The sequence below is a fragment of the Nomascus leucogenys genome, chromosome 5 (genome assembly GCF_006542625.1).
Source record: "Nomascus leucogenys isolate Asia chromosome 5, Asia_NLE_v1, whole genome shotgun sequence".
In the NCBI taxonomy this organism is placed as follows: Eukaryota; Metazoa; Chordata; class Mammalia; order Primates; family Hylobatidae; genus Nomascus; species Nomascus leucogenys.
The window spans coordinates 53,767,266-53,837,865 of NC_044385.1; the positions used below are offsets into that span (position 1 = coordinate 53,767,266).

At 46.8% G+C, this 70,600-nt stretch overlaps 3 protein-coding genes and 1 pseudogene across 6 annotated transcripts; 2 read left to right on the forward strand and 2 right to left on the reverse strand.

Moving 5' to 3' along the window:
• The first annotated feature begins 363 nt into the window (after positions 1-363).
• Positions 364-18,308, forward strand: PIGR (polymeric immunoglobulin receptor). Of its 2 annotated transcripts, XM_003272975.3 has the most exons (12): positions 453-488; positions 3,849-4,016; positions 6,222-6,317; positions 7,350-7,694; positions 9,076-9,732; positions 11,010-11,342; positions 12,080-12,406; positions 13,663-13,843; positions 14,252-14,373; positions 15,029-15,160; positions 15,275-15,333; positions 16,416-18,308. In XM_003272975.3, exons 3-12 carry the CDS (start codon positions 6,275-6,277, stop codon positions 16,509-16,511), a joined length of 2,295 nt encoding a protein of 764 aa, XP_003273023.1. In that variant the 5' UTR covers positions 453-488; positions 3,849-4,016; positions 6,222-6,274; the 3' UTR covers positions 16,512-18,308. The 2 variants fall into 2 exon arrangements, with proteins under 2 accessions (XP_003273022.1, XP_003273023.1); XM_003272974.3 differs by lacking the exon at positions 3,849-4,016 and having other exon boundaries at positions 364-488.
• A 7,665-nt stretch (positions 18,309-25,973) lies between these two features.
• FCMR (Fc fragment of IgM receptor) lies at positions 25,974-45,149 on the forward strand. 3 transcript variants are annotated; one of them, XM_003272968.4, is made up of 8 exons: positions 25,974-26,154; positions 34,359-34,691; positions 35,408-35,521; positions 36,498-36,720; positions 38,121-38,251; positions 38,592-38,735; positions 38,939-38,997; positions 43,297-44,059. In XM_003272968.4, the coding sequence occupies exons 1-8, from the start codon at positions 26,118-26,120 to the stop codon at positions 43,423-43,425; spliced, it is 1,170 nt and encodes a 389-aa protein (XP_003273016.2). In that variant the 5' UTR covers positions 25,974-26,117; the 3' UTR covers positions 43,426-44,059. The 3 variants fall into 3 exon arrangements, with proteins under 3 accessions (XP_003273016.2, XP_003273018.2, XP_003273017.2); XM_003272970.4 differs by lacking the exon at positions 34,359-34,691 and having other exon boundaries at positions 43,297-45,149; XM_003272969.4 differs by lacking the exon at positions 38,121-38,251 and having other exon boundaries at positions 26,031-26,154; positions 43,297-45,149.
• LOC100583200 lies at positions 40,204-40,841 on the reverse strand (annotated as a pseudogene).
• A 260-nt stretch (positions 45,150-45,409) lies between the features above and the next one.
• IL24 (interleukin 24) lies at positions 45,410-50,035 on the reverse strand. Its single transcript, XM_030812448.1, has 5 exons — positions 49,974-50,035; positions 48,352-48,547; positions 46,780-46,938; positions 46,387-46,461; positions 45,410-45,493 (listed from the first exon to the last, which is right to left on the reverse strand). The coding sequence occupies exons 1-5, from the start codon at positions 50,033-50,035 to the stop codon at positions 45,410-45,412; spliced, it is 576 nt and encodes a 191-aa protein (XP_030668308.1).
• Between the last annotated feature and the right edge of the window lie 20,565 nt (positions 50,036-70,600).

The following is a 70,600-nucleotide window of genomic DNA, read 5'->3' on the forward strand; positions in this document are numbered from 1 at the left end:
TCGGGCCAGGTATTTTAGAGCTAATATCTGGCTATATCTTCTACCTGTAGATTTGGTATTACCATCCCTCTTTTCCAGATGAAAAGAAATAGGAAGGTGACTCGCCAAAGGTCTTGCAGCTAGAAAGTGACAGAACAGCAGCTTCACACTTGACATTCCGTCCTCATCCTGAAGCTGCAATGATGGAGGATTCCCAACTAACAGAGTCTCCCCAAGGTCAAAGGAAACCAAATGGAGCCAGCCAGGAAGGCCAAAATGAAAGGAAAGCAAGGGATCTGTAAGAGTCACGTGACCCTGGCTGGCCCCGGTGCCTGTGGGAGAGTGGCCCTTTAAGAGCCCAGGTGTGGGTCAAACACTGAGCAGAGTTTCAGTTTTGGCAGCAGTGTCCAGTGCCCTGCCAGTAGCTCCTAGAGAGGCAGGGGTTACCAACTGGCCAGCAGTCTGTGTCCCTGAACTCAGATCAACGGGAGAGAAGGAAGTGATTAAAAGTAAGTGTTACTGCTCCGGGATCCCCAGACGGGATGCTATCTGGAAAGGGCTCAGGACGATGGCTCAGGTAACCCCCTCCATTCCCAACTCCTAGTCTCCTAGATAGTGGGGTGGGAAGAGCAAAGAGGCAGACTGTGTGACTGTGTGTGGTTGGGGAGTAAGCGTGCATATCCCAGTGGGACGAGTAGGGACGCACGTGTGTGGAAGCCCCCCATCCTTTTCTGACAAATATCAGCAGGTGGGAAGGGACCTCTGTGGTCAGCATATGTAGTTCTACTCTTTCAGCTTGGTCTGTGCCTGGATTTCCTAACTCCTCACAGTTGATTAACTGTGTGGCCTTAGGCAAGCCACCTAACCTCTCTGATCCTCTGTTTCTTAATCTGTAAAACAAAGATAGAAATACCTATCATTCAGGGTCAGTGTGGATTCAAATGAGAAAATATAGGTGAAATAGCTTTGTAACCTCTAGAATGAAATAGGAATTGTTTCATATTTTTCAGTTTAGTTTAATTAATCAAGGATTTATTGAACACCAGACAGACCTGGAATTAGACAATGCGCATAAAGTATGGCACCTAGCAAGTCCTCTTCCAGTCTTTGAGGTTTCCCACTTGTGGCTTTCTGGCAAAGGCAGTTCAGCTCCTTTTTCTGGGCTTCCAAGAACCTCTGAAATCCTTTCCAATTCCACCTCGCTTTGCTCTAGCAGATTCCTGCCACGGGAGACATAAGTGTGTGTCATCGCATCATCCTGCCCTTCCTAGAGGTAGAAAAAATGAGGTCCTCACGGGATCACTGAGTGAGGTGGAGCTGAGCCCCACAGGCAGCATGCTCAATTCCTGCGGCTCCTCCTGGCTCTGCAGCCAGCAGATCTCAGACATGGGCTTCCCCTCCCTTTGCCCACCCTGACAGCAGCCCAAGCCAGCAGTGGGACTGTCCGGCACAAGGGCAGCAGCTGGTCAAGCTCCGTCCCGGACCCCCAGTTCCCTTTGTGCAATTGCCACGGTGCCTGGGGCCATTGGAGCTGCTCCTATTTTGTGCCATCACTTTCCCCCTTCACTAGGAGAATTATAGATCCTTTAACATCTGGAGAGGAGATGCCAATTTCAGGGGTTTAGGTAGAAGGCAGCTGTCTGATGCCTGGACATAGGTCTTCTCAGAGCCAGATCTGGAATTCTCTCTCCATCCTTCTCCCGCCTCTGGATGTGCTAATGTAGCAGAAAGAACGCTGAGCCAGGAGTCAGGAAAGCAACTCTCTTTGCCTATCTCCTAGAGCCTCTAGACCTCTGTGGCTTTAGGTGATAAAAAATGGGGTCACACAGGCTTCCATTTAGTAAACCCACTTGCCCTGGGCTTTCACAGCTTCATCTCATTCTCCCCTGATACCAACGAGGAGGTAGGCAGTGTTGGTTTTGTGATGCCATTCCCTAGTTGAGGAAATCAAGACGCCATGAGTCTATGTGACTGGTGTAAAGTCACCAGCAAGTTTGAACGATGAGGTTTTGGTACAGCCATTTTGATATGGTCATGAGGACATTTTGATGTCACCTAAAAAGCAAACTATCCAACTTAAAAAAAAAATACCTATGCATTGTGCTCAGCAGAGACCTTCATCTACATCTTGCCCTCTCTCTGGAGGGGCTGGGGCTGGAGTCCCAATGTCACTGGCATCGACACAGTATGGTGGAGTGGAAAGAGGCTTTGGCGTCAACATGCCTGGTTATGCACATGGTTATGTAACATATCCTACACATGGTAGGTGCTAAATAAATAGCAGCTAATATTTTCCAGGAAGAAATTTCTCTGTTGGCACCTACCCCTGGGTCCAGATGTCTCTTCATTTTTTAATTTTTTATTTTTTTGAGATGGAATCTTGCTCTGTCGCCCAGGCTGGAATGCAGTGGTGTGATCTCGGCTTACTGCAACCTCCACCTGCCAGGTTCAAGCAATTCTCCTGCCTCAGTCTCCTGAGTAGCCGGGACTACAAACCAGTGCCACCACACCCAGCTAATTTTTGCACTTTTAGGAGAGACGGGGTTTTATCATGTTGGCCAGGCTGGTCTTGAACTCCTGACCTTATGATCCGCCCACCTCAGCCTCTCAAAGTGCTGGGATTACAGGCATGAGCCACCACGCCTGGTCCCAGGTGTCTCTTTATAAGAACTGCCTTTTCCATGAAAGGCAGAGAGGAAAGAACTGAACAAATTCTCAGTTCGCTAAGGTGGAATATCCTGCTTCTTCCTCTCTCCACTGCTTCCTCTCAACAGGAAGACCCTCTGAGGTAGAGCAGAGTGGCTAAGGGCCTATGCTCTTGATCTAGAATCCCATCTAAGTCACTTACCAACTGTGCAACCTTGGGCAAATGTCTCACCTCTCTGTGCCTCAATTATCTCACTCATGAAATGGGGTTGCCCATTTTGTCCTATCTCCTAGGGTGGCTGTAAAAATGAAACACATTAACACATGTAAAGCACCTGGAAAGGACTCAGTGTACGTTCTTCTAGCCTAGCCCATAGTGCTTGTCTCCTCTCTTATCCACATGAGTCCAACCTAAGTAGCTCACTCTCTATCTTCATAGGATGCCCAGCGAGCAGACTTCTATTCTCATACCAAGTCCAGGGGACATTTCTTCCTCTGAAAAAGAGGGAAAACTGAGATTAGATGGACAAAGGTTTGGACTCCACACCATGAGAGACGAAGTGCAGTCACTTTAACTGAATAGGAGCTAGTTAAATATATTTTATAAAAAGAAAAACTATTCTTCAGCACAGCTTACACTCCTGCCCCAATCCACAATTCTGGGGACATATGTTCACATATATTGGGATACTAACTCAGTAAACTGAAAGTGATCTAGCACATCCTAGCCTCAGCAGTGAAAAAACAACTGCTAGTTTAAGGACCAGAAAACGTGCCCTCATGCATGATATAATATCACACATATAAAACCCAATAAAGCAGGTCCCTCTGCTCATTTAAAGAGTGATAATGGGGTAGTGACCTCAAATTCAGATTCTGCTGTGGGTCTTGGGGTCAAGAATCCCTGTAACCCTTAGATTTCTGACCTGTGTCATGAGGATAACAACATCAGCCTCTTGGGTTTTTGTGCTGATGGATGAAGTCATAGAAGAAAAGAACCTAGCAAAGCATTTGGCACATAGCAGGTGCCCAACATTATGTTCTTTTTATTCCTTAAGCAAATCCTTTAAATCCAGCCCCAGCCACCCTGGGGGTGGGGGGTCTCCCTGAGATTTGAATCCCCAGGTTTGGAAGAAAGTCTCTGGTTTTGAGAGGAAGGGGTCTCTAATGATTCTGAAAGCTCGGGGTCCTTTCAACTGCTACTAGAGAAATTGTGCTTCAAGTTTTAGCTTTGGGCAAAGAAGAGCTCCTGTTCCTGAGAGTGGGGGTATCCTCTCCTGCCAGTCATCCCATCTAGGACTGGACTGTGTGCATCCTGTCAATGTTGCCATCTGCCTGACCTGCCTGTGCATGCCTGATGCTCTCATCCCTGGCTTGAGACCATGCAGAGGGTAATGGGTGCACACATATGTCCCCTCTCTACACGAACATGCACAGCCGCCCAAACATGTCTCAAAATGAGAAGTCTGGGACAGAGGGCAGGGTCTTCACCCTGGAGAAGCTGGCATCCGACTCTCTGCAACCCAGGCCAAGTCCTGAGGAGGGCTGCATTCCCCCAGCTCAGCTTGTGGGAAGACCACTCCTGTCTCACACAAATATTACCCAGCTTGCTTATCTAGAAGTGAGGACAGGAACAAGAAGCAAGGACAGCTGCTGCTGGTGTGGGTTCTTCAAAGCAGGCAGCATTTTGTCCTCCCACCTGTGACTGCACCCACCCTGTGCCAGCACAAGTAGCAAATGGTAGATCTCTCAGGACTTTGCAGCCAGCCCATCCCAACTATTCCTGAGACTTCCTGGCCTCCTGAAAGCGGCTCCCACCTGGGAGCATCTCCCATGACAGCTTGCAGTGCCCACGCAGGTGATGACATCCCAGCTAGCATCCCCTGATTGCTTCCATGTTGGAGCTGACTGGTATTTGGCCAAGGCCCCACTCCAGGGATTAATCATTGACCTGGTAAGAAAGGTCTGGGGCAATTAACCGGACTCAAGAGAGCCTCAACGTTGCCATCGGACACCCATATTTGTTCCCACTCCCTCCCCTTACTCTTCCAAAGAACTGCAGAAACAAAATACCTTTATATTCACAAGGAAATAAAAGGTTCCTTGCTGGGAAATTCCCCTGCAACAAAGAAATAACCAAGATAAACAACTCTATTGCCTTTGGCTCAAGCTGGTGAAGGGAGTCTGGGAGTAGGAGCAGGGGCCAGGGTGGTGAGGGAGGTCTGGGAGATAACGCCCAGCTTCCTCCTGCTTACAGCGTCCTTATCTTTATGGGCACTCATTACTGCCCAAACTTATGATCATTTAACACTCTCTTTGTCAAGACAACTCCAGAGTTTAAAGTCTGTCAAAGTCTGGGAAAGTAGAGACTTCTCTCTCCTCCTCTAGGCTGTAGTTGGGGTCTTGATGACAGCTGCTGTCAGGCAGGCCCCTGGTACCCTCAGCTCTCCTCAGCCCTGGGCTGTGTCCATGGTGGTGACAAAGTCCACACAGCCTGCTCCATCTGAGTGGTCTGATCTTCAATTCTTCATCTTTGTCTGCCAGGCCTTACCAGGCAGGATTACAAATACCCTAACACCTAAGTTTTTAACCCCAATTCCATAACCAAGTTGATGGGAAAACGTAAGCCTATCATTCAGTATCTTAAGATCTCAATGTTTTATCCATAAAATGGTTGTGATTATACCTGTCTGTCTTATTTCAAGGGAACATATAAAGCTCAAATGAAATAATGTAAATGATAGTGCTTTCATAAGCAACAGGGTCTCTACAAATAACACAAATAAGCATAAGGTAAAAGCATGCTCTTGTATTTGGGGTGCAATACAGTAGCAGAGAGGTTAAGCACATGGAATTTGCAATCAGACAAAGGTGGGCCCAAATCTTCCCCGACCCCCATTCTGTGTACCCCCACACACTTAACCCCGTGTGCCCTTGAGGAAAGTACTTAACCTTGAAGCCTTCATTTCCTCCCATGTGAATGTGGATAAGAACACTAAAGTTACAGGGCTGATATCAAGTCTATATGAGATAATACACATAAATTATTCAACACAGTGCCTGAGACACAATAAGGGAGCAATCAATGGGGTTAGGACCATCATCATTACATTTACAGCCTTAATAATCATGACACCTCCTCTGTGGGTCTCTGTTTCCTCATCTGAACACACCGTGAAATATGTCAGCCCACTTCACCTCCCAGGAATGTAGGGAGGGCAGCTGAAACAGAAAGATGGGGCCACATATTGGTAGGAACCAGTCACCCAGCAAGCCGTTCCTGAGATCTTACGGTGTGTCTGGGACTGTGTCTCATGGGCAGGGAAACAGAACAAATGACACAATATCTCTATCCCAAAGGAGCTTGCAGCTGAGTTGAGAAGACAAAAGCTACTTATAGCTATTAAGGAAATATAAGTGTTGAAGGATGATAAGACTTTGAGTTGTTATGGAAAAGGTGAAGGCACTGATTCATTCAACAGGATTTATGTCAGTTGCTGGAGATACAAAGCCAAACAGATGTCGCAGAAACTCAAAGTTCAACTAGTCTTGGAAGACAAGGGGCGCTTCACCTCCTTGTGATTATTGTTTTTCAGCATTGCACACGAGAAGTCGGCCTGAGTGGTGCGGCGCTCAGGACCCACCAGCAATGCTGCTCTTCGTGCTCACCTGCCTGCTGGCGGTCTTCCCAGGTGTGTCTGCCAGGTCCCAACTCCCCAAGCTCTACCCCTTCAGCCTGCCCGACTCCAGGGTTCACCTCCCTGGGGACACTAAAATCAGACTCACCCCCAGGGATGTCCCTCTCAAAGTTGGCACTCCCTTGAGGAAGAGTCATACAGAGAAGATGCTGAAAGGCCATGTCTGTGAGCACTGGAAATCAGGGACAGGAATGGCGCCTCCTAATCTCAAGGCCAGGGGTCTGTGAAAGATCTTCTTTGAGAATAACAAAGACCTTAACTTCAACCAAGCATCTCTATGACCCGCTGTGAAATCTGAGGGAAATTACTTATCCTTCCTGGCTCTCAATATTTTTATCTGGGAAAAAAAAAAAAAAAAAGAAAAGAAAATAATCTACAAAGTGTTTTTAGAAATATAAGGAAATAACACATGGCAAGTGCAAACATATAACACCTTACGAAAGTGGTGTTATTGTTTGAAAAAACATGGGATGGCTGGATGCTGGCTCACAGTTGTGATGCCAGCACTTTGGGAGGCCGAGGCGGGTGGATTGCTTGAGGTCAGTAGTTCGAGACCAGCCTGGCCAACATGGAGAAACCTTGTCTCCACTAAATAGAAACCAAAATTAGCCAGCATGCGCCTGTAGTCTCAGCTACTTGGGAGGCTGAGGCATGAGAATCGCTTGAACCTGGGAAGCGGAGGTTACAGTGAGCCGAGATTGTGCCACTGCACACCAGCTTGGGCGACAGAGACAGACTTTGTCTCAAAACAATAAAAATATATAAAATAAAAAACAAGGGTTATCATAAATTTGTCATTCCCTTGTCCTTGAAATGGTTATCACTAATGAATTACAATTCGAATTTAATCATGATTAAAACAGTCACTTTATTTAATCTCAGCAATTTTCCAGCTGTGATATATGATAAATTATCAACAGAGGGCCTACGTGTCAGGTAGAAAACCACATCTCCTCATAGAGGATTATCTGGAACAGGCTTTACCTCCCAAGGGCCTCAGAAAGCCTCTCTCTTCTGTACCCACAGCCATCTCCACGAAGAGTCCCATATTTGGTCCCGAGGAGGTGAACAGTGTGGAAGGTAACTCAGTGTCCATCACGTGCTATTACCCACCCTCCTCTGTCAACCGGCACACCCGGAAGTACTGGTGCCGGCGGGGAGCCAGCGGCCGCTGTGTAACCCTCATCTCCTCGGAGGGCTACGTCTCCAACAACTATGCAGGCAGGGCTAACCTCACCAACTTCCCGGAGAACGGCACATTTGTGGTGAACATTGCCCAGCTGAGCCGGGATGACTCTGGGCTCTACAAGTGTGGCCTGGGCATCAATAGCCGAGGCCTGTCCTTTGACGTCAGCCTGGAGGTCAGCCAGGGTAAGGATCCAGGCTCCTTGGGCTTCTGGGGGGAAGTTAGAGGGAATTCTCTAAGATGCATGGAGGGCTAGGGGAGGAACTTCCTGACGAGGATGCGTAGCCGGGTTGGGGGTCAGAAGGCTCCCCTCTCCCCAGCAAAGACTTCTTAGAACAGGAGAAGGAGACAGATAGGGCCCACTTGAGGTGATGAGTGAACCCTTCTAGGACTTGGTGGCCTATAACATTTTAGGCTTTCTGGAGACCCCAGCTTAGAAGGGTATCAGGAGGACAAGTTTTCTCGTGTTTGCTACAGGTAGAAAGGGAAATCTGACATCAGGCTAAGGAGATAGAAAAGTTAGGGAGAGATTTACAGGGATCCTTAAATTCCTATCATTAATGCACTTTTCCATCAAGGTTTGGGCTGCCAAAAGGCTTCTTGTAAAATGCGTATTTTTTTTTTTTAACCCGGGAACCCTTAGTCTTTCGGTATTATCAGGATAAATTAGATTATTCGTTCTTGACCAAAGACCAAGATCCTGAAAGGATGGGTTGCTAACAAGCCTATTCTAGTTGGAGAAAGAGAAAAAAAGAAAAGCTCTTTCTGACAAGGGTTTAACAATGAGGCTATTTTAGATAGTCAAGGGCAACTCAAAAGAAAGGTCTTATGGAGGAACGAAATTCAGGGGGACTCCCAAAGACATGTTTTGCTCCTTTGGAATATGCATACTATTGTCTGTGGACTAAATGAGGAGGTCATTCAGGTGGGGATCGAGATTCAAAACCACAGAATCTTTAGAGGTGAAGAGGGCTTAGAGTTCACCCTAACCGGACACTTAGAAGAACATGCCAATGATGGGTATGCAGCCTCTGATTAAGCACTTTAGCAGAAACTCACTGCTCCACGAGACAGCCCATTTCACATTTAGACTGTTGTAATTTTTAGAAACTTCTATTGTATGCATTGAAATCCATCACCCTGCATTTACATTCATTCTGTTCAGTTCAGCACACATTAATTTGGCCACCTACTACCCAGAGGCATTGTGCTTGTCACAGCAGAGGGGTCAAACATGAGAAAAACATGTTCCTGCCTTCAAGGAACTTCCAGCCCATGGAGAACATAATTAACCATACACCAGATTAGATGTAATAAGTGATGCAGATGTATCAAGAAAGCACAGGGCAGGGAGAGATTAGTGTCAGCTTGGGAAAGTTTTCATGGAGGAGACAGCTGTCAAGCTGGGCCTTGGAAGATATATTCTGACAGTGTTCCTCTGGGAAGGAGGGCATTCCAGATTATAAGTCCACCCCCACCTTAACTAGGAATAGCAAATAGTCCTATGTTGCAAGAAAGTAGAATCACAACTTGCCCGCCCCCTACCTTGCACCCCTCATCCTGCAGGTCCTGGGCTCCTAAATGACACTAAAGTCTACACAGTGGACCTGGGCAGAACGGTGACCATCAACTGCCCTTTCAAGACTGAGAATGCTCCAAAGAGGAAGTCCTTGTACAAGCAGATAGGCCTGTCCCCTGTGCTGGTCATCGACTCCAGCGGTTATGTGAATCCCAGCTATAGGGGAAGAATACGCCTTGATATTCAGGGTACTGGCCAGTTAATGTTCAGCGTTGTCATCAACCGACTCAGGCTCAGCGATGCTGGGCAGTATTTCTGCCAGGCTGGGGATGATTCCAATAGTAATAAGAAGAATGCTGACCTCCAAGTGCTAAAGCCCGAGCCCGAGCTGGTTTATGAAGACCTGAGGGGCTCAGTGACCTTCCACTGTGCACTGGGCCTTGAGGTGGCAAACGTGGCCAAATTTCTGTGCCGAGAGAGCAGTGGGGAAAACTGTGACGTGGTCGTCAACACCCTGGGGAAGAGGGCCCCAGCCTTTGAGGGCAGGATCCTGCTCAACCCCCAGGACAAGGATGGCTCATTCAGTGTGGTGATCACGGGCCTGAGGAAGGAGGATGCAGGGCGCTACCTGTGTGGAGCCCACTCAGATGGTCAGCTGCAGGAAGGCTCGCCCATCCAGGCCTGGCAACTCTTCGTCAATGAGGGTAAGACCCTAGAGAGGGAGAGGGAGTAGGTGGGGCAGTCTCTCAGGTGAGAGCCAAGCTCAGCTCCCTCTGAGTGTATTCATCAATAGTCATCAATCAGCCAACAGCATGCACTCAATGACCAGCCCCGAACTGGAGGCTGTGTGGGCTGCTGCACAGGACAGCGAGAAAAAGCAGCCTCTGCCTGGTGGCAGCTCCTAATTACTCTTCTGTTATCAAAGTCCTTTTGATAGCTGTCCCTGCTTAACAAGCAAGAGGTGAGTAAAGCTCTTGATTGAGGCAGGACTTATAGACTGTGTTTCAGGGCTGTGGCAGGCTCTGCAGGGGCCCTCTGTCCCCTCCCCTGGCCCCTGAACAAGATGGGTGCCTCATCCCTCACATTCAGATGGAAAAAGGATTGGCTTATCTTGGTCTCAATGAGTTCCCAGGAGTGCCCCAGCGTCTAAATGTTTCACTGTCACATTTCGTAGGGTTATTTGTGAATTTCAGCACCATCTGGCCCACTCAGCCCTACTCCAGTGAGCCATCAGCATGGTGAAAGAATTAAATCCCAGCTCTGTCTCACCCCAGAGCACCCTGCATAGAGTTGCCCTCATGAGAAGCAGCAAACCAGTACTTGCAGTTCCAAGTATCTGTGCTTGTGACTTTTTTTTTAAAGGGGCTTATATTCCCTGCATGCCATGTCCATATCCAGCTCTGGGTCTTCACCAGGACCCCCTGCATCTTTGGTCACCTGGTTCTCTCTGGACCTCGGTTTTAGCTGCCTGGAGAATGGCTATCATCTTTGAGATGCCCCTTGGGGCCCCAACAATTAAGCTCACCTTTGCTACATACTTTATATTTTACATCATACCATCCTAAATATATTTTCTTGATTTGGGCATAATCCATTGGGCCACTTTTGTGGAATACACTTGTTAGTGTACTAAATAGACAAAAACTTATACAGAGGGAGACTTTGTAAGAAGCCAAAGAAGAAGAGCTGATATTCTCTCCTTCAACTCCTTCCATTCTCTGCTCAGAATAAGATGGGGGAAAAGAACAACATGTCCAGGCTGATGGGGAGACTCCATGCCCTCAGAGTCTGGCCCTGGTGGCTCCAGCTGCAGGCTCTGTGACATTAGGAAAGTTCCTTTTCATTTTCTGAGGAGGGTAAGGTGATGCATGTAAACTTCACTCCCCATCCTGGCTGAGACCCTGGGAAGAGGGCTTCTCAGGCCACACAAGGCTCTTCCTGCGTGGCCATCCTCCCATCCCATCTCTGTCTGTGCTTCCAGAGTCCACGATTCCCCGCAGCCCCACTGTGGTGAAGGGGGTGGCAGGAGGCTCTGTGTCCGTGCTCTGCCCCTACAACCCTAAGGAGAGCAAAAGCATCAAGTACTGGTGTCTCTGGGAAGGGGCCCAGAATGGCCGCTGCCCCCTGCTGGTGGAGAGCCAGGGGCGGGTTCAGGAGCAGTATGAGGGCCGCCTCTCCCTGCTGGAGGAGCCAGGCAACGGCACCTTCACTGTCATCCTCAACCAGCTCACCAGCCAGGACGCCGGCTTCTACTGGTGTCTGACCAACGGCGATACTCGCTGGAGGACCACCGTGGAGATCAAGATTATCGAAGGTAAGAGTTGAACAGGGAGGGAGAAAGCTCTAAGACCTCTCCAGCCAGCAGCAGCATCCCCAACCACTCTTCCTCCTTTTGCACCTGCCTCCACCCTGATGGGCCAGACCTCAGGAGAGAGCCCACCTATCCAGAGGTCACATTTTCAGGCCTGTAACACGCACCCTACACTCTGAATTACCATACATGGTACCTCCTACTACCAAGAACATGGGCTTCTTTTGCAGTGTGCAGGCATCAGCTGAAGTCAAGGATTGCAGATACCTCTTTGTATTGAGTCTAGAAGAGAAGGAACAGTCAGGAAAGCAAACTGAAGTCCATGTGCGAAGATCTATGGTCTATGGTAGACTCTGGATTGATCATGGTGCTCATCAATAATAATTATTACCTAGGCACACAATTACATTTCTTATGTAGTCAAAATAACATACTTATTTCTAATGCTATCCAAAGAGGAAATGTAGACTGAGCATGGTGGTGCATGCCTGTAATCCCAGCACCTTGGGAGGCCAAGACAGGAAGATCGCTTGAGCCCAGGAGATGGAAGCTGCAGTGAGCTATGATCACACCACTACCCTCCAGCCTGGGTGACAGAGAGAGACTCTGTCTCAAAAACAAAAACAAAAGTATATATATATATATATGACATGTGGACAAAGTTCCCACCAGAGTCACTTCCCTGCAGCATCTCCAAGTACCAACCTCTGTGTTTATTTCTACCTCCCTCCCTCCTCCAGGAGAACCAAACCTCAAGGTACCAGGGAATGTCACGGCTGTGCTGGGAGAGACTCTCAAGGTCTCCTGCCACTTCCCGTGCAAATTCTCCTCGTACGAGAAATACTGGTGCAAGTGGAATAACACGGGCTGCCAGGCCCTGCCCAGCCAAGACGAAGGCCCCAGCGAGGCCTTCGTGAACTGTGACGAGAACAGCCGGCTTGTCTCCCTGACCTTGAACCCGGTGACCAGGGCTGACGAGGGCTGGTACTGGTGTGGAGTGAAGCAGGGCCACTTCTATGGAGAGACTGCAGCCGTCTATGTGGCAGTTGAAGAGAGCAAGGCAGCAGGTGAGTCTCCAAGGACAGGGTCTGCACCCCTCAGACCCAGAGGCAAGACTTCCTGAAGGCCCCTGCCTAAGAGCTTCTCAATCAGTGCTGGCCCCTACGTTTGGCTGTAAGAGGCTGAAAGTGGAGGGTGGGAAGGGAGGAGACTTTTAGGTCCTATATAGCCTCATTGAGCCCTTCAAAAGGGACATCTCGAATAAACATACCAACTAAGTAAAAATAGTGGGTTTGCTATTTAACCTCGGCATTAAGACAACTCCCAGCTGAAGGTGGTGGCTCACACCTCTAATCCCAGCACTTTGGGAGGCCAAGGTAGGCAGATCACTTGAGGCCAGGAGTTCAACACCAGCCTGGCCGACATGGAGAAAACTCATCTCTACTAAAAATACAAAAATTAGCTGGGCATGGTGGTGTAATCCCAGCTATTTGGGTGGCTGAGGCATGAGAATTGCTTGAACCCAAGATGCGGGGGTTGCAGTGAACCGAGATCGTGCCACCGCACTCTAGCCTAGGCAACAGAGCTAGATTCCATTTCAAAAAAAAAAAAAAAAATACAAGTCCCATAGTTGCCACTTCAACCCAGATTGAAGTCTCTTCTCTATCTGGAAATATTCTTCTCTGTATAGAAGAATAATATGCATACATCACTGTCATATGCAATATGTTCATCCCCCTTCCCCCTGCCAAAGCTTGCCCTCAAAAGAGGGCCAGATACCTTCATTTACAAGGTCTGGTCAAGAAAATTAGGAAACATCTACTAAATCTGCATTTCAAGTCCTCTTTTAAAATTTCACATGAAATGTTTTAGCCCTAATAAGGGTATTTTGTAGTCCCTCAAGAAATCCTATTGTGTCTGGACCCTGCTGGTGGGACTCACTGAGGGGCCCATTGCCAGGCTACCTCCAGGGGGCAGCACTATCATACCCAGCTGGGCAGTCAGGAAGCCCGGGTCAGCGTCTCAGAGCCTTGAAAATCTCCCGGGCATAAGTGATGGGTCAGCCTTTATGCACAGCTGATCTATGGCATGAAGCCTTGAAGGTCCCCACCATACTTTTGGTAGTAATGGGGCAGAGATCATCTGTGACAGCTGAAGAAGGCCATCACGGCTGTTTCTAATGTCATCCTGGGTCCTACCCCAACAGTCTTGAGATTGAACGCTGACCCTGTGATTCCTCATGAAGTCTCCCCAGACTCCTTCAGCTCGAGGAGTAAGATCATAGAGAAAAACCACAACCCAGGCCCACTCTTCCCTGCTGCAGGCTCCCACGATGTCAGCCTAGCGAAGGCAGACACTGCTCCTGATGAGAAGGTGCTAGACTCTGGTGCCCGGGAGATTGAGAACAAAGCCATTCAGGATCCCAGGCTTTTTGCAGAGGAAAAGGCCGTGGCAGATACAGGAGATCAAGCTGGTGGGAGCAGAGCATCTGTGGATTCCGGCAGGTGAGGAAGGATTCAAGGCTCACCACTCGGAGAACACCCCAGAGCCGAGCACCTGAGGCTGAGCCACCAGGTCCAAGGAGGAAAGCCTGTCTGTCTCTTAAGCACTGGGGCAGCCCTTACTACCTCTACTTATACTTGGGAGGGTCCCGTGGTACCCTCTGCCCTTCTCCCATGGCTGGGGAGGTGTTTACAATTCAGTTCAATCTTCCAGGCCTGGGATGCAACAAGGCCCAGTGCGTGCCTTTGCCAGTCTGGGAAGGCTTCTTAGAAGAACAGAGCTAGAGAGCTGCATCAGCAGGATGGGGTGGATCAACCTGGGAGGAAAAAGGACCAACCCAACCTTGCCAGCACAACCTCGGGCCCCCAGATCTCCCTTCCAGGGATGAACTAACTTAAGCCTTCTTCCAGCTCTGAGGAACAAGGTGGGAGCTCCAGAGTGCTGGTCTCCACCCTGGTGCCCCTGGGCCTGGTGCTGGCACTGGGAGCCGTGGCTGTGGGGGTGGCCAGAGCCCGGCACAGGAAGAACGTCGGTGAGTCCCTGGGATACTCCCTGCCTCCCACCTCCAACCCGAGCCCTCAGTCCTGAATCATCCACCCCTAGAGGAAGCTGCTGTGTCTTCTTTTTCATGGGCTGAAACAAAGAATCCCGAGAAAGCAGGATGGGGAAAGATAAACCCACACATACTCGAAACTGAAATTCAGAGCTGCTGTCCAAATACTAACTCTGAAAAATCATCTCCAGTTACCCAGGATCTAGGTTCAGAGGCAGGGCTGCCAGGAAGAGGAGACTGAGTTTCAGGAGACCCTGGGCTTGGACTAATTGGATAACTAATGAGCCGTGTGACATTGGGCCATCCTTATGCCATGCTTCAGTTTCCTCAAGGCTCAAGTCAAGGATGATAAACACGACCTCACGGGGCTGATGTGAGGACGAAAGGAGATGCTGTGCATTGAAAGGTCCCAGAGTGACAAACAAAGATCAGGGATTATCAAGTCCTGATTACCCAGGAAAAGGGACTGGGGAGGAGACTCGGATCATTTCCATCTCCCCGGGTCATAGTCAGAGGTGCACCACCTCAGCTGTCCTGCAGGGCTACAGTGGATCTGCCCAGAGAGAAGCAGCCCAGCCTGGCCTTCTAGGTCCCAGCCCCTGTCCCTACACCAACTCCTCTTCCTCCTGGACAGACCGAGTTTCAATCAGAAGCTACAGGACAGACATTAGCATGTCGGACTTCGAGAACTCCAGGGAATTTGGAGCCAATGACAACATGGGAGCCTCTTCGATCACTCAGGAAACATCCCTCGGAGGAAAAGATGGTATGACCCTCACTCAAGGGAATGCTCAGCCCCTGGGGAGAGTAAGAATTGGTCCCACATCTGGGTTGGGAAAAGGAGGCTAGTAGGGCTAACCTACCCTCTTTCTTCACACAGAGTTTGTTGCCACCACTGAGAGCACCACGGAGACCAAAGAACCCAAGAAGGCAAAAAGGGTGAGGAGGAAGAAGGAAGCCCCACTATGTGACAAGGAAATGCAGCATGAGGGGCTGCAGTTAGACTTCAGGAAGAACTACCTCAACATGGGGGCCGATCCCAGAATAGGGAGGATGGTATAAACAGTCCTCAGGAGTCCTCAGGAATTTTTGAGGAAGAACTGTATCTTACTGGTTGTGGGACACTGATGTGGATAAGGCCCAGGAAGGAGGTGAGCTATATGATTAGGCTGTAAAACTGCAGGAGAGAGGCAAGCTGGGAGATGAGGAAAGCAGGTACATAAAAGATGGGAAGCTACAATGCCAAATGCTGGTGATTAAATGGATGCTCTTCCTGGGTTGGGGGACCCAAGGACCTCAGGCCACCCATCCTCCCTTGAGGGTTTGCTCAGGACCAGCTTTTTGCCTGGGCCTAGGAGACATTTGCTTGCGGTGGGCAGTTTGAGGCTAGAAGCCCCTGCTCGCTTCTCTTGAAGCCCCACCAGAGGCAACTCCTGCCTTTGGGTGCCATATACCATCCCCTCAATCTTCCCTAGGACTCAGGGGACCCAGAAAAATAACACCTCGTGCCTTTAATCCCAAGGGGATAGTTTTTGTTGTTGTTGTTGTTTTTATCATATCTACTTTTTCTTGAAACATCTCTGGCATTTAGCAAAGTTAGAACGAGTTATTCCTGGAGACCGCCTTCCGCTTTAACTTTGTGGTGCCAAAAAGCTACCTCTCTGGGCTGGTAGAGAAAGAAAAACATACACCACCGTGGTTGACCCCAGCCTAGGCCACCTTGCCCGTGGACTGCGTGGGCAGCTTCTGGGGACACGCCCGGGCAACAGAGGCGGTTCCACTCCATGTGTCGGAAGGAGGTAGTGAGACAGAAGGAGATATTTTTAGAGGCTGCAACTTTCCATTTCTCAAAATGCATCCTTCTTGGTGAGCATGGGGGCTGGGATGAGAACAGTGGGCCTCACAGGCCTGTGTTGCTTGGACCAAGATCATGGATTCAGGACATTTAGCACCTCCCCTCCCCCGACTCCACCCACTGAGCCAGTGCCCCCAACACTGACGCCTCTCCTCTTGCCCCTTAGTCATCCAAGGAGGAAGCCGAGATGGCCTACAAAGACTTCCTGCTCCAGTCCAGCACCGTGGCTGCCGAGGCCCAGGACAGCCCCCAGGAAGCCTAGACGGTGTCGCCGCCTGCTCCCTGTACCCATGACAATCACCTTCAGAATCATGTCGATCCTGGGGCCCTCAGCTCCTGGGGACCCCACTCCCTACTCTAACACCTGCCTAGGTTTTTCCTACTGTCCTCAGAGGTGTGCTGGTCCCCTCCCCAGTGACATCGAAGCCTGGCCTAATTGCTCCTATTGGGGATGAGGGTGGCGTGAGGAGGTCCCACTTGCAACTTCTTTCTGTTGAGAGAACCTCAGGTACAGAGAATAATAGAGGTCTTCATGGGTCCCCTGAAGGAAGAGGGACCAGGGTGGGAGAGCTGATTGCAGAAAGGAGAGACGTATAGTGCCCCTCTGCACCCTTATCATGGAATGTCAACAGAATTTTTCCCTCCACTCCTTCCCTCCCTCCCGTCCTTCCTCTCTTCTTCTTTCCTTCCATCAAAAGATGTATTTGAATACATACTAGAATTCAGGTGCTCTGCTAGATGCTGTGACAGGTATGCTACCAACACTGCTCACAGCCTTTCTGAGGACACCAGTGAAAGAAGCCACAGCTCCTCTTGGAGTATTTCTACTCACTGAGTCTTAACTTTTCACCAGGTGTGCTCACCTCTGCCCCTATTGGGAGAGGTCATAAAATGTCCTAAGGCCTTAGGAGTCATGTATGATGAGCATACACACAGGTAATTATAAACCCACATTCTTACCATTTCACACATGAGAAAATTGAGGTTTGGAAGAGTGAAGCATTTTTCTTTTTCTTTCTTTTTTTTTTTTTTGAGATGGAGTCTCGCACTGTCGCCCAGGCTGGAGTGCAGTGGCGCAATCTCGGCTCACTACAACCTCCGCCTCCCAGGTTGACACCATTCTCCTGCCTCAGCCTCCCAAGTAGCTGGGACTACAGGCACCCGCCACCACGCCTGGCTAATTTTTTGTATTTTTAGTAGAGACAGGGTTTCACCGTGTTAGCCAGGATGGTCTCCATCTCCTGACCTTGTGATTTTCCCACCTCAGCCTCCCAAAGTGCTGGGATTACAGGCGTGAACCACCACGCCCAGCCTCTTTTTTCTTTTCTTTTTTTTTGAGACAAAGTCTCACTGTGTCACCCAGACCGGAATGCAGTGACACAGTCTCGGCTCACTGAAACCTCTGCCTTCCAGGTTCAGGTGATTCTTATGCCTCAGCCTCTCAAGTAGCTGGGACTACAGACGTGGGCCACCACGTCTGGCTAATTTTTTTTTTTTTTTTTTTTTTTTGTAGAGACAGGATTTTGCCATGTTGACCAGACTGGTCTCGAACTCCTGGCCTCAAGTGATCCACCCTCCTCTCCAGCCTCTCAAAGTGCTGGGATTACAGGCATGAGCCACTGCGCCTGGCGCTGAAGCATTTTTCTCAAAGGTCCCCAGTGAGATAAACTAGATTTGGCATCTCCTGTCCTGGGCCAGGGATCTCTCTACAAGAGCCCCTGCCCCTCTGTTGGAGGCACAGTTTTAGAATAAGGAGGAGGAGGGAGAAGAGAAAATGTAAAGGAGGGAGATCTTTCTCAGGCCCCACCATTTCTGTCACTCACATGGACCTCAGATAAAAGAATGGCCAAACCCTCACAACCCCTCATGTTTGAAGAGTTCCAAGTTGAAGGGAAACAAAGAAGTGTTTAATGGTGCCAGAGAGGGGCTGCTCGCCAGAAAGCTAAAATTTAATTTCTTTTTTCCTCTGAGTTCTGTACTTCAACCAGCCTACAAGCTGGCACTTGCTAACAAATTAGAAATATGACAATTAATAATTAAAGACTGTGATTGCCACCAACAAGGCTCAGACTGTATTTGTCCCCAATACCTTCTGTCTCCCAGACAGCCCCTTCAGAGCTTTTCTTTTCTTTTCTTTTTCTTTTTCTTTCTTTCTTTTTTTTTTTTTTTTTTAAGACAGGGCACTCTGTTGCCCAGGCTGGAGTGCAGTGGTGCAATCACGGCTCACTGCAGCCTTGACCTCCTGGTTTCAAGTGATCCTCCCACCTCAGCCTCCAGAGTAGCTGGGACTACAGGCATCCGACACCACACTGGCTAACTTTTTGTATTTTTTTGTGGAGACAGAATTTCGCCATGTTGCCTATGCGGGTGTTGAATTCCTGAGCTCAATTGATCCTCCCACCTCTGCCTCCCTAAGTGCTGGGATCACAGAGGTGAGCCACTGCATTTGGCTGCCTTTTGCTTTGGTCCCACTTTTAGGCACCCCCGGACCCCCTTGTCTGTTAAGATCATTCCTAGGTTCAGGTGCTAAACCATGTCATATCCTATAAGGGCTGCCCGAGCTGTCTGTTGGCAGCTAGCCCCCCATCTCACCCCTAGACTCTTCCACAGGGCTTCTGTGTGTGGAGAGTTCTCTCTGCAAGAGAGTTCTCCCCAGTCTGCCATCCTGCCTGATGTGAACCTTTGCTTCCACCCAGGCCTTAAACATAATGCTGTGGATGCTATGAGCTTCCCAAGCCTACCTTTTCCTGGGACTCAGACTTCAGGCCTCCTTCGGTCTCCCCTCCAGCCCCACTAACTGCAGTACTCAGTCTCAGTTCCCAGGCCCTGACCTGGGTCAGAGCCTTGAGCTTCTATCCAGCCAGAAGAGGGGACATCAGAAATGTGTATTTCTCTCTTCTGTGATGGGGATGCATAGCTTCTGGAATGACAGCCAATCATTCCAGGAGGATCAAAATGACAAGGTGTGTCAGAACCTACCACGGTCTTACCCTTCCAAGAAGCTGTTCTCTGACTCACCAGAGGGCCATGTTTATGGTAGAGGATTAAGATGCAACTTCTGTATGCATTGCAATAACCAGCGAGCCAGTCCTGAGCTCGTGTAGCCTATCCCAGCCCTTTGAAGCAAAGGTCAAGAAATGTCACTAAAGCCAAAAGCGATCTTATATTATTCCTAAGTGATATTGTCAGTAAGGCCCAAAGTCCATCTGCTCCTCGTGTAGCACAAGAAACCCTTTTAAATAAAGAAGCTGGTTCATAGGTTCCAGTGGACATGAGTTTGGAGAGGATATGAGTCAGCTTAGTACAGGGGAGTGACAATAAACTGCAGGATTGATGATGATAAACCAATTAGCTATGGTCAGTGGCCCTAAGCATTCAAGGAACTATTTAAACATTTGATGACAAGGAAATCTTCCCCAAGTTTTTGAATTATCTTAATGTTTATTCTTTTTTAAAGTCCAATATGTAAAGATAGGACTATTACTAAGGCCCAACAGGACTATTATGAAGGCCCAACTATTATTAATGCTTAACCACTGCTGGGCATTATTAAGGCTGAACAGTGGTTAGGATTTTTTTTTTTTTTTTTTTTTTTTGTAGAAACAGGATCTTGTTTGTTGCCCAGGCTGGTCTGGAACTCCTGGCCTCAAGCAATCCTTCTGCCTCTGCCTCCCAAAGCATGGGGATGACAGGCGTGAGCCACTGCACCCAGCCAGGAATTTGTTTATAGCAATTGATTTTGTTTTGTAAAGCTAAAAAATGGATCTCTGATTTAGACTTTTCCAAAACTCGAGACAGAACGTCTCTCCTAAGAACATTAAACAGCAGCGAGAGGAACTGACCGTGCTATGGTCTATGAAACAGGTCCCCCAGGCAGAGAAACAAGTAGAGTTTCCCACCCCATCCCTCCCAGCTTTCCTAAAATAATTATCTCTACTAAGGAGTCTGTGCAACAAAAATAAGAGATCATCTCAAAAAGGCTACATGTCTAAGTGGACAGTGGACACGCTGAGAGGCAAGCTGTGAGACTGAGACCAAAGGTCCCAGCAGGCTGTGGAGCAAGGCAGGCATGGAGAGAGGATCATCAGTATAGGAGCCAAGCAGCTCTGGAGTGTCTCTTCCAAGGTTGATTCTTAAAAGGGCAGCCAAGCCACTCTCCCTAGAGCCAAAAATCTTTGTCCTAGATAGAGGGACATGAATATCCTAAAATCCAGGTTGTTGCTGTTATGTCACATTGAAGTTGATCCAAAAGTCCTGCATATTTGGAGTTTTCACCTCAGAACTCCAATAGGAATATGGCCATAGTCAGGGAAGAAATCTTAGTCACCAAAATCCTACCATTTATTATCTTTAAAAAAGTCACATGGCCGGGCGCGGTGGCTCACACCTGTAATCCCAGCACTTTGGGAAGCCGAGGCAGGCAGATCACAAGGTCAGGAGATCGAGACCATCCTGGCCAAGATGGTGAAACCCCGTCTCTACTAAAAATGCAAAACTTAGCTGGGCATGGTGGTGGGCGCCTGTAATCCCAGCTACTTGGGAGGCTGAGGCACGAGAATTGCCTGAACCCAGGAGGCCGAGGTTGCAGTGAGCCGAGATCATGCCACTGCACTCCAGCATGGGGACAAAGTGAGACTCTGTCAAAAAAAAAAAAAAAAGTCACAAATGGGCTTATTGTGGTAGAGGTAAATGCTCCAAGGCCCTACTGCTGTGGAGTGGCTTGCTCTGGGACAGGCAAGCCTGGGGTCCTGTGGTGCTTGGAAGGACGGGACAACAGGGTCCCTGAGTCAGGTGGGGGCTTGTTCTTGGTGAGTCCACCAGACAAGGAGATTCTTGTGGTCTGTCATTGCAGAGGACAGCGTTGGGTCATGGAGAGGACCACCTGAGGATGGAGACCCTTAGTTTGGGAAGGCCCAGAAAATGGCCCTTGTAACCAGGCCATGCGGAGGTCAAAGCAGAGAAAAGCAATAACCAAGCAGAACCCATGACAACAACCTCCACCCAGTGGCGGTGGCTCATCTCCACTGCACTCTGACCACGTCGCAGGCTGTGTGCTGAGTCCCTTGTAACACTTGCCTCGTGATCCTCACAACAGCCTTACGAGAAACGTTCTTCTTAGCCCATCTGTAACATAGGGAGGATGGCAGAGCCTAAGCTAAAAGGTCATCATAGAGAGTGAATGAACACACCACCTCAAGGACTTACACTTTCCATTGTATCTGGCATTATTTATTCCCTCCACCCGCTGTCGGGGGGCTGTGAATGTTTTCCAGCAGGTTCACCCCTTCTGGCCCCTAGAGGGTGCTGGGCCATTGGCTCCCTTGTCCCATGGTGTGCTCCAGCCTGGCAGACACTCCCTGGGAGTAGGAGTGCCAGGGCACCATGGCAGCCCTGTGAGTCAGAAAGGAGAAATCGAGCGTAGATGAGAAAAAAAGAGAGAAGAAAATAAGGATGTAAGAATTGTAAAATTCACAATTTCACCAGCGGTCAGTCTTCCCTTGGGCCCCAACCCCCATGACCCAGGGGCAACAGCTGAAAGTAGATGGAACAAGCCCAGTTCTGGGGGTTTTGATCCCCTCAAACTCCAAACATTCGCCTCCTGCCCAGCCGTCCTCAGACCCCTAACTCTTAGTCTTACAACCCAATGGGGTGTTTTCAGGGTTTCACTTGGGCCACACATGATGCAAAAAGCTCTCCTACCCACTCCCATCCCACACACCTTCCGCCCTGCTCGGCAGTTCCCAGCCTCAGCACAGCCAAACCCTGATCTTCACAGACATGCACACACACTCACACTCCACAAAGCACACACACAGCCACACACCACACACTCACACACTCCACAGAGCACACACACACTCATGGACACACACCACACACACAATCATACACACATAACCATACACCACACACACACTAGACAGAGCACACACACACTCATAGCCACACACCACACACACACTCCACAGAGCACACACACACTCATGGACACACACCACACACTCACACACTCCACAGGCACACACACACTCATAGCCACACATCACCACACACACACTCCACAGAACACACACACACTCATGGACACACACCACACACACAATCACACACACATAACCACACACACCATCACACACACTAGACAGAGCACACACACACTCATAGCCACACACCACACACTCACACACTCCACAGAGCACACACTCATAGCCACACATCACACACACACTCAGACACCACACACACACTACACAGAGCACACACATACTCATGGACACACACCACACACACACACATAACCACACATCACACACTCACACACTAGACAGAGCACACACACACACTCATAGCCACACACCACACACTCCACAGAGCACACACACACTCATAGCCACACATCACACACACACTCAGACACCACACACACTACACAGAGCACACACATACTCATGGACACACACCACACACACACACATAACCACACATCACACACTCACACACTAGACAGAGCACACACACACACTCATAGCCACACACCACACACTCCACAGAGCACACACACACTCATAGCCACACATCACACACACACTCAGACACCACACACACTACACAGAGCACACACATACTCATGGACACACACCACACACACACACATAACCACACATCACACACTCACACACTAGACAGAGAACACACACACACTCATAGCCACACACTGACACACACTCATAACCACATACCACACACAACACAGAGCACACACACACTCATGACCACACACCACACTCCACAGAGCACACACACACTCAGCCACACACCACACATTCACACACACTCATAGCCACACACCACACATTCACACTCATGCACTCATAACCACACACCACACATTCACACTTACATATGACACACAGTGCACACTCGTACTCATAGCCACACTAGAGCCAAAAATCTTTGTCCTAAATACAGGGACATCAGTATTTTAAAATCCAATTTTGCTGATATATCACATTCACACACTCACACATGCCACACGGCACACACACACTCAGCCACACACCACACATTCACACTTACATACGACACACAGCACACACTCGTACTCATAGCCACACTAGAGCCAAAAATCTTTGTCCTAAATACAGGGACATTAGCATTTTAAAATTCAAGTTTTTGCCGATATATCGGCATTCACATTCACAGAGTCACACAGTCCACATGGCACACACTCACATACTCATAGCCACACACCACAGTCCACACTCACACACTACACACAGCACACTCACGTACTCATAGCCACACACCACACCAGTCACAGTCCACACACTCATAGCCACACACTACACATTCACACTCACACACTACACACAACACACACTCACATACTCACAGCCACACACCACACATTCACACTCACACACTACACACAGCACACACTCACACTCATAGCCTAGCCACACTAGAGCCAAAAATTTTTGTCGTAGGTAAGGGGACATGAATATTCTAAAATCCAAGTTTTTGTTGGTGTATCACATTCATACACCCACACACTCCACATAGCACACACACATTCATAGCCATACACCACACATTCACACTCACACACTCCACACAGGATGCTCATAGCCACACACCACACATTCACACACACTACACACAGCACACACTCAGCCACACACCACACATTCACACACTCACATACTATGCACAGGGCACACACACACTCACAGCCACACACCACACATTCACACACACACACACTACACACATCACACACAGTCACACACCCTACATTCACACACATACTACATAGCACATACACACTCATAGCCACACATCATACATTCACATAGACACACTACACATAACACACTCATACTGTCATAGCCACACACTACATGTTCACACTCACTACACACACTCACACTGTAGCCACACACCACACACACACCACACACGTATCACACAACACACATTGCACCTTCACACACCACACCTCAGTCACACACCACACATACTTCACACGCTCAAACATCAGAGTCATACAACACACATCACACGCTCACACATTCATTCACACATACATTCATACTCACACACTCTTGCCCCCACACACATCATGTTCATTCACTCATATTCTCCTTCTCTGTCTCTCCAAGACAGCCCCAGGCCTCAAGCCCAGCGCATGGTGGAGCCTAGCTGTGTGACAGCTCTGGGGCATTGGGAAGAGCCCGCTAAGTAGGGAAGGGTGAGGCTGATCCCAGCTGGGAGCTCTGGCACTAAGGAGAGGCCCCAGGCTGCCCTCTGCCATCTTGGCCCATTTCGGGGCTGGAGGACATCACAACCACAACTGCTCTGGGCCATGGGAGATTCAGATAGGGATGGGGCAGGGCAGGCTGCCCACCCCCACACACACTTCCTCTGCACCTGCTCTGAGCGTCACATTCAACTTCCACCACGGATGTTGTTGTTTTAGAGAACATGTGACAAATCTGCTGTGTGGGGGCGAGTGGGGAGTGGCTGACACGACCACTGTGGAGCCCGGCTCTGTCAGTCACATCCCCCCAGAAACAGTATGAGTATAGCCCGGATCCTCCAGGGGCACAAGAGGTCCTTGCACCTGGAGTTGGGGCCCTGAGAACTGACCTCCAGGGATGAAACTTCCAGGAACAGAGCCCTGAGAATGCCCTCATAAGTAATACCCCTGCGCAGCTCACAGTGAAGGCTTCTTAAAGCACTTCCATGCCTGTGAGTTCTGCTGGGCCTCAGAAAAGCCATGTGAGGTGGGCAGGGTAGGGGCAATCCCTACTTTATCAAGGAAAAAACTGAGGCCCAGGGAAATTTGCCCAAAGCTAGAAAGTGCCAAGCCAGGACAAGACCTGAGGTCTTCTGACTTGCATCCAAAACTCTTCCCAAGATGCCCTGTGGCCTCAGCATCTCTCTCCATCAGTCATGGGCCTTACCCTTGGGCCCTTGGGGTCCTGAAGGAGGGCTCTACCAGGGTGCCGTGACTTCAGGCAAAGTGGCTGCATGACCTGTCACACCCCAGTTCTGGCATTGCCTTGGTGGTCACTGGACAGAGGCCTGAGCCCTTGCCACAGGGCAGCACCTTGGGACACTTGGGGGAGTTGAAGTGTGAGGGATGGCTGAGGTGCTGGGGAGCTACGGTGAGGTCCCCAGGAACTATGTTCGACAGGAGGGAATGCCAGGGATCATCTAGTCCCAGCTTCATTTATTTCCTAGATGAAGAAATTCAGGCTCAGAGAAAAGTAATGGATTGCTCAAAGTCCATAGTTAGTATCCCCACATAGTAGGTGCTCAAAAACGTTTGTAAAGATGAGTTAACTGGTGACTGGTAAGGACTACAGTCAGCATCTTCTGACTTCAGACCCAAGTGTCTGCCCATATAGCCTTTCTCAGGCGGGGAAAATTGGTGATAAGGCTCTTTTATCCCGAAGACAGAATGAAAGCAAATGACCCCAGCACGGAAGCCAATGAGTATACGTAAAGCACGGGAGGCCCTGCTAAGAAAAAGCACCAAGACAAAGGAATATCAGGCCTGGTCACTGCTAATAGTCTGGAGGAACTGCTTAGATGCCTTTTGAACAGGGTGACCCTTTCTTACTCCACACAACATGTTTTCTCAGCTCCTGACTTCCGCTGTGGTTTGTCAGCACTCTCTTTTTAGCCTAAGAATAGTTAGCAAACAAGGCAAGTTGTCATTTCCTCATTGTCAAGCTTTGTTCCTCGTGGGGGCTAGAAATCTCTTTCCAGCTCCAGATTGTGAAGGGTTCCTGAGTAAGCAGCGTGTCTCCGTCCCCCTCTCTAGGGGCTCTTGGATGGACTTTGCACTCTAGAAGGAACAATGGACTTCTGGCTTTGGCCACTTTACTTCCTGCCAAGTAAGTACTGTGGGGAAACACTTCAGACCTCTGAATGAGGCTTGAATTGGCCACAAGTAGAAGAATTGCCTGGTAGCTCTAGCTCTGATGTTTCTGGATGGATTCAGTTGCAAACCAACACCTAGGGCAGGACAAGAATGGAGACCACGTGAGGTGTTGGATGCTCTCCCCACTCCATGCTAATGCTCCTTTCTCCACTCCAGACACTCTCCTGTTTCAGTCAGGTGTTAACTCTATCACCCAGGCTGGAGTGCAGTGGTGTGATCACGGCTCACTGCAGTCTCATACTCCTGGGCTTGAGTGATCCTGCCACCCCAGACTCTCTAGTAGCTGGGACTGCAAGTGCATGCCATCATGCCCAGCTAATTTTTAATTTTTTTGTAGAGATGGGGTCTTGCTGTGTTGCCCAGGATGGTCTTGAACTTGTAGCCTTAAGTGATCCTCCTGGCTCAGCTTCACAAAGCACTGGGATTACAGGTGCGAGCCACTGTGCCCAGCCAGGTGTTAACTCTTAAGAGCTGAAGGTGTCATCTCTCCTAAACATATTAGCCTATTAATATGGGATCTTAAAGCAAGTGTCTCCGTACTTCTTTCTTCTTACCTCTACACTCTTTCTATAGATCTTTTTCAGTCCTGAATTTCCAGTTTTCAACCCTAAATGAAAATTCTGTAATCCATTCAGTGGCTCTAATCTATTTCCTGAATTCCATATCTCAATTTACAACTGTCTCCTGGGCAACCCCTACTTCAATATTCCACCAAGATTTGAAATGTAAACTGCCTAACCTTACCTCAAATTCCTCATTGATCACCATCCAAACCAGCTATTTCACCTGTCTGAAGTATCTCTGATCATCAGCCACAAAATGCCAGAATGGCTAATTACCACCTCTTCCCATGTATCCTCATTCAGACCTTGATCCAGTCAATGGCCAAATCATTGCAGTTTCTAGATCCATGTCTACTGGGATAAGAAGCAGCAGCAATTGATACTAGGAAGGTAACAGAGGAAATGGACAGGAAAAGAACACACAATCCCCTCTTAACTATCTTTCCCACTTTCTCTAACTCAGGATACCTGCAGTGCCAGATTAATTTTCTTAAACTTGACTTTTAATCACCGGATTACCTCTCCCAAGAACCTCTAATGACTCCTACTGCCTACTGAAGTCAATATACCCTCCTCCCTGTACCCCCTTTCATACTCTGAGCCAACCATACTCCCCAACACTTTCCTAACCTCTGGCCAACAGGACTCCTCCTTGAACACAAGTCACACACTCCTGACACCATGCCTTTGCCCATGCTGTGCCTTCTGCCAGGAACACCCTTCCTCTTACCTTCACCTTTTTTTTTTTTTTTTTTGAGATGGAGTCTCGCTCTGTCGCCCCAGCTGGAGTGCAGTGGCACAATCTCACCACACTGCAACCTCCGCCTCCTGGGTTCAAGCAATTCTCCTGCCTCAGCTTCCCAAGTAGCTGGGATTACAGGTGCGTGCGCCATCGTGCCCGGCTAAATTTTATATTTTTAGTAGAGATGGGGTTTCGCCATGTTGGCCAAGCTGGTCTTGAACTCCTGACCTCAGATGATCCACCCGCCTCGGCCTCCCAAAGTGCTGGGATTACAGGCTTGAGCCACTGCATCTGGCCACCTTCACTTTTTATGGGTTCTTCAAAGTCCATCTCAAACTTCACCTCCTTATTGTAGACATTCCTGAGCCCCCTCTTCTAAGCCCAGTAGCTGCCTTGTGTTATGTTCAATGCGTGTCCATCTTAATTTGGTTTATTCAGTGATAAGTTCCTTGTGGGTTAAAATGGCTTCCTATTGATGTTTGCTTTCTTTGCGATGTCTTGAGTATGAAAGAAACTCAGATATTTGTTGAGCTGAAGATTGAAAATCTCTAAAAGTCCGACGGAATGGGGTTTACATGAAACATCAAACACTGTGAGAGGTAGTAGGACATAGGAGGGCATGGTGGATGGTTAACTAAACTTAGGCCTGAAGAGGAAGAGGGGATTTGGTGGGGAGTGGAAGACCTAAAGGAATGAAGGGTTGTCAAATTGCACCACTTCAGTCTGTCTTGGGAAGTACCCTCATTCTAGCTGGGCCAAAAGGGATCCTGCTGTGGGCTCCACCCTTCTCCACTCATGCCCATACCCACAGGGTGAGCAGTTTGCAGGCCAGGGGGATGCACACGCCCCAAGCCCACACCCAACCCCACTTTTTTTTGAGACAGGATCTCACACCCATCAGCCAGGCTGGAGTGCAGTGGTGTGATCACGGCTCACTGCAACCTCAACTTCCCAGACTCAAGTGATCCTCCCACCTCAGCCTCCTGAGTAGCTGGGACTACAGGCACATGCCACCACTTCTGGCTAATTTTTGTATTTTTAATAGAGATAGGGTCTCACCATGTTGCCCAGGCTGGTCTCAAACTCCTGGACTCAAGTGATCAGCCTGCCTCAGCCTCCCAAAGTGCTGGGATTACAGGCCTGAGGCACAATGCCCTAGCCAAACTCTCTCTTTTAGAACTAGAATTCCCTGTCCACATGACTCTGGGTCCCCTTTCAGTGATGGTGCAAGCTTCTATCTTGGGTCTTCCTCTTGATGTTGACCCCTGGCCTATAAAAGGTGGCCATGGGTGGCTATTTGGGAAGAAGGTGGGGGTGGACGAAGACTGTACTTGCAAGCTGGGGTATCTACTATGTATATACCAGGACCCTTGTGCTGTGGGCAGGAGGAAGGGATGAGAAGGAAGGTGGGCAGAGGCTGGGGGCAGGAAGCTTGGGGTTGTTCCCTGCATGGCCACGGAGTAGAGTGGACATCCAAGGAGGGTGCATTAGTCAAGCTGGGGAAATAAAGCGAATTTTATTTAATAGTCATTAGCTTGATTTATAACTTAAAAATATTTGGGCCTTAATTTGTACTCCTACTCCAGGTCCTGCAAATGCTGGGGTGGGTCTCCCTAGGGCCCAGTGCATGAGGCACAAACTGTAGACCACTTTGCCTGGAGCCCTGTGTAGAGCTCTATAATAAAGCAAGGCAGTGTCATGCAGTGTGAGCTTTCAAACCTTTCTACCTTGACTAATAATAATAATACATACATACATACATACATACATACATACATACATACATACATTTGATGCTGGGACCCAGCATACACAGACACACACACACACATACACACACACACATTTAAAATTTATTCTTGATTCTTTAACATGAAGATGAGTTCTAGGCTTCAGCAGATGGGTGGATGATGGGTTCATTGGAAGAGTATGTGAAGGTCAGGTTTTGGAAGAGAAATCAGCTCTTTCTCAGCTGTCCTAAGTTTGGCATAGATCTTACACATTCAGGTAGGGTCCAAGTGGAGATGTCAGAGCAAGTCTGGGGCTCAGAGGAAGACCAGAGATCACATTTTGGTGGAATCTATAGCACTAGCCTTAAAAGCCACGGGAGTCAATGAGCGAGTGAGGGGAGAGAGGGAGGAAGGACAGGGAAAAGAAGAAGTCCAAGGCACAGGCCCTGGGCTAGCCCAGGATGGAGAGGTGGGAGAGAAGGAGAGGAAGAACACAGGCTGACAGGGAGCCACCGTTGAGAGTGTGCACTGGGGAAGCCACACCAAGGGTGTGTTTCAAGCTGGGCCGGTTGCATTCTGTCAACCACCGCTGAGAGGATGAGGGGAAATGAAGACAAAGAGGTGACCATTACATGTGGCAACAGGAGAATTTCAGTGACTCGACAAGAGCAGTTTCAGTGGAATACTGGACACAAAATTGTGATGGGAGTGGATTGAAGAGAAATTGGGAGGTATGGAAGTGAATCTGATTTAGCGAATTTGATGACTGATTTGAGAAAGAGAATAAAGACGTGTGTTGGCAGGTGAAGGGGAGGCAAAGGTCAACTGAGGGGTTTTTAAAGATGGGCAAAGCTAGGCACGGAGGCTCACGCCTGTAATCCCAACACTTTGGGAGGCCGAAGTGGGTGGATCATTTGAGCCTGGGATTCAAGACCAGCCTAGGCAACATGGTGAAAGCCCATCTCTAAAAAAAAAAAAAAAAAAAAAAAAAAAATTGCCATGCATGCTGGCAGGCGCCTGTAATCCCAGCTACTCAGGAGGCTGAAATGGGAGCCTCAACTGAGCCCAGGAAGTGGAGGCTGCAGTGAGCCAAGATTGCGCCACTGCACCCCAGCCTGGGCGACAGAGAAAGACCCTCCCTTAAACAAAGAAGAAGAAGAAAAGATGGGCAATAGCAGGACATGTGTGTAAGCTATGGCAATGCTAGATGAGAAGGCCGTTTTTCTCCAATAGCCAGAGAAAGAAACAGGATCATTGCAGACAAGAAGTTCTAAAACAGGTGAAAATGATGGACTCGGGATACAGGTGGAGGGGCTGGCCTTTGAAAGGAGGTGGACACTTCATTTGTTGTGACAGGCTGCAGGCCTGGACACACCCAGGTTACTATATTTGGAAATAAGAAGCTGAGTGGGATGTTTCTCATCCTTCAAAAAAAAAATCCATGCCCTGTTTGATAAACATAAAAATCACAGGCCAGCTCTCCTCTTCCTGAGATCTGCTCTTATTTGAGTTGACTAGGTCCTCATCTGCACTTCCACATGGAAAATCACCCCTAAGTGGGTGCCAGCGTCCCTCTCCAGAGCTCCCCAGCCACCAAGGACCTATGGACCTTGACCTTATTTTGTATGGTGAAAATTTTTTCCCATTTTCCAATCATGTATTTACATCCATTTATATATTGAGAGTGATTCTTTAAGCCACATATCTCCGTCTTCCCTACCATAACCACTAAAAATCAAGTCACCAATTTAGAGATTAATGTCACTTACTTAGTAGCCTCTCAAAAATACTACTATTGAACAGGTTGGTTCCTTTAGATGCCTTCTCTCATTCCTGCCTTTCTTCCCCAGAATCATTTGTAAATGTTATATAGCCCAGGATTGCAGAAATGCAAGAGTACCTGGGACACCTGTTTAAAAACACGTAATTCTAGATCATGCCCTAGACAGATGTAGTCAACTTTCCTAAGCACGGGACCAGGTCATCTGCATTGTAGCCATTCTCCTCGGATGAGTCTCATGCACACTGTGCTACTTTAGATATCTAAACCAGTAGCTTATATCTGACTTTTCTCTGTTTTCAAAATCTGCTTTACTAAGTCTTGGGAATAGGTTAGAAGCTACCATGAACTTGAGGAGAACTAGGTTCTTTTTCCTGGGGTCTGGTCATTTTCACATCGCCAACTACTGCTTCCTTGTGGACCAGAGCTCAGCATAGCCAGCAGGTTTCCTTGCACTTCATCCATCCAGGGTCTGCACAAGGAGCTGAACAGGCAAGCCAGGGATTTACCGAAAGCTCAACCCTGGGTGGCCTGAGGCTGCTGGAGGTTGCTACATAGGTGATAACCCCATCTCTGCTATCTTCCCCCTGCCCATTTTGTACCATCTTGCTCTTGGGAAAGTGGCATTCACACCCCCTTCCTGGCTGGGTTAGTCTCATTTGAATACTTCCATGTGCTTCCACCCTCGGCGTTCAACTTCCCACACAGGTGGGGGCTGTCTGGATGCACGAGGTGATTCCTCCAGATCTTCCTTTGATTGGGTCTTTGTCTGTTGATTGACACTTTGTGACAGGTCACCTTTCCATTGCAATGTCTAGTTATGAAGCTACCTCATGACTCAATTTCCAGTGGGTTTAAAGCAGTGCTCGGTTTTTCATGTGAGGGTTTCCATGTCAGAACTCGTGGCTTTGGCTGGTCCATCTGCCTGTCCCTACCATGTTTACATCAGCTACACTTTTAGATCTCAACGTGCTCCTGTACGTCCTCCCTCTCCAACCCTCCCCACCCACCCCGACCCCCTTTTCCCCTCCCATGATTGTTTTTACCTCTCTACCATTGTCAGAATTCTTCTCTTTGCCCAGAATGTCTTTATCCCAAAGCCTCAAGCCTCACCTCTTTCCTAAGCTATCCCTGACTCTTGTTTGACTAAACTCGCTAGTGCTCTTCTTAATGTGTACCCTGTGGATAAATCTCAGTACGTTTGCAAATGTCTCCCGTCCATGGACATGCTATGTTCTCTCTCATATCCCGGACTGTTAGGGGACTGTTCTGGCTATTTGGAAGAATCTCTTCTCCCCACTTCAGCCTTCCAGCCCCACCTCACCATACACACACACTTTACCCTATGAACTTTCTTCCCAGAAATATGCAGACACTTATGGGATCCACTTAGTTGGCAATTAATCAGACATGGCCTTACCCTCTTCTGTAGCTGGCTCAAGTGCATTAGACCTGACCTCTCTCACTCAAAGCATAAGCTTTATGATGTCAGGGACTCATGAACCACATCTTTTGTCCCTCCCCAGCACACATACAGTGTATGCACACCTATGCACACATGCACACACACCCTCACTTCCCCTCCTATGTCCCCTGCCTCCATGATGAGCATCGTCACTCTCTCAGTTGCCCTCCATACCCATTCCTTCAGATCACAACTCAGACATTGCTTATTCCAGAAAGCCTTCCTCTGACCACACCACCCCCTGCAACAGCCTACATCAGGTGCCCGGGTTTGCTCCTTCCAGGGAACCCTGTGAGATCTCTCATGGGATGTATTACACTGCTCACTGGCCATTGATTGGTATCACTCACTAAATGATTTGTGGCTGAGGGAAGGATGCCGGCTGGTTTACTGTCACAGGAAAGGCATTCAATAAATGTTTGTTGAATGATTTAATAAATAGAGCTGTGGACGAATGGCTGGATGGATGCGCCTGAGCGAAACCAAACTGGAAAGGAAAACCTGTTGCAACATAACCACACCATGCTCCCAGCACCACACTGAGGTCACATGGGGGCTGTATGCTGTTTGGGGTCACCTGAGGCATATTATGTCTCATTGGAGTGGGTGATATACTTTTGATTATCATCTCAAAGGTTTAGTGTCTGGGTACTTATGGGTTTGGATTTGGTGGTGAGGCCAAAGCTGGGGGTTAAATTAAGGTAACGCTAGGGCATAGGATTGGGGGTTAACATAGAGCTGGCCTGAGGTTGTGAATAGGGTTGGGGATGGGACAAGGCTGAAGTTGAGACTAAGGGTAGAAATGACAATAAGTGTTGGGCATGGTGGCTCAGTCCCAGCACTTTGGGAGGCCGAGGCAGGCAGATCACTTGAGGCCATGAGTTCGAGACCAGCTTGGGCAACATAATGAAAACCCCATCTCTACAAAAAAGACAAAAATTAGCCAGATATGGCAGCATGCACCTGTAGTCCCTGCTACTTGGGAGGCTAAGCTGGGAGGATTGCTTGAGCCCAGGAGGCTGAGGCTGTAGTGAGTCATGATCACACCACTGCTCTCTCCAGCCTGCATAATAGAGTGAGATCCTATTAAAAAAAAAAAGAAAAGGAAGGAAGGAAGGAAGAAAAAAAGAAAGAAAGAAAGAAGAAAGAAAGAAAGAAAGAAAGAAAGAAGAAAGAAAGAAAAAAGAAAGGAAGGAAGGAAGGAAGGAAGGGAGGGAGGGAGGGAGGGAGGGAGGAGAAAGAAAGAAAGAAAGAAAGAAAAAAAGAAAGAAAAAGAAAGAGAGAGAGAGAAAAGAGAGGAAGGAAGGAAGGAAGGGAAAGAAAGAAAGAGAGAGAAAGAGAGAAAAGAGAGAGGAAGGAAGGAAACAAAGAAAGAAAGAAAGAAAAGAAAGAGAGAGAGAAAGGAAGGAAGGAAGGAAGGAAAGGAAAGAAGGAAAGAAAGAAAGAAAGAAAGGAGAGAGAAGGAAGGAAGGGAGGGAGGGAAAGAAAGAAAGAGAAAGGAAGAAAAAGAAAGAGAGAAAAGAGAGGAAGGAAGGAAGGAAGGGAAAGAAAGAAGAAAGAAAGAAAGAAGGAAGGGAAGGAAGAGAGAAAGAAAGAAGAAAGAAAGAAAGAAGGAAAGAAAGAAAGAAAGAAAGAAAGAAAGAAAGAAAGAAAGAAAGAAAAGAAAAGGAAAAGAAAAAAGAAATGAGGATAAGCCTGTGGCTAAGGACAGGCTGAGGCCAGGCTAACAATGGGGACAGGGCTGGATCTCGGGATGAATGTGAGGTTGGGCTGGGGCCTGGGCTAGGGTTGGAGAGACAGCTGGAGCTGGGAAGTAGATGGGGCTGGGATATAGCTAGAGATGGGGCTCCCTCTGCGTTAATCTCCTCTCCCTGCAGTATCAGGGGCCCTGAGGATCCTCCCAGAAGTAAAGGTAGAGGGGGAGCTGGGCGGATCAGTTACCATCAAGTGCCCACTTCCTGAAATGCATATGAGGATATATCTGTGCCGGATGGCTGGATCTGGAACATGCGGTACTGTGGTATCCACCACCAACTTCATCAAGGCAGAATACAAGGGCCGAGTCACTCTGAAGCAACGCCCACACAAGAATCTGTTCCTAGTGGAGGTAACACAGCTGACCGAAAGTGACAGCGGAGTCTACGCCTGTGGAGCAGGCATGAACACAGACCGGGGAAAGACCAAGAAAGTCACCCTGAATGTCCACAGTGGTAGGTTCCTCTGCTGATTGGAGGCTCAGACTACCCAGAAAATGTTTCCACTTGGGAAGATTGGGACAGCCATCTAACTGTAACAGTCCCCTAGACTCTTACACTGTTGCCATATAAGCCACATAATGATTGAGATCCATATGAAACCTCATAGTCAATTAACTCCATGGTCCACAGGATTTTCTACCCAACATGGATGAAAGGAACAAGATAGATGCTCTCTTTGTATTGTTCATCCTACCCAGGGCATGAGGGGAGTGGAGGCTTGAGATTGAGGAGAGGCTCTGAGATGGAGGAAATTGGAAGCAAAAGGAAATAACTATCCTACATAATTGTCCCATGAGAAATAAAGGAAAGACACTAATTTATCCAGCCACATTTATAGGCCAATCTTATTACTCTATGACCTGATCCTTTATTTCTCTGGAATCCCGCATTTCTGCTTTCCTCCTCTGAGTTCCCCACACATATGCAGCAGTAATTCAACAGCCTAGAATCCCAATGACCTTTGCTGATTTTGCAGGGAATGTTGACTGGACTGGGGGAACCAGTATTTCCTCCAGGGAAGCCCCCAACCCAGCTCCTTTTCTGCTTCTTTCAGTGGACCCTGCCCTCATCCCCTCACAGTCATCCACTTGGCTGAATTAGCTTCAGTTTACACCCAAGCCTCAGTCTCCTCCTAGAGACCACCAACATATTCCTCTTCCTTCCAATAGAATACGAGCCATCATGGGAAGAGCAGCCAATGGCTAAGACTCCAAAATGGTTTCATCTGCCCTATTTGTTCCAGATGCCTGCATATACCAGTTCTTCCAAATTCGTAACCAGAGGTCAGTTCACCATAGCAAGGGTAGGAGAGGTGGGTGAGATGCTGTGGCAGTGTGAAAATGGAGGAGGGGGTCTATGTTCAGTTCATAGAGTGGCTGGCAGAGCTGAGCTGAGTCTTAGGTGTGTATTCCCTGCCTTTAGAGAGGGTACATATCTGCCTGAGATCTACTGTCCATGTCCTTCAAGCCTGTCCGATAGTCAGGTCACCTAGTCCTAGCTGCAGAACTTAATATTACCACCAGGTGGCACCACAAGCAATGATGTCTGTGCTCCACTCACAAAATCTAGCTCTTTTTATGAATGACTGCGGAAACCAAGACTGGGCAGACATTTCCCAGCTGGAGATCATCATGTCTCGTGCTTCCCGTAGGGCTGTCTTCCACCTGCTGGCATCTAATGATTTTAACTCTATTTTGCAACTAAAAGATTAAGGATGTTCATACTAACGATACCTTTACATTTTGATATCATCATCCAGTTTTAAATGCATTTTGGCATGCAATATTTCCATCATATTATCCCACACGCCTATGAGGTCGACACATTAATTGAACATTATTACACTAGGTAACCCTGCTAAGAGCCAAGAGGGATAGTGTAATTGAACAGATCATGTAGCCAAGGTTGTGACTGATAGGTGTGAGATGGGGAAGAACAGATTAGCACAAAAATACAGCACAAGGCAGAGCGGGAGTAGAACTACAAAAAAAGGTTTTCCCCCTGCTCAGAGAGAGGCAAGCTCTTCTACCTGGGAAGTCAGGGAAGGCTTCCTGGAAGAAATGGTATTTGAAGCAAATATACTTGGAATTGACTAGGCCTAGATGGCATGTTAAAAAGGATTTTAGGCCCTGAGGACTGCAAGAACAAAAGTAGTCTGCATAAAAGGGAAGGATATGTTGTGGAAAGAGGTGGTGACCTAATCCTGTTGGAGAATAGAGTTATAAAAGGAACATCACTTTTTCCTGCTACCTCCTGCAGTTACCACACCAGCTCAAAGGACCAAGGTCCCTCCAGTCCACCACTCCTCCCCCACCACCCAAATCACCCACCGCCCTCGAGTGTCCAGAGCATCTTCAGTAGCAGGTGACAAGCCCCCAACCTTCCTGCCATCCTCTACAGCCTCAAAAATCTCAGCTCTGGAGGGGCTGCTCAAGCCCCAGACGCCCAGCTACAACCACCACACCAGGCTGCACAGGCAGAGGTAAGAGACCACTGTCCAGGATCTAGAGTTAGGCTAGAATTAAGAGATCCAGTGAAACCCACTGCAATGTCCATTATTAGACACCCTCCTTGGCTTTGTCTCTAGGCCATTGCGAAATATACCACCTATATTAATGAGTATAGCTCATTAACTCATTAGTTCCTTTAACAAAAACACACTTGTCAACGCCCCAGCATTGATCCTGTAGAAAGAAGTGAGACCCAGCTCTTCCGGTCACTTAGATTCATTCAGATCTATTTTTATGGGGAAGAACTAAATGAGAATAAAAATAAAATTAACTATTAAACTAGTAATATGAAATTACTTTCACCCATTTCTTTTTACTGTTTTAATGTGGCTACTAGGAAATTTAAAATTACGTATGTGACTCATGTTTCTCCTGGACAGCACCAGTCTAAAGGCTGAGGTGCAGTCCAAGGAAGTACTGCAATATACCACTAGGGAGAAGCATTATAGCAGACTCCAAAAAAAAACCCTATAATAATCAAAATTGGTTTTGCATAAGCAAAGACAAAGGTGGTAGTGAGAAAGAGGACCTCCAAAATCATTTGGGTTCTATAGGTAGGAGAAACTGGGGCCATGAGAACCAAGTGGTTTCAGATAGAACCAGGGCTCTTGATTCCTACCTATTGGCAGGGAAAACATCAAGTCCAACCAGCATTTTCTTATTCTCTGCTATGTGGTGGGCATTGTGCTATGTCCTGAAGATATAAGAAGATGACAATATGCAATGTCCAGATCTTACTAACAGAAGTCTGACTGTGATAAAGTCTGAAACAGGCATGACCACAGAATTGGAAACCCAAAGCACACACACACACACACACACACACACAAATCTGGCTTACCATAATTAGGAAGAAAAGAGGACTTACACAATATCCTTTAAGAAAAGTAAGATTTCAATATGCAGAGAAAATTGAGGGGAAAACTAGGCAGAAGGAGCACTATGAGAAAAACAGCCTTTTCCCCACCATTATAAGGAGCTAGCCCAGTCAATATCTGCAATAATCTCGTGAAGAAACTGAGGTGCTGAACACTGGAAGGTGCATTAAATTCCTTATATCCACTCTTATTTCATCCTCATAACAGTTCTGTGAAATAGATTTTACTATACCTATTTATGGAGAGATAAGGCTCAGAGAGTTTAGGAGACTCGTTCAAGATCACACGACCAGTAAAAGGCGGAATATGAATTTGAATTCAAGTTTCGTGACTCCATAGGCAAGTCTTTTTGAGGGGGGAGTGGAATGAATTCTGTTAACAAAAGGACAAACCTGTAAGCCATCTCCAAAAACGCTGGCTGCACAGGAGCACGCCCTCAACCTACCTCCTTTAATAATCTCTTCCTCCCTCTCTCCCTTTCCTTCCCTCCCCAGAGCATTGGACTATGGCTCACAGTCTGGGCGGGAAGGCCAAGGATTTCACATCCTGGTCCCGACCATCCTGGGCCTTTTTCTGCTGGCACTTCTGGGGCTGGTGGTGAAAAGAGCTGTCGAGAGGAGGAAAGGTGAGCGGCTGGGCTGGGGGCTTGGGTAGGGAGAGCTGAGCTGCCCAAAGAGCCCAGAGCGTTCAGAACCCCTTTTGAACTTCCATGGGAAACTCAGGGAGCATTTGATGAGCAGCCTGGGGTGTAGGGAAGTGGTGGCCACTGGTCTGAGGAGGAGAGCGGCCTGGGCCCTTTGGTCTTCCGGGCAGGGCAAGGCCGTGCCTCGTACATTCCCCACGCTTGGAGCATCTCCAGGTCAGACACTGCCAAGCCCGAGGGAGGAGGCAGCCTTTCGTTTGGGGAGGGTGGCACGGGCCTCTGATGCCATTTTCCTCCCTCTTCCTGTGGCTTTGTGGGGAAGCCCTCTCCAGGCGGGCCCGCCGACTGGCCGTGAGGATGCGCGCCCTGGAGAGTTCCCAGAGGCCCCGCGGGTCGCCGCGACCGCGCTCCCAAAACAACATCTACAGCGCCTGCCCGCGGCGCGCTCGTGGAGCGGACGCTGCAGGTGAGCTGCCGGGCGGGCCATGGGGAGGAGCGGAAAGAGTGCGCTGGCTCCGGGAAAGCCGGGCGCAGCGGGGCGCGCTCCTAGGTGCGAGGGCTTCCCGCAGGGTGAAGCTGGGGGTGGGGCGGGGTGGAGCTGGGGGCAGTAGCATGATGGTGGGGCGGGAGCCTCGGCCACCGCCTCACCTCGCCCTCGCTCTTCCCCAGGCAAGGGGGAGGCCCCCGTTCCAGGCCCCGGAGCGCCGTTGCCCCCCGCCCCGCTGCAGGTAAGCTCCGCTCCTGCCCTGATTGGCAGCCGCGGCCCGACTGGGCGGCCCCAGCCCTGGGCGGGGACCCAAGTGTGGCTTCCCGCGCCGCCGCCGCGATCCCGAGAGCGGGTTTCCCAGCAGCTCCTGGACCCTGAGCCGAGGAACAAGTTGTTTTAGTTTCCTCCTTGTTTGGTGTCAGGAGGTTGAATACCGGGAACTGTGGAAGACCTGGTTCTGGGCTTCTAGCCAAGCAGTTGTCATGGGATACCTGCGTGCTGGATGCAGCTGGCTTAGCAGAGAATGATAGGTGGCAGCTCCACAGTTAGGTGAAAGGCTTTCTCCTGGAGGAGATTAGATTTCTAGGGGGTCCTAGGGAGGTGGAAGCTACCTAGACAGTTTCACCTTCCTGTGCGCGAGAACTTTCTAGTAAACTCTTGAAGGTGAAAGGAGGTAATTTACCCTTCTCTGGAGGCGGTTAAGCCTGGTCTAGAGGATGACTTGGGAGAGATGTAGACAGGGTTCAACACCTTGAGAGAGGAGGATTCATCTTTAAATCTAGAGTGGACGGAGGGAACTCTCGTTTCCACTCAGGGTCACTGATGGTTGGGTAGAAAGCCTTTATCCATTCATTTTTGTTTAAGAATTGAGATGAGAAAGCTTTTTATTCTCTAAAGCAGCCTACAGTGTCCAAAACACGCAGAACCCAGAATAAAGTTTTTTTAAAGGGTGTGGTAAAAATCCCTGTTTTTTTTTTCTTTAAAAATAATTTATTTGATTCTGATTACAAAATACAGGTGAGGAGCACAGGCAATGCCTGTAACCCCTTGGTCGTACATCTTCCCCGTCTATGCTTCTATAAATACCCTTTGTGCAACAGCAAGCTCATGCTGTCCCCAAGCGCTTGCACATTCTAACAGCTGCAGACTTATATGACCAGGCGGAAAGTTAAACAGACGCCCCATTCACAAGGTAGGGCCCCTCCAATTAGTCTTCCGGCTCCCTTTTGCTAATAGTAACTGGTTGCTCTTCCTATTGGTCATAGATAAATTACACCTGCACAATTCTCTGAGTGCTTTCAAGTAACCTCAGAAAGCAGTGACTAAGACCCTTTCCTTGCTCCCAGCTTCCTATGTCCCAGGCTGCCTGTGGCACCCGGACTGCTGCTGCCCCTGGGTCCCGCACATTCCAGGGCGACGATGGAGGAAGGGCAGGCCAGGCCAAACATGAGGAATTAACAGTCTTTATTGGGCTCAGACCAGGAGTCCGTGGGTCTTGAGGACCTCTGTGTATTTGTCAGTTTTCTTCTCCACGTTCTTCTTGGCCCGTTTCCGTAGCCTCATGAGCTGTTTTTTCTTCCGGTAGTGGATCTTGGCCTTCTCCTTCCTCTTCTCCTCCAGGGTGGCTGTCACTGCCTGGTACTTCCAGCCACCATCGTGAGCCAGGCGCTCCAGATAGGCAAACTTTCTTGTAAGCTTCAGACGCACGACCTTGAAGGCATCAGGAACCACCATTGGCTTTTTCTTGTCATAGGGAGGTGGGATGCCGTCAAACACCTTGAGGCGGTCCAGAGCGGCCTGGCCTCACTTGGTCTCGTGGGGCAGCAAGCCTCGCACGAGTGCCAGAAGATGCGGCTGGGGGCCAGGAGGTGGTAGGGACCTCGCGAAGGGTTGGTGTTCATCCGCTTGCGGGGGAAAGCCAGGTACTTCAACTTGTTTCTGTAGAAATTGCCAGAAATGTTGATGCCCTCGCAGCGTACGACCACCACCTTCCAGCCTAGCAGTACCTAGTTAGCCACGATGGCCGCCAGGGGGGCCCAGGAGATGGCCTCCGTCGTCAAGTACCAGGACCTGCACCTCCGCCATCTTCGGCAGCTGCCTGGGAAAAGAAAATCCCTTGTTTAATTCCCGTGTAGACTAAGCTAATGCAGCAGACTCCAAAAGACAGGGCCCACACGGTGGAAGCCTACTTCCCCCTCCCCAAGTAAAGGCTCAGAGACAGGGACAGGAAGAGGTGGCCTGAGCCAGTGAGCCAAGAGGTCGTCTCGGGACTGACACTCCCTCCGTCTGGTTGCTGCACCAGCTTCTGGAGTCTTGCCAGCTCCATGGTCAGTACTCAGGCACCAGGACCGTGTGCACGTCCCAGCTTACAGGAGGGAGGAAGAGAATGCTGCTTCTTAAGCCCGTGACCCTGACTTTTCTCACCATTTCCACTTGCATCCTAGAGGCTGAAACTTAACCATGTAGTGACCCTCCCTTCAAGGCAGGCTGAGAAATTTAATCCCCAGCTGGTCAATCGTGGGCCTGGCTACAAAGAGGAGAGTGGTACCCAGCAACAAGAGGCGGTTCTGCGCAGTCCCCTCCAGCTTCTCCGGCTTGCCCTTCCCTACCCCCGCTAGAGAAGGTTCACACCCGCGTGGCAGTGTTCAGCAGCCCGAACATAGTAGGCATTCAGTAAGTACTCATTGAAAGGAACTTTGATATATTTTGTACTTTACTAAAGAGTGAAGCAGCAGCAGCTTGCTTCGAAAATATGTGCACAAGGTCCTGGTACCTGAATACTGACCATTGACTCCAGAGGATGGTGCAGCAACCAGGAGGGACGACAGACGCAACACTGTCTGTCTACTCCTTCTTTCCAGCAGCCCTTTTCTCTAAAACTGCCCTGTGACCACACAGACCCTCACCTGGGTCTGCACCTCGTTCCAAGCTGACCCTGCCTCTCTACTTGAAACTCTCATTGCCACTATGAAGGGCAAAAATCTTGATGGAACAAATTTACAAAAAGGTGCCTATGCTTAATGACTCATTATTATAGCTTCCATGGAGAGCATTTCCATTTCTTAAGCCAAATAAGTTAATCTCAAATGATGAACTATAACCGGCAGTGAAAGATAAATTTTTGTTTCTTTTTAGCAAATCTAAAACCATCTCTATTATCAGACAAAGAAAGTTAATTAAAACATAATAGAAGATTGTGTGAAAAACTAACAAAGGGCTTGCTCACTTTTTTCAAAGTTCGTTTAAGTTAACAAAAACGAAAAACCGTGTCATACATCGAGGATTTCCTCTGCCTCATCCTCTTCCCCATCCTCAGCCTCATCTTCTTCCCTGTCCTCAGCCTCTTCTTTGGCCTCTAAAGGAAGCTCAGATGTTACCACCTTCCTTCTCACCCTGGAAACTTTATCTTGATCATCTCTCTTTTCTCTGTGTCACCTCCAACTTTGTGTATCATTTCTCCTATTGTTATGTGCTAGTTAATTTGCTTCGGGTTGACATCTTGAGCTGTTCTGGGATCCAGGTCTTTCTCGACTGGTCTTATATCATCTAAGTGGAGTGCTACCAACATGTGCTTATTAGCTGTCTTTCATTGATTACTTGACTGAGTTTCATCCTCACTGACATTTATACCAGGACCATGTAATTTTGTTTCTTAGTTTTCTTTGCTCTCACTATTACTTTTCTTTTCAAACTTCTCTCTTTTTTTCTTTTCTGCTTTGTGGCTTCTTACTTCCTTGACTGATGGAAGACATATTTTCAAAGCAAGCTGCTGCTGCTGCTTCCCTCTATAGTAAAGTACAAAATATATAAAAGTTCCTTTCAATGAGTACTTCCTGAATGCCTACTATATTCAGGCTGCTGGACGTCTAATGCTTAGAGCTTGTGTTTAAATACATAACCGTCCCCCTTGTGGCCTTCCTCAGTGGATGCGATAGTAACTGTGCCATGTTGGGGTCACTGGCACAGTCCTGTCTTCTGAGAACTGACTGTCCTCAAGGTGGATGATCCTGAAGTTTCCGTCCGGAGAAGAGGAGCACCAGTGTTCCATGTGGGCTACCATCTTATCCCCTTCACCATCCATCCCCCTTCCTGGAATGCACTGTCACGACGCCACATCAAAGCGTCTCTGAGCCCTTAGAGAGGTGCCGAGGATGACTCACTCTACTTCTGAATAACTCCCTAAGAAGATGCATATTTATTCCATATGTCACAGCATCTTATCCCCGAGGGGATACTCCTCTGGCAGCCGGGTCTCTATCAGGCCCATGCTTAGCCACATGATTTTACTCTGAGCCCCATTTAAGGCATTTCCTGCCCACATTAGGTCTCAGTGTTTTCCAGTTATCTCAGGTGAGGCACTACCCTGAAAATCCCCAGGGCTACTCCACTTGATGAAGCTGAACCATCTCTGTGTCTTTGCCTTCTGGAACTCAGCAGCCATGCCCATGCCCATGCCCCATTGCCCGCTATGAAAATCCACCTGGGGAGATATTAAAATCACCCTACCCAGATCCAGTGATGCTTCTTTCATTGTCCCCAGGTGTCTGAATCTCCCTGGCTCCATGCCCCATCTCTGAAGACCAGCTGTGAATACGTGAGTCTCTACCACCAGCCTGCCACCAAGATGGAGGACAGTGATTCAGATGACTACATCAATGTTCCTGCCTGACAACTCCCCAGCTGTCCCCCAACCCCAGGCTCAGACTGTGGTGCCAGGGGGTCTCATCTGTCTGCTGATGTCCAATACCTGCTTCATGTGTTCTTAGAGCTCTCATCACTTCCCATGCCCCATCTCGACTCCCATCCCCATCTATCTGTGCCCTAAGCATGGCTCTGCCCCCAGGTCCTCTTGCACACCTTGGCAGCCCCTTGTAATTGACAGGTAAGCTGTAGGCATGCAAAGCAATTGTCCCAATGCCACTTGCTTCCTTTCCAAGCCATCGAACAGGCTGTGGGATTTTCAGAGCATTTCTTCCGTATCTTTGACCACAAGGTTATTGCTGCCCAGGCTCTAGATCAGATGGCATCAGGCTGGGGCAGAGGCATAGCTGTTGTCTCGGGCATCCTTCCCAGGGTTGGGTCTTACACAGATAGAAGGCTCTTGCTCTGAGTTATGTGGACATGCCTCAGCCCCATGGACTAGGCAGGGGTCTGGTATAAAAACACTCCTGGAAATGCCTTTGCCCTGATCCAAATGTTAGCACTTGCTAGTGAATGTCTACTTATCTCAAGTTCTATGCTAAAGGCAATTTGTCTTGATGTGATGATAAACCAAACTTATTAGCGAGATATGCATATATATCCATAAATTCTCTTTACTCTGTCTCCATCACTCGATGCATATAAGTGCCCTGACCTCAGCATCTTCCCTCTAAAAAAAAAAAAACAAAAAAACTATTTGTCATCTCTTTATCTTTCTTCCATAGCCTGACACTGATATTTGTGCACTTACCTTAAATTTGGTCTATTTTATTCATCCAAAACCATTACATTTCTTGGCTTTCACAAATGTTCCCCATTTCTTAGCCGGTTCCAGACAATGTATAGCAAGGAGGGGAAGGAAAGCAGTCAGGAGTTCCTGGGTGGCCACGGCTCTGCAAAAGCACTTATGTCACGGAAGAGATATCTCACCTCCTACATATACTCTTTGCCTAGGTTTTTGGAACAAGATTATAGTCACACACTGTATCTTTAGATTGATGTCGACCACAAAGTTCAGCCAGAGCTTGAGGCTAGATGCACAGCCTTGCTATTGGGAAGAAGGCCTTTTCCGGCTGTACAATACAGTCTCACTGGGCATTCATCCAGAAATAGAGAAGGAAGTCTGCCAGACTTGAGTTATGTTGTCTTTTATTAGCAGGGAATGTCATCACACATTGGACAGTACATCCAGGTGCAATGTCACCATCAGGAAGGTCAGCTTGACACTCAAGTGGCGGATTAGGGAAGAATGACTAGGTTAAAAAAAAAAGGAGGGCACCAAGGGAAAGGGATGATGGGGTGAGCTGGTGAGTGTGGGTGGGAAATGAAATGTTTATTGAGGATCTGCTTTGTGCTGGGCAGTTTAATCCACATTTTATCATTTACTTTTCAAACCGATGCACCTTACCCCCACCCCAATGCTCTGTCCCTGTAGATATCAGAAGACAGTGTGATTTTCATGCTCTAAAGCTCGGTTTTACATCCCAGCATCCCTCTCTGTTTTTTAACAATCCAAAGACAGGCCAAAAAAAAAAAAAAAAAAACACCACCGCTTATTAAGTACTTACTAAGCACCCATCCACTGCCCCACAGTGTGGCAAGGATTGCGAGGGGAAAAGAAGTATGGGGCACAATATTCTGCTGCCTTCATGTAACTTACAGTCTCATGAATAAATAGAACTTCAGTTGAAATACTGACATTAATTAATAAATAGAGTTGTAATAAATACAGGAATCTTCTTTGTAGACTCTTCACAGCATCCAGAGGCACCTTCCCTGACTGTCACTGGTGCTGCTTAAAGAATGACTTCTTTGACAATAATCCTGGGCCAAGAATGGGACCCATGGCCAAGGGCGTGAAGTGTCCAGTGAACAGCATAGGAAAGGAGACTGTTTGAAATGACACAGGGAACGAACCAGTGCCAGGGGGAGGGAGATCCTGGTCTAGACATTCAGAGCTTGTAGAATTTCTGCATCCAGGTCAGAAGAATGTCCACTTCCCCAAGGGCTTTGGTCAGAGCTGCTTCTATGTCCAACTAAAGGGGAAAGAGGGTTGAAGGTCAGCCATGTTAGCTATGAGAATAGTCTTTCTTCCAACCTGCCATGCCTAAAATAGACCTGACTCCAATCCAAGGGATGGGTTACCTTTGGGATGGCCTCTGATGAGCCCACCTGCCTGTCAATTTTCCTCCATCTACACATGTTTATCTGCTTCAGGAGTGAGGACAAACAGGCTAGTGAGTATCAGTGGGCAAAGAATAAGGGAAAGATGTATGGCACCCCTAACAACAGGAACCACAAACTGCAGTATGGGGTGGATATGGCCCACCACCTGAATCCACTGTGCAGGTGAAATGAGCCCAGGTGGCCCCTCTCCATCAGATGTTATTGCTCTTCACCATGTATTTAAAGGCTGATGCATCTCTTCCTCAGAAAAAAAAGTGATCAAAATCATTTATGTTTTGAGGGAGGCTGGGGATGAAATTTGGGTTTTCTTTGTTGTCATAATTTTGGAAAAGCAAAAATAATTTCCCATAAGTGTTTTTCACAACTAGACCAGTTGAGCATCATGGAAAATACTGCAAATGTGTATGGGGTGGGGGTAGGGTGTCTCCCTTCTTTCTCCATTTCTTCTGACTTCAGTTGCCCAGCTCGAATACCTACAGAACACAGGGAAAGTTCCTCTAGTAAAATCATCTTGTAGGGAAATATAAAAGCACTTTAACTTGAAAACTGGAAGAAAAAAGACCACTTAGTTTACGATGATTCTGCAAATGTACCTGTGCACCTGCTAAGTCAGGGGGCTTTAGGGCAAAGCTGATGGTGTCCCCTGCATTACATTCTGCACTGGGTCTCTGAGGAGCCCTCGTATGGTGGTTCAGACTAGTCCATTCTGCTGGATGGGCAAGCTCTCAAGTCTTGGCCTTACCTGTTTGAATGCTCTCCGGAATAGCAGAAACCGCCTGTGTGCACTGTCTCTGATGGTAAACATCTCGTTTTCTTGCTGTATAACATGGGAAAAGAAGTTGTGCCAATTTTTAGGTAGGAGCTGGTGATGCCAAAGGGCCTCCCAAAGCCTGAGAGCCCAGGGCTGAATCCTGCATCCCCAAGGCAACCAATACCAAACTCCCACCTTGCGAAAGGGGCTGCCTGCTCTAATTCTCGCAGCAATCCTGCCAGGCAGGAGTGATCATCCCCATTTTACAGATAACAAACTGAAGCCCAGGGAGGTGGAGTACTTTGCAGAAGGTCACCCAGCAGATTGGAAGCAGACCTAGACTTGAACCCAGAGCTGCCAGTATCCAGAGCCTGTGCTACTCACACTGGGTTGCAGTTGTGACACGATGAGAACAAAGTTGTTGGCCAGAGTAGAGAATGACTTCAGAGTCCTGACTTCAACTGTTCTATTGTGGTAGGTTTTGAAAACAGTTTTCAAGTAGAACTCCAGCAGGGTGTGGACAAGGTAACAGCTCTCAGCATCCTGGGGAAGGTCTGGGTCACTGCTGAGCCAAGGCCTCTGCCCACCCTGACCCCCTGAAGGAACAACCCACATGCCACCCAAGGCAAGATAAGCACAGCAGAGATAGGGATCTTCTAGAAGGTGATGATGAACCTTAGATCTGTAGGAGCCTTCAGGGGCCATGGAGAGCAGCATCTTTGTTTGAGAGGAGGAACCAAGACCCAGGGAGAGAAATGACCTGCTCCAGGTCACATAATCAACCAGTGGCAGACGCAGCCTAGTTCCCAGGATTCCTGACTGCCCATCTGGTTAATACTCTTTCTTCTATGCCACATGGCCTCGTTAACAGCTATGGGGATATGATGGACCCTGAAAAGGGCTTGAACTTGGACTTGGTGATATAGAGTTGGCTGGAAAATGACTGAGAACAGAAGAAATGAGGAGAAACTACTATCTTTGGACACAGCAATTACACTCTAGCCCCCTCAAGCTCCTGAAGTGCCACATCTTTCAGGGCTCAGGGCTCAGTAGGTTTGTGCCCACTAGATGGGTGATGAGAAGATGGTGACCCATCCTTGATAACATACTCTGCCTGATTGTGGTGACAGAAAAGATGAATCCTTTTGTTAGGTATTACTTTAAGTCATGAGCTCACTTTGCAAACAGAAAGGAAACATGTCTCCAGGTTAGGGGTCAGCATAGAAACCAGCTCTGCAAATATGTGCTGCTTCCCTGGACCCCCTAAATCTATCCAGTCTGTGAGACCTCAAAGGCCAGAGGGACCAAAGGAGGACCCAGAAAGGGCTGGGCTGAGCTGGCCCATGGGGAGGGGAGACAAGTTTGCAGCCACGAAAATGACTAAGCTTGGCGCCCCAGGAGCAAATGGAGTCCCAGGAGTTCTTCTTATTCTTAGAGCCTGAACATAGATTTGATAAGGAAGCTGTTTGATGCCTCTGGTCATTTGAGATGGGAGGAAATAAGCCTATCTGCTTTAAGAACCACTATGGGCAGGATTTTGGCTCCATATTCCATGTGGTGAGGAAGCAGGATGTGAAGGAGGACAGCCTGCACCCCAGAGCTGCCTCTTGCCCTTGGAGCTTCCTCTGCAGCCCAGCCACTCATTCCAGTTCTCAGATTTAGAGCCGAAGACTCCATTAGGGACGAAGCCTGGATGAATCTAGCTCTCTTCACGGTTTCCCTTGGGCACTGCTTATTTCACTCGAGGCTGCCCACATTTTTTCTGAGCCCCAGTTTCCTCATGTGTAAATGGGGCTTGTGGTGCCTTCTGACCTCATAGAGTTATTATATGGGAAACTGGAAACTGATTAGCAAGCTGTGAAGGACTCCAGAATCATAAAATAGCATCCCCTCGCCCCACCGGCCCACTGCCCCCAGGAACCCCCGCGATGGGGTCCAGAACAGCACTTTACTCACCAGAGTGTCTTTCACAGCCCAGAAGGCTTCCCACAGTTTCTGGGGAACAACCCCCTTCACTTGGCAGGGCCCAAATTGGAATTCTTGGCCCTCGGCCCCTGGTACCTGGCTCCAGAGAAGCAGGGTAAAACCCAGGCAAGGGAGCGCAGCCATCTGCATTTGAGAGGCCGTCGCCAGCAAAGGAGGGCAGGAGGGTCTGCTGAAAGAAAGGGAGGCAGCCTGTGAGGCCGGCCCTCTGACCCAGAGTGACATGCCCTGGGAAAACACTTTGAGGGTCTCCCCGGGCCAATCTCGAGCGCTCTCCAATGGGAAAGTTGAGACTATTGCAAACCGGCAGCCTTGCTAGGGTGCACTGGGGGTGAAGCAGGGGTCTTTCTGCCCCTCAAACTTAAGGCCGCTCATCTTGCCATCTGTCCACCTGCTCTTCCCCACCTTGCCCATCCACACCCACGCGCCCTGCACCTCCTCCTTCTCCATCGCAGTTCTCTCTAGCCTACAACCTACGAGTCAGAATTTGACCCAGAAGAGTGGAGAAATGGGAGGTTCTAATGTGCCATGTCTGGGGAGCCCAAACCCAGGAAAACAAAGAGCTGAACTAGACATGTGCTTATCTAAGTTCTGCCTGAAGCCACCAGGCACACATAGGCAGGCAGGTCTTTTTCTCCTCCCTAGGAGACGGCTGTCCCTCACTCCTCATCACAAGGGAGCGAGGGGTTAATCCTGGTCCCAGGGAGGGGCACAGAGGGCAGGTCAGGGTCACACACAGACTATGCCACCTCCACTAATCACTCATTCTTGAGTCTAAAAATTCACTTTTTTTAGTAACCAAATGAGAGAGAGGCATCAGATTTCCAGATGAATAATCTCTAAATCCTTCCTCTGAAGTGCCAGTTGGGAAGGACTGTGTGAAGAGCCTCCAAGCTGGGGAACCTAATGCCATTATGTATTTATTATAACTGATGCAGAGAATTTCTTTCCCCCTGCCTTCTTTGCCCTTTGTCCTTTCCCTCCCTCTCTCCCTCCCTCCTTACCTTTCTTTCTTCCTTCCTTCCTTCCTCTCTCACTCTCTCCCTTTCTCACTTTCTCCGTTTCTTTCGTACTTCTTTACACAATCATTTAAGAACATTTTCTTACTCCAGGCACTGGTCTGACACCTAAAGAAACTGCCTCCCACCCCTACACCGGGAGGAAGACCAGAGAAGACTCGGTTCTGCTGGCACCTGGGCTAGGGAGGCGGCGACCCCTGGGTTACGGGTCACGGGAGATGGGGGCCATGCTTCAGCATCTCCCTCAATGTCTTTTCATTCTGCTCTTTCAAACTGCACAGGCTTTTTTTTTTTTTTTTTTTTGACAGGATTTCACTCTGTCACCCAGGCTGGAGTGCAGTGGCATGATCTTGGCTCACTGCAACCTCTGCCTACCAGGTTCAAGTGATGCCCATGCCTCAGTCTCCCAAATAGCTGGCATTTTTGTATCTGAAAATATCGAAAACACATGCCCAACTATTTTTTTTTTTTTGTATTTTTAGTAGAGACAGGGTTTCACCATGTTGGCCAGGCTGGTCTCGAACTCCTGACCTTAAATGATCTGCCCACCTCAGCCTCCCAAAGTGCTGGGATTACAGGCGTGAGCCATGGCTCCTGGCTAAACTCCACAGGCTTTGCAGCCTCTGTTGAAAATTCATCTCTCAGTCTCGTGTTGCTCCTGGCCTTCCTCCCATGCAGCCTCAATTCTTCTTGGTGTTAAATTGGCGAAAGCAGCTCGTCACAGTCGTGTCTTGTCCCTACATCAACACTCAAAAAAATTGACTTCCACTGTCCCCGCCTTGACCCCCTTTCACAAATAAAGTAGAGGTCTAGTCCTTCAAAGAAAAGTAACCAAGAATCCCCCCTGCTCACCTCTGGTCCTGTAAGTGATGCTTGAGGGCTGGCTGCCTGAAGGCAGCTGGTTCTTTTTACAGAAAAGAAAAGTTAGACAGGCACCCTCACCATTCACCAATCAGAAGCGTAGCTGTGGGTGGAAGGTTCCCGTCCCAGCCATGGAAGTCATTTCGGAAGTAAAGGTTTGCAGGCAAGCAAGGCTTTGTGGAGATTTGGGTATATATATGGGGGCTGAGCGGGGAGGGGTGGAGGAAAATGAAGGAGGTGGAGAAAGGGAAATTGGTCATGCTTTCCTAGAGAATTACTTCATTGCCTAGTCACCCATCACTTTAAGACAATAGAGCGATGGGGAAAGCAGCCCCTGAGGTGAGATGAGACCTGGGTTTGAGTTCAGGCTCTACCACTGGCTGTGTGGGCAGGGGCAAGTCTCTTAGCTTCTCTGAGCTGCAGTCTCTGCATGTATAAATTTTTTAAAAATCTGTCCCACCTCCCCCCAAGGGCAAGTGTAATAAACAGATGCAAAAACAACACAGAGGTGCTTGGTAAACTCTGTACACATGTAAATACATTATTACTGTGCAGCATACACCAGTCTCCTTCCTGTCAAAATAATTCAATAATGATGCCCTATTCATGCTGGGACAGTAGTCCACAGCGAAGAAATAACCTGTAAGTACCTCTCCTTTAATCCATCAGGGCCAGGAAGTTGAGGAGTGTTTCCTGACATGCAGCTACCCATGGTCCCTAGGGTTACAATCACTCAACCAAAATGTGCCTCTCCTTAGGTTCTGGAAACCAGGAAGAATAAGGAAGTGTATGCATGGACAAGCCCAGAAAGCTGGGAAGCCTGGTGCTCTGGTGGGCCAGTCTTGGCCTGTGTGGCTCTGAACCACTCAGGGGACACAGACAGCATGTGTCAAGAGTGCCACGGAAGTCAAGAGCTCTGACCCTATCTCCAGCTAGCAAGGCACTCAGCTCTAGATTCTACCATGTGCCCAGTGAGGGCATCAAGCAGAGCAGTGTTTCCCAAAGCACAGTCCTCAGACTCTAGGCTTGAGGAATTCTTGTCTTGCAAGATCCTCCATGAAACAGATGAATCCTAATGAGGTCAGTTAGAGAGCCCTGGCATGTGCTAGCCCGTCCTGGAAATGTCTGATGCTTCTTAACTCTGTTTAATCCAGCATTTCCCATAAGTATTTGCCCACATCCCTGAGGAATACATTTTGGGAATCAGGGATTGGCCAACTGTAGATCACAAGCCAAATCCAGACTGCCACTGCTAAGCTGAGAATGGCTTAACCTTGCGACCTAAGAGTAGTTTTTACATTTTTTAATGATTGGGGAAAAAATCAAAAGAAAGACATTATTTGCAGGTTTCCGTATCCATAATAAATAAAGTTTTCATGGGGTCACATATGTTTGTTGACATATTGTTGCTAATTGCTTTCGTGCTACAGAGGCAGAGATGAGTAGTTGTGACTGAGACCATATGGCACACAGAGCCTAAAATAGTTCCTATCTGGTTCTTTACAGGAAGAGTTTGCCCAACCTGGGTCCAGGCATGGGAAACGGGAGTAGGAATGTGACGTGGGGGACAGGATAACTGCCTCCAGCTCAGTGGAGATGAAAGAAAAGAGGAGAGTGAGTAGAACACACCCTTGGCAGACTTTTCCCAATCTCTCTGGCACCAACACCCCCTCCCTCCATCTCATACTCAGTGTTGTTTATTTTCTTAAGCAAACGAAATACTCCTTTGCAATCCCTGCCAGCAGTCTGCTCGGCTATAGCAGCCACCAGCCGGAATCCTTTGTTCCTGGAGGTTCCGAGTCTTACCCTCCAATAGTAGAAACAGCCCCACAGCTCACTCTCTTCCCCCGCTCCTCCCTTCCCACCATGAGGATTTAGGGCATTACCAAGAACCCCTAACTAACTACTATGAGATAAAGATGTCAAGAGGCAGTGATGAGACAGAAAAGAAGACCAGGTGAGAGTGCTGGAGTAATAGGTGAGTGGGAGGCAGGAGACAGCTAAAGCAGGAAGCTGAGAGGGAAAATGAGCCCCCGGGGCAGCTGAAATCCTAGACTACTGTCTGCAGATAGGCGGGGAGGGCAGGCAGGTGGGATGAGCTGTTAAAGGGCAGGCTGGAACAGAGGCATGAGGTCATGGATACACCTTGGCTGGCCTCAGGATACACCTGGGATCGTTGAGTAGCTCACTCTGTCTGAGGAAGGAATCATGCAACATGGATAGTTCAGGCAAACATGTGCCTGGGCCTCAGCCTCCGATGAGCTTATCATAGCATTATTACTTGAGAAGGAAGGGCAAGGAGATTACCTAGGAACCTTGGCCCAACATCACTTGAAAATCTAGTTATGAGCACAAGCTTTGGAGGCAGACAGACCTGGGTTCAAAAGGTGATCGAGCCACATATGAGCCCTCTGAGCCTCACCTTCCTCACTTGTGAAATACAGTCCTCATAAGACCATGAAGATGTGATGACCTGCAGCTTTGCTCACCAAGTGTGGCCCATGAGCCAGCAGTAATAGCATTATCTGGGACCTTGTTAGAAATGTACAATCTTGGGCTGGGTACAGTGGCTCACGTCTGTCACCCCAGCACTTTGGGAGGCCAAGGTGGGAGGATTGCTTGAGCCCAGGAGTTTGAGGTCCTCCTAGGCAACATGGCAAGACCCTGTCTATAAAAATAAATAAAAATTAGTTCGTTGTGATGGCACATGCCTGTGGTCCCAGCTACTCGGGAGGCTGAGGCAGGAGGATCATTTGAGCCCAGGAGGTCAAGGCTGCAGTGAGCCATGATCTTGCCACTGCATTATTGCCTGAGTGACAGAGCAAGACCCTGTCTAGAAAAAAATAAATGAAAGTAAAGTAGAATCTCAAGCCCTTCCCCCAAAAAAATGACTGAATTAGAATATGCAGTTTAAGAACCTTCCAAGGTGATGCTTATGTTCATTAAATTTTGAGAACCATCAGCATAAAACACATGAAAGATTTAATTCAGTGTCTTCTCCGTGGTAAATGTTTAATAAACAAGAGCTCTGGATGAAGGGAGGAAGGACTGGTTTAGGGGATCTCAATAAGGTGACTTGATACTCAGGGGACACTGGGCAACGTCTGGAGACATTTTTGGTTGTCATAACTGGGAGGTGCTATTGGTATCTAGTGGAATGGGCTGGGAATGCTGCTAAACATCCTATGGGGCACAGGACAGCCCCCTCATCACAAAGAACTATATGACCTAAGGTCGATAGTGCTGAGGGTAAGAAACCCTGGATTAGAAGGAAGCAGTGGCTATGGGGGAAATAGCTGGAATAGGAACAGAGGAAGAGAAGAACATGACCTTTATTGGGAAGGGAGGCAGTAGACTGATCAGATGATCAGGGGAATGGGAAAAACAAGGTGACAAGTTGGAAAGCAGTGCCAAAGGCCACCAGGTGGAAACAGTGGGGAGGCCTGGCTCACCAGCCCACCTCTGGGAAAGCCCCAATCTCAGACTTTAAGAGGTTGAAGGAACTGGGGCTGGCCCTTTTGTCCAGATTCATGTATTTTTATCCAAACTCTCTCCTAGACCAGACCAAGGTCTGAGGCTCTGCTAACCTCTACAAAAGGGTGGAACTTGGGGAGTTTTACAAAAATGTTGGGTGGAAGAAAAGTTTATCTAAAGATAAATCTTCACATGCAAGACCTTTTTTTTTTTCTCCAAAATACTCCTTATTAGATTGAGAGGTTTTATTCTAATAATCTCATCCCATCTCTGTCCTGTATATCTCTCTGCAGAGCCTGAATTTCACATTTGAGAAATAAATATACTCACATTCCCCCTACAAAGTCCTCTAAACCTAAAGGGAGAGAAAGGGACTGAGCCATCATGGAACAGAGTTCCTTCTCCACTTCCACTTCTGTGTGAGGCAATAAAGAGCTCACTCTTAAACTCTTAAACCTGAATCTCCCCTCTTTCCAATGGATGCAAAGTCCCTGGAAAACAGAAGTAATTAGCATATTAATTAGAATTTCCTAAGAGCAAAAAGATAAGAGGAAATTATATCATCATTTTTCTTCCAGTGAATTGAGTTTAATTTTCACTCGAGAACAGATTTTTATCTTCCCATTTGGCTGGGAAATGCATGTGGTAATGGATGTGGGATAACCAGGGCATTTGTTAGCTCTTTTCCCTGAGTTCGTTGCAGTCATTCCAGGAGCCAATATCCCACTGGTTGATCTCCTTAGACTGGCATTCTGTTGTTCTTCCTCCTCCTTGTGTCATTCGTGTAATAAGTGATTTATTTTAATAGGCATTTCAAGGGATGAGAGTAAACACAAACATAAATTATTCTTACATCTATACAGCCTGCTTAGAGCTATACAAAATATTTCCAAGTGATTTTTTTTCATTTGACACTTACTGTGGACTTTTGAAATAAGGAGGGCAGATATTATTATCCCTACTTTACAGACTAGAAAGCTGAGAATCAGAAAGGTCAAGTGATTTTCCCTAGGTCACATAAATAAATGACATAACCAGGCCTAGAGTGCAGGTCTTCTGGCTTTTGGTCCAGTATTCTTTCCCTGGTGCCACGCTTCCAAGCAGTTTCTCAATCTTTAGTACATTCATTCATTCATTGAACAAACATTTCCTAAGCACTTACTGAATGGCAGAATAGAGTGTACAAAAAATAAATTACTATGAAAACATTTATGTAAAATGTCCAGAAAAGGCAAATTTATAGAGACAGAATATAGATGAATGGTTGCCAAGGGCTGAGAGTTAAGGATAGGGTAGGTGGGAGGAAAGGGAGTGACTACTAAGGAAAACAATGTTTCTTTGGAGAGTAACAGAATGTTTTGAAATTAGATATGGTGATGGTTGCACAACTCTGTGTCTATATTAAAAAAAAATTGAACTGTGCACTTTAAACAGATAACCTATGGGGTGTAAATTATATATTTAAAAAGCTATTTTAAAATAAATTAAGACAGTCCTTGTACTTTAATGACTCAGTAGAGTGGAGACACACTCGCAAACAGATAAATGGCAACACTGTGTCATGGGTACCGCTATGGTTTGGACATTCCCTCCAAAACTCATGTTGAAACTTAATCCTCAGTGTGGCAGTATTGAGAGGTGGGACCTTTAAAAGGCGATTGGGTCTTGAGGGTTCTGCCCTTACAAATTGACTCATCTATTCCTGGATTAATGGATTATCATGGGAATGGAACTGGTGGCTTTATAAGAAGAAGAAGACAAAGCTGAGCTGTCTTACTCAGCCCCCTTCCTATGTGATGCTCTGTGCCACCTCGGGACTCTGCAGAGTCTCCACCAACAAGAAAGCCTTCACCAGATGTGGCTCCTTGACCTTGGACTTCCAAGCCTCCATAACTATAAGAAATAAATTCCTTTTCTTTATAAATTACCGAATTTCAGGTATTCTGTTATAAGCAACCAAAAGCAAACTAAGAGAGGTGCTATTAGCAGAAGGATGGAGCCTGTGGCAACAGCAAGGTGAGGCAGAATCTCCCGCAGTGCTGGCAGAGTGCTGGAAGGTGCGGGAAGGCTTTCCAATGGAAGTGACATTCGATCTGAGGTTTGAAGCCTGAGTAAGAGTTCACCAGCAAAAATAAAGCTGGGAGAGGTGCTTGCTGGAGACCCTGGTAGCCTCCACATTCGGCATCCACATAGTTACTGGACAGGACCAAAGAGAAGGTGGTTCTGGTAGCTGCTAGAAGAGAGAGGACCACTGATTGTTCTTTCGTGTAATAATTCATGGAAATCAATGGGAACAAGCTATGTAAATACAACTTCAGGGCTCCCAAGGGGACCTAGGGTGCTACTGACCCCACAGGGCTGCAGACAGGAATGGGGAGGGGAGAAGAAGGGCCAGGGTCTCAACTTTCTAAGCCAAGCCTTCTGTACAATTGCAGGAAAAAGAACCGCAAGAGAATGCCAGTTCTGAACTGCAACTGCCTCCCAAGAGTCAGGATCCCGCACCTCCCACAACCTGTAGAACATCAACTTTGAGTCACAAGGACATGAGTATTCAAATAAATACATGGCGTGGCACATGTTGGGGAAATGGTAGCTACAGAGTCTTCTGAGTAGATCCAGGTAAAGGACTGTGGTTCATTTCCCGTGTCACCCTGCCCCCTGTCTCATATATCCAGGGTTGCTTTTTTTTTCTGAAGGAGAATTTTTTAAAAAGGAAGAAAGAGTGGAAGAAAGGAAAAAGGCTTTCGTGTGAATGAAATAACATCCCATTCTCAGGCATTAATCAGAATCAATACAGTAGACCCCCCTTATCCATGGCAGACACGTTCCAAGACCATTGATCAGTGGATCATGCCCAGTAGATGCCTGAAACTGCAAATAGTACCAAACCCCATGTATCCGATGTCTTTTCCTATACATACATATCTATGAAGAAGTTTTAACACAGAAAGAGATTAACAAGAATAACAAATAGTAAAATAGAACAATTATAACAATATGCCAGCGTCACTACTCTTGTGCTGTGGGGCTGTTACTAAGTAAAATAAGGGTGACTTGAACACAAGCACTGCCGTACTGTGACTGTCGGATGCTCTGGACAAAGGGAGGACTCACGTTCCAGGCAGGATGGAGCGGGATGGCACGAAACTTTATCACGCTGCTCAGAGTAGCAGGCGATTTAAACTTATGAATTATTTCTGGAATTTTCCGTGTAATAAATATTTTCAAACCACCGTTGACGTCAGTAACTGAAATCACAGGAAGTGAAACCACAGATAAAGGGGGACTACTGTACTCTTAAAATAGCACCCTCCCTTTCCTCCTATCCAAGTCCATTCTCCACACCTACAAAGAGATTTTCAGATTCCTGGACAGTGTTAATCTCCCCTCTCCTGTGCTCCTAGGAGTGCTGCTAGTCCCCCTTTGATGGCACCCAGGCGATCCTTCCCTGCACCCTGGTTGTGTCTCCTTCACCAGGCTGTGAACTCCCTGGGCACTAGAACTGAGTTTTATCCATCTCAGAATTCCCCTCAGAACCTGGCACAGGACGGGAGCTTAGTAAGCATTTGTTGAAATAGTGAATTTTATTTGACTGGTGTGACATAACCCTCTCCCTTTCTTGGCAGCTTTTAAAACCCTTGGAATCTCACCAATGATAGTGTCTTTTTTATGCTAATGCATGACTGATGGCTGGGGGTTCCTGGATAGCCTAAGGATGGGAGCTGTTTGCCAGGGAATCAACCATGAGATGAGACGGTTGGAGCTTTCGGCCCTACTCACTCCACCCCACCCCACCCCATCCCACCTCCAGGAAGAGGAGGGAGACTGAAGACTGAGTCAATGATCAATGGCCCATGATTTAATCAGCATGCCTCTGTAATGAAACCTCCACAAAAACCCTAAAGGAAGAGGTTTGGAGACCTTCTGGGTTGGTGAACACATGCTGGTACTGGGAGGGGGGTGCCCCAGAGAGTGCACGGAGGCTCTGTGCCCGTTTCCCCATACCTTGCCCAATGCATCTCTTCCATCTAGCTGTTCTTGAGTTGTATCCTTTCATAATAAACTGGTAATCTGATAAGTAATTTATTTTCCTGATTTCTGTGAGCCATTTTAGCATATGATCAAACCAGAAGACGGTGTCATGGGAACCTCCGATTTATGGCTGTTTGGTCAGAAGCACAGGTGATAACTGGGACTTGTGGTTGCTGTCTGACATGGGAGCAGTCTTGTGAGATTGAACCCTTAACACGTGGGATCTGATGCTATCCCCTGGTAAATAGTGTCGGACTTTAATTGAGTTGTAGCCATCCATTTGGTGTCCACTGAGAATGAAGAATTGGTTAGTGTGAGAAAAAATCTCACACATTTGGTGGTGGAAAGTACTGGTCTGAGTCTATTCGTATAATTACTACTATGTAATTAGACTGGTTCACAAATCTAATTACATACAAGGTCAAATTGTCTCCCAGGCTATTTGCCCAGAGACCTTTGCCAAATATTTCTCATTTTTGCTCAGGCTATGGCCACAGGCTGAGATGTGGCCTGCATCCAATGGCATTATTAAATACTGATCCGCTTTGCATATGTTCCCAGTGTAAGAGTAAAAACCCAAAAAGTGATGCCATGACCACCCGTCCGGACATAGAAAGCCAGGGAAACAGAATTTGCAATTAGGCCAGCACAGGAGAGAGTTCTGGGGCTGTGGATGAGGATATCATAGTCTTATCCCTAGAGCAGCCGTATCCTGCTACCTTGAACAAGCCACTTACTTTCTCTGTGCCACCTGCCTCATTCTGTCCAAGAAGAAAAATGATCCCTATGCCGTCTATCTTATAGACTCTCTTCCAGTCTCATTCCCCTTTAAAATCCCTCTCCCTCATTTAGGAGATTCTTCTAAATGCACAAGTCTGATCATATTATTCCTCAGCCACCAAATCATTTTTGGTTTCTGATAAGGAAAGTTCCTCCCTCCTCTCCCCACAACCCATTGCTCTTTTGTTCTACTTTTGCAAATCCTCCCACCCACCCAGCACATTGGGTGGGTGGGAGGGGTTTATAGAATGTATGTGTTCACGAAATTAATGTTCATCAAATGTTCATGAATCAATTTTTAATTTCAAAACCAGGTAAATGAAATGTATTTAAGGAGGAGGATAATTCAATTGCTTTTTCCTTTTGTGTGATCCTTAATTGGTTATTTCTATGGGTAAAAATCCATGTAATAGAATGCTATTCCACCACTCAAAATAATTTATATTTACATTCTTAAAAAAACTTTTATAAAATTTTAGGTTTAAAAAAATCAGGTTACAGATGGCATATGCAGTAGGATCCCACTTTTGTAAAGGATAAAATGGGCACAAGTGTTGAAAATGACCTAGAAATATAAACGCTGAGATGTTAACAAGATTATCTTTGAGTGATGAGATCATGGGAGTTGTCCTTCTCTATAGCTTAACTGTAGTTTCCAAGTTATACAAAATGCAAGGCTTTTAGAAAAGCTGTTGTAAATTTAAATAAATCTTTAGTTCCACTATTGCCCACTGAAAATTTTTGAAATTCCCCTACCTGGCACTGCACATTCTCTGAAATCCAATCTATTCACCTTCCCAGCTTTCTCTCTTCTGCACTTCCACACACCATGGTACCGGCAAAACTGAGCGGTTCATCTTCACCTTGTGCCTCTATGCCTCCGTTCAGCTGGATCTGAAATGTTCTTGCCAGCAGCCAAACACTAGCCACCCTTTATTGCTTCAACATAGAAACATGGCATATGTTGCTGACTGTCAAAAGCAGATTACATGTATATGTATGTATACGTATACATATATGCATATACAAGCATGTGTGTGTACATATGTGTAATACACACACACCTTTTTAAGAATGCTTATTTTGAAGGAATAAGGTTACAGACTTGGCAGGCTTTTATTTTCATCTTTAAGCTATTTTGTATTTACAAAACAAAGAATAAAAGAATTCTACAAACACCAATTTAGAAAGAGAGGTTGAGACTTATGTTAAAATTTTTTTTTTAGCAGTACTTCAAGGCCAATTCCTTGAAGCCATTCCCAAAAGCTGCAAGGAATTTCTGTCACCTCTAAACAATGCAGCAATTTCAACTTCTTTTGTGGCACTTAGTCTTCTCTCTCTTTCTCTCCTGGGCTAAGATCATGGGAGGGCAAAGGAACAGATCTTATGTTCTTCTCTTTTGCTCACACTGCTCAGCACAGTGTAGCAGCTAGTTAAATAAACAAGCAAATCATGAGTAAGATACTTGATGTCAGAAGTGTTCAGGATGACTTGAAATCTGCATTTGGCAGGTTAATATCACCGCAAGAATAAAGACTTTTAAACCTGAAGGTATTCAAGGCTGGATATCCACTTAAAGGTATGATAGACATTGCAGCTGTTCCCTCACATTTATAGTCTTCCACTTCTTGGAACACAGGAAAATTGCACTTCACTGTTCCATTGAAGTTAGACGTGGCCGTGTGGCTGTTTAGACCAATGAAATATAAGTGAAAGAAACACATGTCATGCTTAGAGGAAGCATTTAAGAGCCAGCACACAATCATCCACACTCTCTCATCCCCTGCCATGTTGAGATGGCAGCATTATTTCAGGATGATAGCATTTCCTGCAGCCTGTCCCTGAGTACCCATGATGAGGAGAGTCCCCATGCTAACATCTATTCCATATATAAAATAAGTGAGAAATAACTTCTGTTGTAATACACTGCTGAGAGCCATTAAGGAGTTGTTTGCTACTACAGCATGACTTAGCCTAACCTGACTAATGCAGAAGGGATGTTAGAAAGGAGAAGGATTCTAAACGCTTTAAAAGCGTTTAGAATGAATTTAGGCTTTGCTAGGAGCAAATGAATTTAGACTGCTATAGATAAAGCTCTAGAAAGCTCAATGAATTTAGACTCTGCTATAGGTAAACTTTGATTCTATATGCTATTTAGTCAACTCATTTTAAGTCACAGAGATTCTCCAATTCCTTCTTTAATGGAAAGCATTGCTTTCTCCTTGAACACAGAGTTAATGATGCATTCAACTGGGTGAGGTCAGGTTATAGCATGATGCTGACCACTTTGGGATTTAGCAGTAGGCTGCTCAGTTCACTTAGGGGTCACATAATGAGAAGAAAGCTCTGGATGGGATGATGGATGGAAGACTGAAAGCTGACCTGCAGAAAAGGGCCTTTCGCTCCTGGTAGGAGTGATGTAGAGCAGCAGTCTGCAACCTTTTTGGCTCCAAGGACCAGTTTCATGGAGGACAATTTTTTCACAAACAGGAGTTGGGGGTTTAGATTTCAGGATGATCCAAGCACATTACATTTATTGTGCACTTTATTTTTATTATTATTATTACATTGTCATACACAGTGAAACAATTATACAACTCACCATAATATAGAATCACTAGGAGTCCTGAGCTTGTTTTTCTGCAACTATACAGCCTCATCTGGAGGTGACGGGAGGCAGTGACAGATCACCAGGCATTAGATTCTCATAAGGAGCATGCAACCTGGATCCCTCGCCTGCACAGTTCACAACAGGGTTTGTGCTCCTATGAGAATCTAATGCTGCCATTGATATGATAGGAGGCAGAGCACAGGTGGGAATGCAAGGGATGGGGAGTGGCTGTAAATACAGATGAAGCTCAGCTCACTCACCCACCACTCACCTTTTGTGCAGCCTGGTTTCTTTCTTTCTTTCTTTTTGGAGTGCAGTGGCACAATCTCAGCTCACTGCAAGCTCTGCTTCCCAGGTTCATGCCATTCTCCTGCCTCAGCCTCCCAAGTAGCTGGGACTACAGGCACCCGCCACCACGCCCAGCTAATTTTTTTGTATTTTTAGTAGAGACGGGGTTTCACCGTGTTAGCCAGAATGGTCTCGATCTCCTGACCTCGTGATCCACCCGCCTCGGCCTCCCAAAGTGCTGGGATTACAGGCGTGAGCCACTGCAGCTGGCCGCAACCTGGTTTCTAACAGGCCACAGATGGATACTGGTCTGTGGCCCAGGAGTTGGGCACCCCTAATGTAGAGGATCTCCTACTTGCAGAAGCCTAAGATGCCAGTAGAAAGTTTAAGATGAGCCAACAGCCACACACACACACACGCACACACACACACACACTCATACACACAAAGACTCACAGCACACACATTCACTTACTACATGGATTTTAAAACTGGCAAAGGCCTGGCAGGTCCAAGCTTGCCCCAGAATAAGAGCAACTAGAGTCTGTGTCCCTGAAAAAGCTTACATATGGTACTTGAAATGCAAATGATGTGATTTCTTACACTGAAATCTTATCTTTTGGCTTCTCATCTCCAGCCTTTGCCCACCGCTAAATAATCAGATCCAGGGAAGCATCAAAAGTCAAAGAAAGGATGAAGAGAAGTTGCTTCCCGCAACAGTGGGTGGGGCTTTTCATTTAAATTCTGCCTTCAACTTCCAAAAAATATCCTCTTGGGAAACTTATTACTCATGAAAATGAAGAGAAGGTGTTTTCCTCAATGGAGCAATCTCTGCCTTGAAAAGTCTCCATCCCTCTTCCTACCCCACAGAGATGATCCCACAAGGAAGTGGATTTTATTGCTTAATCCTAGTTGACTGAATTCTGTTTTCCCACAATAAAATAATAAAAATAATTTGGAATAGCATAACCTGAATGTTCATATTTCCACAGCCTGTGATTAAAAATTAGAAATAAAAAATCTTGAAATTCTGTCATTCCATCTGCTCATATAAACATAGCAGGCTCTTGCAAAGCCTGTCCCTAGAGTGTTTTGAGAATTCTCAAAGGGATGTTTCTTCCAAGCCCATGACGCAGTCTGTGCTTTCAGGGCTGGCTGAGCCAGCTATTGCAAGCTCCATGTGTGACCCCACTGGTGGTGAGAAGAGGGTTCTCCTCAGCAGCTTCTCAGTGCTAATTTGCTCCTGCCAAAAAATTTTGCGAGGTCACATTCACCCCAATAGGGAGATTGAATCCAAAGTGTTGCAGAGTTCAGTGAAGCAGCTTTCTCAATGTACACTCTGAGCCCTTCTTGGCCCCAGGATGCCCACATACCTCCACAGTGGTTGGTTTGGAGAAGTTTCTCGTAACATGGGACTGGAATTCATCAATATCAGTGACATTGGTTCCCGTTACTGAGCACAGCTCACATGTCATGCTCCTTTCTTTCTCAAGGTGAATCCTCTTTAAGGGGTAGGGGTTGCCATTAACCCCCTGTAATCTGGATTCTGTATGCTCTGATCTATCAGCCATGCCTATGAGTGTTGAATCCCAAGTGTAAACGGAGTTCAAGACTTTTCCCCAGAAAGTTCTTCAGCCCCACTGTAATTCAATGGAGGCAAATGAATACTTGTAGGGGAAGGGGAGCTAGCTTTCCTGGCTGGGTTTCTTGGAGGCAGGGAGCAGGGGAGTTTCAACTCTAGTCCAGTGAGCCAGTTGGCCGTGCAATGCTTTACAAAGTACTTCTACAATTTGATACCCACAAAAACCCTATCAGACAGAGCAGATATCATTATTTCTGTATTATGATTATAAAACCAAGGCAAAGGGAAATTTGGTGGTTTGCCTAAGCTCATAGAACCAGAAAATGGAACTACCCAGAATTCATCCCAGGTCTCTGACTCCAAGTTTAAATACTTGGGAGGCAGTACAGTGTTCTGGAAAACAGGCAGACTGTGGAGTCACACCGTGTGTTTCTATTCCTGGCTCTGCAACTTATTAGCTATGTGACTTTGAATGATTATTAAAATAATTGAATAAGTTACTTGATTCTTCTTTGATTCGGTTTCCTCATCTGTGAAGTGGGAATAACAATATCACCTGCTTCGTAAGTATTTATGAGAGTTAAATGAGAAAATACAGACAAAGCACAGAGAAGAGAGCTGGACACATTAGTAAGCACTAGAAAGAGTAAGCTATTATTGGCTGGGAGTGGTGGCTAACACCTGCACTTTGGGCAGACCAAGGTGGGCAGATCCCTTGAGCCTAAGAGTTTGACACCAGCCTGGGCAACATAGAGAGACCCTGTCTCTATTTTTTTAGTACTTAAGAAAAAAATAAAAATTAGCTATTATTAACAATTGCTAATTTTATTTTTATATATTTCTGTGCCACATTCAATGCCTTTCCCTAACAAAAAGAGCTTAGATCAGAGAGGCTAGACAACTACAAGCAACTTTTCACCCTTTAACTATATGATTTTTAAAAGACAACTACTTGGTAAAGTGTTCACAACAGTAACCCAGATAGAAACAATAAAATATACTGTGGTTAATCCCAGTTCTTACCAGTCTGTTTCAGGAGACTGTAAAGTTGCTTTAAAATGATAACAGGAATCTAATACCAAAACAAGTCATAAGAGAATATGACATGAAAACTTCAGGACCAAATTCAATGAGCAAGCTCTTTTTTGATTAACAATAGTAATGAAAGTAGATGTGAATGCAATCATCTTCTAACAAGCCAAATCATTTTGTTCTAAAATCATTGTGAATTAAATAACTATTTCTACTTTCCCCTAATGTTGATGACCTGAAAAAGTTTTTATTTCATCTTTGTTTTTTAATAATAGCTTTATTGAGCCATAATTCACATACCCATAAAATGCATCCTTTCAAAGTATGCAATTCAGCAGTTTTTAGTAGTTTCACAGAGTTGTGCAACCAGCATCACTAATTTCAGAACATTTTCATCACTCCAGAAAGAAGGCTCATACCCATTAGCAGTCATTCCTGACTCTTCCCATTCCTTAGTCGCTGGAAGTCTGGTTCACTTTTTGTCCCTATAGATTTGACTGTTCTGAATGTTTCATATAAATGGAATCATATTATAAGCATTTCATATAAATGGAATCATACACTATGTAGCTTTTGTGACTGGCTTCTTTCACTTAGCTTAATGTTTTCAAAGTGCATCCACATTGTAGCATGTATCAGTTCTTCATTCCTTTTTATTGCTGAATAATATTCTATTGTATGTATGTACCACATTTCATTATACATTCATCAATTAAAGGATTTTGCATTGTTTCCACTTTTTGACCATCATGAATAATGCTGCTATGAACTTTTGTGTCCATGTTTTTGTGTGTGCATCTCTTCAATTCTCTTTTAATACCTGGGTGTGGAATTGCTAAGTCATATGGTAACTCCATGTTTCACATTTTGAGAAACTGCCAGACTGTTTTCTAAAGTTTCTGCACCATTTTACAATCCCACAGCAATGGGATTGTAAAGCAACGTATGGGAGTTCCAACTTCCCCACATCCTCATTAACACTTATTGTTGTCTATGTTTTTATATTTGAGCCATCCTAGTGGATGTGTAGTGTTACTGCATTGTAGGTTTGGTTTGACTTTCCTTAATGACTATGATGTTGAGCATCTTTTCATGTGCTTATTGGCCATTCATACATCTTTTTTTCTGTGGGTTTGGTGAGACGTCTATTCAATCTGGATTGTCTTTTTATCATTCTGTTTTAAATGTTCTTTATATTTTCTGTAGACTAAGTTCCTGTATTAGGCTATTCTTGTGCTGCTATTAAGAAATGCCAGAGGCCAGGCACCGTGGCTCAAGCCTGTAATCCCAGCACTTTGGGAGGCCGAGGTGGGCGGATCACAAGGTCAGGAGATCGAGACCAATCTGGCTAACACGGTGAAACCCTGTCTCTACTAAAAATACAAAAAAATTAGCCGGGCGTGGTGGCAGACACCCGTAGTCCCAGCTACTCGGCAGGCTGAGGCAGAAGAATGGCGTGAAGCCGGGAGGTGGAGCTTGCAATGAGCTGAGATCGCACCACTGCACTCCAGCCTGGGCGACAGAGCAAGACTCCCTCTCAAAGAAAAAAAAAAGAAAAAAAGAAATACCAGAGACTGGGTAATTTATAAAGAAAAGAGGTTTAATTGGCTCACAGTTCTGCAGGCTGTACAAGTGTGGTGTTGACATCTGCTTGGCTTCTGGGGAGGCCTCAGGAAGCTTTTACTCACAGCAGCTGAAGCAGGAGCAGGCACTTCACTTGGCAAAAGCAGGAGCAAGAGATAGAGAGCTGATGGGGAGGTGTCACACACTTATAAACAACCGGATCTCGCAAGAACTCACTCACCGTCATGAACACGCCACCAAGCCATGAGAGATTACTCCCATAATCCAAACACCTCCCACCAGGCCCCACTTCCAGCATTGGGTATTACAATTCAACACGAGATTTGGGAGGGGACAAATATCCAAACTATGTCAGTTCCTCATCTAATATAATTTGCAAATATGTTCTTTCATTCTGGCAATTGTCTTTTACTTTCTTGATAGTGTCCTTTTTTTATGTGTGTGAGATGGAGTCTCACTCTGTCACCTAGACTGGAGCCCAGTGACATGATTTCGGCTCACTGCAATCTCCGCCTCCCGAGTTCAAGCGATTCTCCTGCCTCAGCCTCTCAAGTAGCTGGGATTACAGGCATAGGCCACCATGCCTGGCTAATTTTTGTATTAAAAATTCAACTAAAAAGTGGAGATGGGGTTTCACCATGTTAGCCAAGCTGGTCTTGAACTCCTGACCTCAGGTGATCTGCCTGCCTCAGGCTTCTAAAGAGTTGGGATCACAGGCGTGAGCCACCATGCCCAGCCAATGGTGTCCTTTAAAGCACAACAGTTTAAAATTTTCATGAACTCCAATTTATCTATTTTTTTTTGTCATGTTGCTTGTGCTTTTAGTGTCATATCTAAGAAACCTTTGTTTAATCCAAGGTTGTAAATAATTACTGCTTTCTTATATAAATTTTATACTTTGGTTCTTTTTTTTTTTTTTTTGAGATAGGGTCTCACTCTGTCACCCAGGCTGGAGTGCAGTGGCATGATCACAGCTCACTGCAGCCTCACTCTCCCAGGCTCAGGTGATCCTTCCACTTCAGCCTCCTGGGTAGCTGAGACTACAGGCACACACTGCCACGCCCAGCTAACATTTTATATTTTTTGTAGAGATGGAATTTCACCATGTTGCCAAGGCTGGTCTCAAACTCCTGGGCTCAAGCAATCTGCCTGCCCCAGCTTCCCAAAGTGCTAAGATTACAGGAATGAGCCACCAGCCCCTGCCATTTTGAGTCAATTTTTGTATATGTTGTGAATAGGGGTCCAGCATCATTCTTTTACTTGTGGATATCCAGTTGTCCCAACACCATTTGTTGGAAAGACTATTATTTTCCTCATTGAATAGTAATGTCACCCTTGTTGAAAAATCAAGTGACCATAAATGTAAGGATTTATTTCTGGGCTCTCAACACTATTTCATTGATCTACATGTCTAGTCTCTTACCAGTATGAACCTGTCTTAATTACCATAGCTTTGTAATAAGTTTGAAACTGAGAAATGTGAGTTTTCCAATGTTGTTTATCTTTTTCAAGATTATTTTGGCTGTTCTGGGTTCCCTTAATTTCATATGAATTTAAGATCATGTGTTGTTAATTTTATGTGTCAACCTGACTGGGTCATAGGATATGCAGAAATGTGGTTAAACATTATTCTGGGTATGTCTATAAGGGTGTTTCTGGATGAGGTTAACATTTGAATCAGTAGACTGAGTAAAGCAGATTTTCCTCCCCAATGTAGGTGGGCCTCATCCGATTTGTTGAAGTCCTGAATAGAATAAAAGCTCTGAGGCTGGGCACAGTGGCTCATACTTGTAATCCCTGCACTCTGGGAGGCCGAGGTGGGAGGATTACTTGCACTCAGGAGTTCAAGACCAGTCTGGGCAACATGGTGAACTCCATCTCTAAAATAAATATAAAAAATTAGCCAGGTGTGGTGGTGTGAACCTGTAGTCCCAGCTACCCAGGAGGCTGAGGTGGGAGAATCACCTCAGTCCCCAGGAGGTCGAAGCTGCAGTGAGCTGTGATTGTGCCACTGCACTCCACCCTGGGTGATAGAGTGAGACTCTGTCTCCAAAACAAAAACAAAAGCAAAAACAGCAAAACAACCCTGAGCAATGGAGAATTCACTTTCTCTGCCTGACTGTCTTCAAGCTGAGGCATCGGTTTTCTCCTGCCTTCAGACTTGTACTCAGACTGGAACTTATGAAATTGGCCCTCCTGATTATCAGGCCTTTATACTGAAACTAGAACTATGCCTTTGGCTTTCCTGGGTCTCCAGCTTTCCAGCTGCAGATCTCAAGACATCTCAGCTTCTGTAATCCATGTATACTATTTGTTCTGTTTCTCTGGAGAACTCTGACTAAGACAGATCAATTCGTTAATTTCTGCAAAAAAAAAAAAAAAAATGCCAGTCGAGATTTTGGTAGAGTATATTATATCTGTATTCACCATCATTTATGAAGCATTTCTCCTCGGGTTATAGAACTTTAGGTTGACAGTACTCATTTTTCTTTATAGTTGTTTTTTCCTCCCAGCAATTCAAAGATATCATTTCCTTATTTTATGGCTTTCACTGTTTTTGTTGAGAAGACAGTTGCTAATCTTAATCATTTGAAAGTAGTTTTTCTTTTCTTCTGATTGTTTCTGAAATTATATTTTTGTCTTTAATTTTCAGCAATTTTACTATAATGTGCTTAGATGTGTTTTCTTTGTATTTTGATTGGCTGGGGTTGTGGAGTTTTTTTTGTTTTTTTTTTTTATTATACTTTAGGGTTTTAGGGTACATGTGCAGAATGTGCAGGTTTGTTACATATGTATCCATGTGCCATGTTGATTTCCTGCACCCATTAACTCGTCATTTAGCATTAGGTGTATCTCCTAATGCTGTCCCTCCCCCCTCCCCCCACCCCACAACAGTCCCCGGAGTGTGATGTTCCCCTTCCTGTGTCCATGAGTTCTCATTGTTCAATTCCCACCTATGAGTGAGAACATGCGGTGTTTGGTTTTTTGTCCTTGCGATAGTTTACTGAGAATGATGTTTTCCAGTTTCATCCATGTCCCTACAAAGGACACGAACTCATCATTTTTTATGGCTGCATAGTATTCCATGGTGTATATGTGCCACATTTTCTTAATCCAGTCTATCGTTGTTGGACATTTGGGTTGGTTCCAACTCTTTGCTATTGTGAATAGTGCCGCAATAAACATACGTGTGCATGTGTCTTTATAGCAGCATGATTTATAGTCCTTTGGGTATATACCCAGTAATGGGATGGCTGGGTCAAATGGTATTTCTAGTTCGAGATCCCTGAGGAATCGCCACACTGACTTCCACAATGGTTGAACTAGTTTACAGTCCCACCAACAGTGTAAAAGTGTTCCTATTTCTCCGCATCCTCTCCAGCACCTGTTGTTTCCTGATTTTTTAATGATGGCCATTCTAACTGGTGTGAGATGGTATCTCACTGTGGTTTTGATTTGCATTTCTCTGATGGCCAGTGATGATGAGCATTTCTTCATGTGTTTTCTGGCTGCATAAATGTCTTCTTTTGAGAAGTGTCTGTTCATGTCCTCTGCCCACTTTTTGATGGGGTTGTTTGTTTTTTTCTTGTAAATTTGTTTGAGTTCATTATAGATTCTGGATATTAGCTCTTTGTCAGATGAGTAGGTTGCAAAAATTTTCTCCCATTCTGTAGGTTGCCTGTTCATTCTGATGATAGTTTCTTTTGCTGTGCAGAAGCTCTTTAGTTTAATGAGATCCCATTTGTCGATTTTGGCTTTTGTTGCCATTGCTTTTGGTGTTTTAGACATGAAGTCCTTGCCCACGCCTATGTCCTGAATGGTATTGCCTAGGTTTTCTTGTAGGATTTTAATGGTTTTAGGTCTAACATATAAGTCTTTAATCCATCTTGAATTAATTTTTGTATAAGGTGTAAGGAAGGGATCCAGTTGCAGCTTTCTACATATGGCTAGCCAGTTTTCCCAGCACCATTTATTAAATAGGGAATCCTTTCCCCATTTCTTGTTTTTGTCAGGTTTGTCAAAGATCAGATAGTTGTAGCTATGCGGCATCATTTCTGAGGGCTCTGTTCTGTTCCATTGATCTATGTCTCTGTTGTGGTACCAGTACCATGCTGTTTTGGTTACTGTAGCCTTGTAGTATAGTTTAAAGTCAGGTAGCGTGATGCCTCCAGCTTTGTTCTTTTGGCTTAGGATTGACTTGGCGATGCGGGCTCTTTTTTGGTTCCATATGAACTTTAAAGTAGTTTTTTCCAATTCTGTGAAGAAAGTCATTGGTAGCTTGATGGGGATGGCATTGAATCTATAAATTACCTTGGGCAGTATGGCCATTTTCACGATATTGATTCTTCCAACCCATGAGCATGGAATGTTCTTCCATTTGTTTGTATCCTCTTTTTGATTGAGCAGTGGTTTGTAGTTCTCCTTGAAGAGGTCCTTCACATCCCTTGTAAGTTGGATTCCTAGGTATTTTATTCTCTTTGAAGCAATTGTGAATGAGAGTTCACTGATGATTTGGCTCTCTGTTTGTCTGTGATTGGTGTACACAAATGCTTGTGATTTTTGTACATTGATTTTGTATCCTGAGACTTTGCTGAAGTTGCTAATCAGCTTAAGGAGATTTTGGGCTGAGACAATGGGGTTTTCTAGATATACAATCATGTCATCTGCAAACAGGGACAATTTGACTTCCTCTTTTCCTAATTGAATACCCTTTATTTCCTTCTCCTGTCTGATTGCTCTGGCCAGAACTTCCAGCACTATGTTGAATAGGAGTGGTGAGAGAGGGCATCCCTGTCTTGTGCCAGTTTTCAGAGGAAATGCTTCCAGTTTTTGCCCATTCAGTATGATGTTGGCTGTGGGTTTGTCGTAGATAGCTCTTATTATTTTGAGATACGTCCCATCAATACCTAATTTATTTTAAAATCTGTGGTCTTATAGCTTTTATCAGCTTTTTAAAAT

What these genes read in the sequence shown, in the direction of transcription:
- PIGR (XM_003272974.3), top strand. Translation starts at nt 6,275, where the DNA reads ATGCTGCTCTTCGTGCTCACCTGCCTGCTGGCGGTCTTCCCAG. An exon ending in CCTGCTGGCGGTCTTCCCAG is followed by an intron (nt 6,318 to 7,349) that starts GTGTGTCTGCCA and finishes CTGTACCCACAG; the next exon opens with CCATCTCCACGAAGAGTCCC. An exon ending in GGAGATCAAGATTATCGAAG is followed by an intron (nt 11,343 to 12,079) that starts GTAAGAGTTGAA and finishes TCCCTCCTCCAG; the next exon opens with GAGAACCAAACCTCAAGGTA.
- FCMR (XM_003272968.4), top strand. Translation starts at nt 26,118, where the DNA reads ATGGACTTCTGGCTTTGGCCACTTTACTTCCTGCCAA. An exon ending in GCCACTTTACTTCCTGCCAA is followed by an intron (nt 26,155 to 34,358) that starts GTAAGTACTGTG and finishes CTCTCCCTGCAG; the next exon opens with TATCAGGGGCCCTGAGGATC. An exon ending in TTCCAAATTCGTAACCAGAG is followed by an intron (nt 35,522 to 36,497) that starts GTCAGTTCACCA and finishes TACCTCCTGCAG; the next exon opens with TTACCACACCAGCTCAAAGG.
- IL24 (XM_030812448.1), bottom strand. Translation starts at nt 50,035, where the DNA reads ATGAATTTTCAACAGAGGCTGCAAAGCCTGTGGAGTTTAGCCAGGAGC. An exon ending in GGGCTGTGAAAGACACTCTG is followed by an intron (nt 46,939 to 48,351) that starts GTGAGTAAAGTG and finishes GACCTTCCCCAG; the next exon opens with GATGCTGAGAGCTGTTACCT. An exon ending in TGTCACAACTGCAACCCAGT is followed by an intron (nt 46,462 to 46,779) that starts GTGAGTAGCACA and finishes CATGTTATACAG; the next exon opens with CAAGAAAACGAGATGTTTAC.